General features: G+C 42.6%; 1 protein-coding gene across 1 annotated transcript; it reads left to right on the top strand.

Moving 5' to 3' along the window:
- Positions 1-18,828: 18,828 nt before the first annotated feature.
- LOC147890831 (V-type proton ATPase 16 kDa proteolipid subunit) lies at positions 18,829-31,935 on the top strand. Its single transcript, XM_087389507.1, has 3 exons — positions 18,829-19,070; positions 19,595-19,880; positions 31,307-31,935. The coding sequence occupies exons 1-3, from the start codon at positions 18,989-18,991 to the stop codon at positions 31,434-31,436; spliced, it is 498 nt and encodes a 165-aa protein (XP_087245633.1). The 5' UTR covers positions 18,829-18,988; the 3' UTR covers positions 31,437-31,935.
- The last annotated feature ends 40,154 nt before the right edge of the window (positions 31,936-72,089 follow it).

The following is a 72,089-nucleotide window of genomic DNA, read 5'->3' as shown; positions in this document are numbered from 1 at the left end:
TTTAGCTATTTGTAGGCCATCTTCTTTGATGACATTGTGAGCCACATCAACAAGCCTTTTTGTAGATACATTGCTAGAATCACCTATCATCATCCTCTCCCTCAATTTATCCATACTAGGTCTTGTCCCTAAATGTTTGCCAATCATGTAAGCATTATAGTTGCACTTTGTAGTATAGACAATGCCAAGTTCGTAGCACTGTCCTCATATAAGATTATATATTTACCATACCCATGAGTAGCCTGCATGCTAGAGTGCTTGGTCTCTGACGAATTCACTGTAGTTACAATCCACTGTCTTTATGTTGTTCAAGAAATGAACCCCCCCTCCACTGGGAAACCCATACATCCCACCATGCCAACTATTTCTCAAGGTCAGGAAACTCACCATCTTTCATGTGCAAAGGTGTCCACCACTTCCTTAGAGCCTCCTTGCAAATCTCTACACATGCATCAGATGCTACTCTCCTCCAATTTTGGCATAACTGCTTGTTCTCCTCTTGAAATGGCGGCCTGATGCATCTCCTTGTGTGCTCTACCATGCTCATCTCTAAATGGAAAATACATGTTCTCTCCTTACCTTCCATTACATTGGAAGGCCCTCCATTGTAAACAATCCTAACCACAAGCCACTTTGCACCCTCACCATCGGCCATGAAACCTCTAAATTTTGGTAAAGGGAACCCATTCTTTATTAATTGTTCATACATTCTCTATTAATTGTTCATAAGCAATTGCCAAAACTTTATCTGTGCACCATACTCATCTCTCAATGGAAAATACATGTTAGATCCTTACCTTCCATCACATTGGAAGGTACATTTTAGATCCTTACCTTCACATCACATTGGAAGGTGTTCCATTGTAAACAGTCCTAACCGCAAGCCACTTCACACACTCACCATCGGCCATGAAACCTCTAAATTCTGGTAAAGGGAACCCATCCTTTATTAATTGTTCATTAAGTGATTGCCAAAATTTTATTTGTGCACCATTTTCCTCAATCTTAAATTCACATGTAGCAATCGTCATGAGCTCTCTGATGAATGGGTGATAGTCATGGGCACCCATGGTGGACCATCCTCTAACTCGGTGGACATGATCAAAATGCAACCATTGCTCATCCAGGTCTCATTCTATTCATCAAGTCAAGTCCCAATCCTAAACCAATAGTGGACATCTGAAATGGATGGTTGCATAGCAAGAAATGAGAAAAGGAAGCCTTTTGTGTAGACAAAAAAAGAGTCTTGGAATGAGCTTAAAAAATGGGCAAATAGGTCTCCAATGAGGCCTCGATATCACAGCCTCCTTGGAGACTTGTTTGCCCTTTTTTTTTTTCATTCAAAGGGTAGACCAAATACTTTTGATCATGGAAAAATAGCCAAAAAAATGCAAAAAGGGAGCTTGAAGGGGACAACAATGTCGCGGCCTCATGTGAGTACTGTTTTGGCCTTTTTTCCCCCATTTTCTTGACTTGAAAGAGCTAGCTTTAGCCTCCAAATTAACCCAAAAACTGTGCACCTTGACATTTCTATCCATGATTTCCCATTTAGATCATGTTCTTTGGAAGTCTTCCTTAGACAAATAAATGGTTTGAAAGCCCAAAAAGAAGGCAAATGTAGAGTCCAAGGAGACCACAACGTCGCAGTCTCCTGACAGCCTCACTTGGACATTTTTTTGGCCATGTTCATGGTCTAATAGACCCATCCTTTGTGCATAAATGGCTTGCTTAAATTCTCATAATGTGTCAAAAATTTTAGCGAATCAGGAGTGGAGGAGGCCACACCATTGTGGCCTCTTGCATGCCATGTTTATTCATTCTTTTGCAAAGAAATCTACAAAGGAATTGACTTCACAACATCTATATTTTATCATTCTAATGGAATTGTGAAGATTTGTTTATTTCTTGTTGTTGTTTGTGTTATTGTTCTAAAGATGGATACTGTTGAGATATCAAGCTCTACCCCCGATATATCTCCTGGATGACTATCATTTATGTCACCACCTATGTTAGTTGTACTCGTGGTGTAGTTAGACTACCACGTATGTTTTTGGTTTGGGTTCACATATGAACCACGTATTCTAGGGTTTGACATATAGGGTATTTCCCTCTTCTATTATTGTATTGTTGTTTTGTGCAAAAGTGAAGAAAGGTTTCAGCCTTCAACCTTGTGTCGTCTCTCTTTTGTGTGTTGTGAAGAAAGCTGCACTTGAGTCTCCTATCTCTCTCCCTTATTCTTTACATGGTATCAGAGCCTTGTTCGTGGTAAGGAGCTCAAGAAAGCAAGCCAAGTTTGTGGTGTCCTGGTAAGAGGACCAGTGTTGCTTTCCTATTTCGAGTTTGGGAGCAAATCTCTGCAGGTAGCACAGCCAGAAGTGCAGGAGTGCACTGTTTCAGATTGAGAGGCCCTTCGCGGTGTGGCGAGAGCGCAGTGTGGTGACTTTATTTTTTTGATTTGAGGCCGTTTCGGGGCCCGTTTTGAAGGCGGAAGTTTTTCGCAGGCACTCAGAAAAAGGCCCTATTTTTTCGCTGTGCGACCACTGTGCGGCTAGTCGGTGGAAAGGTGCCGCAGAAATTGCATCGTATGCCTGTGTGCAGAGATATTGGGAGTTGCAGATTCATGCCTGTTGCCTGTTGATGCAAAATCGTCACTAGGAAGTGACTGTGTGGTGAAATACCACTTTCGTCAGTGTTGCAGATCTGCCCCTGTGAGGCTGTTTGCAAAAGTTTTGCTATTTGCCCTTGTGAGGCATTTGCTGTGTTTACAGGTTGCTGTTGCAATTCGTGATTTGTAAAATGTCTGAGAATCTGTCTACCATTGTCAGTGAGAAGCTTGACAAGAACAACTTCCAAGCATGGAAGTTCAGGATGACAAACTTCCTTATGGGAAAGGGAGTTTGGGAGTACATCAGTGGTGAAACTGCAGAACCAGTTTTGGGTGCTGCTCCCACTCCTGCTGAATTGAAGGCCTTTAAAGAATGGCATGAAAAAGCCAGAAAATGCTTGTATTGGCTGTCTGTTAGCATTTCACATTCTATGATTGTGCATATACAGGATGTAGAGACACCTAAGGAGGCATGGGATACATTGGTGAAGCTGTATAGCACAAATACCAAAGCACGAAAGATGCAGCTAAAGCAAGAGTTGCACAATGTGCAAAGGAAAAATCTGAATATAAATGAGTATTCCTTGAAGGTGAAAGGCCTTGCAGATTCTCTTGCCTCCATTGGATCACCTGTTGATGATGAGGACTTAGTGTCCGTGACCTTGAATGGTCTTGGGAAGGATTATGCACAGTTTCGGACATCCATTGGAGTCCGTGAAACATTTCCTGATTTTCAGGAACTTATTGCTCTCTTGCTGAGTGAAGAGCAAAGGAATGGTGGTTCAGCCACCTCAACTTCTCAAGAGACTGCTTTCTACTTGAATACAGGTAGAGGCAGGGGTAGAGGAAGAGGCCGTTTTGGTGGCCGTGCAGGAAATCAGAACCAGCAGCAACAACAAGAAAACCAGTCCTATGGAGGAGGACGTGGTAGTTCTAGAGGCAGGGGGAGCCAAAGAGGCCGTGGTTCATGGCAAACGAACCAGCAAGTAAATAGCAGCACAGAATGCTATTATTGTGGAAAGCCTGGACACAAGGAGAATAGATGCTATAAAAAGCAGAATGACATCAAAAGTGGGAAGTTGCAGCAAAGCAACTATGCATCATCAAGTGGGCATGGTGACGACAGAAATGAGCACCTTTTTGTGATGCAGCATATGGTTAACTCCATGTCAGGAGATGCTGCAGCTTGCAATGATGTTTGGTATGTTGATTCAGGTGCCTCTAACCACATGACCAGTCATGGTGAGTGGTTTCATGATGTTAGAAATTTGGATAAGCCAGGTTATGTTGAAACAGGTGATGATACTGCGCACCCAATTACGCAGGTTGGTAAAGTGCCATTGGCTATGCAGGATGGCAAAACGAAGTACTTGGCAGATGTACTTCATGTTCCAAAAATCACTAAGAACCTGGTTTCAGTTGGCTAGATGGTTGAGCAAGGTCTGCAGGTTAGATTTAATCCTGATGGATGCTTTGTTGAGGACTTGAAAAATAAGTGCCGCTTGGTTGCAAAAGGCAACAAAAATGGCAGAATGTTCACCTTGGATGTTGATATGCCTGAGGTGAAAGCTGCTATGTTTGCGCATGGGAGAGGTGTCATTGCAGATATTGAGATATGGCACAAGCGCATTGGGCACGTGAATATACAAAGGCTGAAATCTATGCAAACGAAAAACATTGTTGCAGGTTTGCCTAAATTCAGAGTTGAGGGAATGCAAAAGGTATGTGAAGCATGCCAAATGGGTAAGCAGGCCAGACATGCATTTCCCAAAAATGCTAAGGTGAGCAGAAGACCTTTGGAAGTGATCCATTCAGATGTTTGGACAACCAAAGCTGCTTCTATTGGTGGATGCCATTATTATGTGACGTTTATTGATGACTACACTAGGAAGGTGTGGATTTATTTTATGAAGCACAAAGGTGAAGTGTTCAGCCATTTCAAGGCTTTTAAGGCCATGGTTGAAAAAGAGAAAGGTGTGCATATTAAAGTGCTAAGATCTGATGGAGGGGGAGAGTATTTTTCAGAAGAATTTTGTGAATATCTGAAAGAACAGGGAATTCAAAGGAAGTACTCATGCAGGTCTACCCCTCAGCAGAATGGGGTTGCAGAAAGGAAGAACAGGCATATTGCAGAAGTAGGACGGGCGATCCTAAATGAGAAAAACATGCTTGATTATTTTTGGGCTGAAGCAGTAGCAACTGCTGTTTATATTATGAACAGAACCCCCACTGCAGCTGTCCATGGCATGACGCCTGAAGAAATGTATACAGGCCAAAAACCAGATATTTCTCACTTGAAGGTATTTGGTTGCATAGCTTATGTTCATGTTCCTGATGAGAAGAGAACAAAGCTAGATCCAAAGGCAGAAAAATGCATCTTTATTGGATATGCTCTGCACCAGAAAGGGTATCGCTGTTATAACCCTTCCACCTGCAAAATGCAAGTGAGCAGAGATGTTGTTTTTGATGAAATGAGCAGTTGGTATGCACCAACTGTTATGGTAGGAGATGCAGATGTAGGAAATGGGAATGCTGCAATAAATGCAGAGCAGCAATCTCAAGCCTTGAGTGGACCCAGAGAGTCCTCTACTAGTGGATCTAATGCATGGACAGGGAGATTGAGATCTAGTGAATCGTCACATGGCAGTCCTGATAGTGTTGTGCAGGTATCACATAAGGGAAAAGAAAAAGTGGACCATGCTCCAGTGTTTGATGTGTCTGCTGGTAGCTCTCATGTTGATGGAGAGTCAAGTGGCTCTGAAATGAGCCTTGATGAGGAACTTGGAATTCCTTCTGTTGTTACACCTGGTGCAAGGAAAAGCAGGCATGATTTAAAGACTCCTGCAACTGATCCAGCTGTACGGAGGTCCACTCGTATTAAGTATCCAGTTGACAGGCTGAGATATGATGGGTATACAGCACATCACTATGCTTATATGGTCAAGGTTCTAGAGGAGCCAGAGCCCACATGTTTTGAGGATGCAGCAGGGCATAAAAATTGGGAAGCAGCTATGGATGAAGAGATGGCTGCCTTGGATGCAAACCACACTTGGGATTTGATGCCTTTGCCTCATGATAAGAAGGCTATTGGCTGCAAGTGGGTTTACAAAGTAAAGCACAATGCTGATGGGTCTGTTAGCAGGTACAAGGCAAGATTGGTTGCCAAAGGTTTTGCGCAGACATATGGAATTGACTATGAGGAAACTTTCAGCCCAGTTGCAAGGATGGCAACCGTGAGAGCAGTAATTGCTATGGCTGCTGCAAAGGGATGGTCTTTGCATCAGATGGATGTGAAAAATGCCTTCTTGCATGGTGATTTGCAGGAAGAGGTTTATATGATGCAGCCAGAAGGTTATGAGGATAATTCACACCCCGATTTTGTATGCAGGTTGCGCAAAGCCTTGTATGGCTTAAAACAGGCGCCGAGGGCATGGTCAGACAAGATAGGGCAATATCTTGTCACTATTGGATTTCAGATTTCCAATTCAGATTTTTCACTTTATGTGAAAAGGACAAATAGAGGGATTGTGCTTGTAGTCATCTATGTTGATGACTTGATTATTACAGGTGATAGTGATGCAGACATTAATGAAGTGAAGCTGCTGTTGAAGCAAAAATTTGAGATGAAGGATTTGGGAGAGCTGCGTTACTTCTTGGGCATTGAGGTTATTAGATCCCCGAGTGGGATATGGCTATTGCAAAGGCAATACGGTTTGGACATGCTGTCCAAATATGGGATGACAGGCTGTAAGCCTATCTCTGTTCCATTGGAGCAGAACGTGAAGCTCAATGCAGAGACAGGTGAGCTTCTTGAAGATATTACTATGTACAGGCGCATAGTAGGTAGCTTGATTTACATGACTATAACCAGACCAGATTTGAGCTATGCTGTGGGGCTAGTGAGTCAGTTTATGCAGGCACCGAGGAAGCCACATTTGGATGCGGCTAGGCGCATACTACGGTATGTGAAGTCCACATTGCATTATGGACTATTTTATGAAGCTGGGTGTGCATTACAGGTACATGGATACACAGATGCTGACTGGGCTGGTAGTGTCTCAGATAGGAGTTCTACTAGTGGTTTTATGTTTTCCCTTGGGAGTGGTGCCATCAGTTGGAGCAGCAAGAAGCAGCCAACAGTTGCCTTGTCGAGCACAGAGGCTGAGTACAGGGGCGCAGCAATGGCTGCATGTGAGGTAGCTTGGTTACGGAAGCTACTTGCAGATATGGGACAGTCAATTCATGCAGCAGTTGTCATTCATTGTGACAACATTAGCAGCATCATGCTTGCTAATAACCCAGTTTATCATGCTAGAACGAAGCACATTGAGGTGCATTATCACTTTGTGAGAGAGAAGGTTCTAGCTGGTGAGATTGATCTTGTCTATGTCAGCACTGAGGAGCAGGTGGCTGATATTTTTACGAAGGCATTGGGTACCGAGAAGCTTCGCAGATTTAGGAGCTTGCTTGGTGTACGTGAGATGGATTTGAGCTTGAGGGGGAGTGTTGAGATATCAAGCTCTACCCCCGATATATCTCCTGGATGACTATCATTTATGTCACCACCTATGTTAGTTGTACTCGTGGTGTAGTTAGACTACCACGTATGTTTTTGGTTTGGGTTCACATATGAACCACATATTCTAGGGTTTGACATATAGGGTATTTCCCTCTTCTATTGTATTGTTGTTGTGTGCAAAAGTGAAGAAAGGTTTCAGCCTTCAACCTTGTGTCCTCTCTCTTTTGTGTGTTGTGAAGAAAGCTACACTTGAGTCTCCTATCTCTCTCCCTTATTCTTTACAGATACTAGGGAAAGTACAACTCCTCCAACTAAGACAAGGGGGAAGGGTAAAGAGAAATAGTATCACCTCCCAAGAGGAGAGAGAGGAAAAGGAAGCAAACTCACCATACTAATACTAGGGAGGCGAGGTAGATTTGGGAGTGGATATGCCTGGGAACACAGAGGATACTACAAATGTTCATGACACTAAGGGGGTAGGAGATGAGATTGATTTGGCAGTTGAGGATATTGGCTTGGATCTTGTTAGTGGGGGAGATATCATTTCAAACTGTAGACTCCTAAGCTTAGATGAGCGTCCCAAGATCCCTCTTTGCAGAGTCATCACCTATGCTAGAGTCAGGGGTTTAAGGAATGATGTGGATGCACTTAATAGTGCATTCCAGTATGAGGGGTATCTCCCCAAAAAGGGAGCTTTCATTATATCCATTTGCACAGGGAGTGGGGAGGAAATGGTGGTTACTCCAGCAAAGAGAGAGTCTTAGTCTCCGATGTGGACAGAGGTCAATGATATGTTTGAGAAAGAATTGGAGCATAGGCCAAATTTGCATTATCTATGTAATAAGATGTTTTATGTGTGGGATGGCAACCATAGGATGATGGCATGGATGTCTATCAATCAAGAGTCTTATAGGGAAACAAGGGCAAGACACATGCATGTTATGTGCACATTGGTAGACCATGGAAGACGTCTGAGATTGCCCTACTAGCGAGCTTGCAAAAGATGAATTCATAAGACCCCAATCATTGTTGCCTGTTTTTTCATTAATTGTTTTACTTTTTTACTTAAGCTAATCTTGGAACTGGATCGATTCAGATTGAATGAGCATGCTGTCATCATAAAGCATTGGTAGACCATGCAAGACGCCTGAGATTGCCTACCGACAAGCTTGCAAACCATGAATTCATAAGACCTAAATCCTTATTTTTCATTAATTGTTTTACATTTTTACTTAAGCTAATCTTGGAACTGGATTGATTTAGATTGAATGAGCATGCTGTCATAAAGCCGAGTTTAAGGGATGTTCTCATTAATGCCAATAAAATTTGGAAATGCGATGATCAAGTATTTATGAGTACATTGCCCTCACAAGAACATCAAGTCATTATCAATGCTATGAATAGGGAGGTGACGGGAACTGTGGGATGGTATCCTCTCTATAGAGGGTATTTGGCACGCCTAGTTTTCCAGGGAAGCAAGCTACTTGTGCCTCTTTTGATTGGAGTTTGTTCTATCTTAGGTACAAAATAATCAATACAATACCTTGAATATACTTTTGTTTTGGAGTATGATCTTAAACAATATCTCCTTCTTCCATCCCATATAGGTTAAATTCAACACAGATGTGAAGAGAGCACTTGAAAGAATTAAAAGTACAGTTCCATTTGATTGAGCGGGAAGAGTAAGTGAAAGGAAATTGATGGGATTCAATGCAAAATTTGGATCGCATTGGAAGAGTAAGTGAACTATTTCTTTTGAAAATGTCAATATTTTAGAATTTTTTTATGTTAGTTCTCTTATTGTAAACTTAATCTAGTGTAGCTCTTAAATTGTCTCGATTTGCACAATCAGGAAAACATAACTGTTTCCATTGAATTTTGAGGCAATGAAGAGGGTGATTACACTAGAAAAAAGTAAGTGCATTGCGCTAACGCCCCTAAGAGAAGAAAAAAAAATCAATACCTATCATTTTTGGAGGCAAGTCCCATCATGAGGAACAAGTATTCTATGCATGCTTCTGATGCTCCCTACAGAGGGTGAGTTTGTAATTCCTATGTATTTCGTCTTCCACTTTCATGTTTGGAATAATCATTTTGTTGAATTGTTTATTTCTTATTTCTTGGTTTGTTTCAACATTAAGATGGTCGGCTTCTTGAGAGGTATTTTTGGATAAGATAGAGAATCATGCAATAGCATTGCTTGAGGAATTAAAGACTATAGCAAACATTGGTTGTCTTTTTGCCCTGTCGAGCAAGATTATCCCCTACACTAGTACTACAATGACATTAAATTGGAGGTAAAAAAACACATGTTCACATCCCTTAAGATAAAGTAGTCTAGTGAGTGGAGGGTTGTTGGGAAGACTGAGAATCTTGCTACAAAAAAACAAAGCTTGATCAAGAAGCACATAGGGTAGTCTTTAGGTACATACCAATTTTACTCAATGGAATTGCTATTCTCCTTTGCAAATTATTTGCATATGTACTTCTCACCTATATACTCATTTTTCTTGTGAATTATTTAGATATGTCACCCATTTGAAGTCGGAGGGAAAGACATATGATCGTCCATGCCATTACAAGGGTTGGATAGAGATTTCCATCCCTACCACTTCTCTGTATCCTACCACATTGCATGACCGTAGACACTGGGAATTGGCAAACTACCCATAGTGGCTAGACTTCTCTGGTGGTAATGTCCTCACAAGGGAGCTTGATCTTTCTATTAGGTATTCAACCACTGTTGGGGCCGCAGGCCCACAATAGAGACTATGCTCAAAATGACTCTCAAAACATGAGATCAAGAAGATACACGAAATAAGAACGAAGAAAGATAACTGATTGATTGGTTGCTCTTGCATTGCATGCATATATAGAGAGAGGTCTATGCCCCTTCATTGCCCACATATGTGCCTCTTGGTATTCCCATGTGCACACACCTTTTGGCATTCCCCATGTAAGGCTAAACCCGTGTGTTTATGCCTTAAAACATGGCACTCACAGTGGACTGTGCAAACCACACATGCACAAATATCCCTTGAGTGGAAGTCAGATGCCATAACAGTGCATGTGAAATAAAAAGAGACAATCCTTTTAGGCAGAGCTGAGGCAGAAGACCTCATGTGAGTGCATAAATGAAAAGAAATAGGCACGGGATGCCCCACTCTTGAAGAAGCTTCAATTGGTACATCAATGTAGCTTTTGCCTCATCATTGCAATGACAGTACCCAAATCAACTACATGAATCTGCAACAAACCGTAAATCTTCTCAACCACATCTCCACGAAATCACCTTTTGCAGCAATGAAGTAAACTCTCAATGTAGGCGCTCCATCCGATCTATCTTTGAGTCAACATGTCCCTCTCATCATAGCCTCGACTTCGCTCCTTAGAGATTAATTAAAGAAAAAACCCTTGGATTGCAAGCAATCCTGCAAATAATTAAAGAGTATACAACACTAGAATAACAAGCTTCCACAAGCAAGAGGAAACCCAACCATGGTCGGCAACCTCAATCATCCCACATCTCTCTTCAATTGCATCATCATGCAGATCTAGATATGTCGCAAGTTATGAGATTGGTGACCAAGAACCCAACACCACCACACAACGCAACTGGACCGCCTTGACTCCACCATTTTTCTCACTCTCCCATGCACTTGTATTCTAGTCAATTTTTATTGAGTCCTCATCACGTTGTTCAGCACCATAACGAAGCGGAGGCAGCGATCTGCCTTGCTCTAGCAAAGCCTTCCATGCTTCTGAATCACATATACTACCTCTTCTAGGCTCCAACCTCAGAAAACCTGTTGCAACACACCGCATCACCCGCACGACCTTGTCGAGGGAGTCTTTGCAAACCATGGCATCTTCCAAGGTTTCACCTCCTCAAACTACACATGTACCTAGCATATTGGCTGGCAATGCAGGATCCTTGTTTGTGGATAATAATGACCAGCAATGCTGATGATGAACCACAACAATGGACTGTTGCACAACAACACATCTGGGCACTCTTTTGCATCCGCAATTTGCCATCCACCATCCATGTTTGGAATGCAAATCTTCATCGGGGAGTCTGCAACGGGTGGCAACCGTAATAGCACCACAAAATGACCTTTAACAATCTCGAAAACCACCTGCAATGACATTCACATCCACAACGAGCTCCACATATGCAACAACAATTCTGCAATCACCTCCAGACTGCAATCCCATCTTTTATATGCATGTCTGTTACTACTGTTCCCATATGAATAGCCTAGCCTCCCAGTGGTTTGCAAGTGGTTTACAGCCTAGCCTCTTGATGGTTTGCCGGTACAAGGCAGTCCGCCATCCATAATCAGATCACTTTGTTCCCAACACTCCTCGTAACAATGCTCTTCTCAAAACTCTGACTGCATGGGAGATGACGCCTTCCACATTGGACATGGTCTTCCTGAGGTAGGTCACGAAGGACATTGGGTAAAGCAGGGAGAGATGGAGAGAGAGAGAGAGAGAGAGAGAGAGAGAGAGAGAGAGAGAGAGAGAGAGAGATCAATAGTGCATTAGAATCATGTGCAGCTTATGCTTCATTCATCTCAAGGCGAATGAGCAAGAACCTTGTGGTCGTCAATGTGTTGGGGCCATAGCCCCAACAGAGACTATGCTCAAAATGACTCTCAAAACACGTGATCAAGAAGATACACAAAACAAAAATGAAGAAAGATAACTGATCGATTGGTTGCTCTTGCATTGCATGCATATATATAGAGAGTTCTATGCCCCTTCATTGCCCACACATGTGCCTCTTGGTATTCCCATGTAAGGCTAAACCCATGTGTTTATGCCTTAATACAACCACCAAGAAGACGAAGGAGTCCCCAATGTGTAAAGATCTTGCAAGTAGGTCAAGAATGCAAACGAAGGAAAAGAGAGATTCTAAAGAAGGTTTGTTTTTGCTTTGTGTTGCAAGAGAATTTGAAGAAGAGTAGTGTTACAAAAATAATGGATGACCTAAAGGCATTAATGATAACTTTGTTGTCTCCTTCTTGGTAGTGGTGGATGTGAAGTGCACACCATTACCACCACACAGGGAATTAGATCTTGGAGAGGGCAATGATGATAAACAATTGCACACTTTTGGTCAATTGATATGGAGTTGCTTTTGTGAATTCAACTAGATGTTTTGGATACTCTATTGAATTTTGTTTATGTTTTTAAGCAGATAAGAAAATGGTAAAGATCGTTACACCCTTTGTCTTTTGCTTGCCTCCCTTGCTGGACCATTCCTTGGGTTTTGGAGGGTTGGCCATGTATGCATGCTCCATAGGAGATTACATTGTAATGGGTCAAGATGTTACACGTGAGAAAAAGAATGACATGTATGCAAAGACTTCTTTTTGCTAGCGTGTGACCCTACATGAGAGTATAAGAAAAAGGGAAGGATTGTTAAATGGGATTCAGGTTTTGTTTTCAGGACCTTCAAATGGTGAGGCAAGTGGTGGTCCTAGACAAGAAAGAGTATGGCATTGTCAAGTATCATGGGGAGAACATGCCGGTATGCGAACATTGTCATTGCCAAGGTCCATCATTTCTTAACTTCTCTATGTTACATGCTTTAATTTATGTTGTGAATCTTTGGTCTTCTATGTTGGTATTTGTATGGCGCACTAGAGCCACACCACCCATCTTTATAGTCAAGAGTCAATCCATATTTGAAATGCATCGGGTATGAGTGAGTGATGATGTTTGAACTCTCATTACCTACTACCCCAGGCTGATCAGACTCAAGGACACCCTTCTTCTACTATAGCAATTCAAGGTGCTAGGGGTGCTTTATAGCACTCCTCTAGAATCATTTCTATGATTTTGAGTTTGTTATGCGTGTTGGGAGGCCTGGTCCTTGAGATGGGATGTGGTACAACAATTACCACTTTAATACATGTACTTTGAAAATGTGTAAACTTATAATCTAAGTGTGTACATAGCATATTTTGAGAGACTAGGATGTAAAAATGTTCATGCAATCACATTTCCACTGTATATGCTCAAATCGAAGTTCATTTCCAATCACATTTCTTTCCTCGTGTAAACAAGCTCACCTTCTATGATTTTATTTCTCATATTTTTATACTATAATTCTCGCAATGTAGAATGGAAATTCTCAAACAACTTGGAACTGTAAAAGGCTTCAAATGGTCTTCAATATTAGACAATGGCATAGTTCCTAGGAAACTTTGCTTGAATTGTTAGCTCACTCTCGAGCATAGTCACTCGATGTTTTGGTTTACCCTTCCAAAAACTATTAGCCCACCAATCATACTTCCAAAAGAGAAACCACTACAACAATGCAAAAATAAGGAAATCTTCACTTCTTCTTCAGAACTAACTAAAATATAGTCTCCAAATGCTTTTGTTGAACTCCAAAAGACATGTGACTATCAAGAAACAAATTCCATATGTGTTTCATAGAAAGCAATTATGCACCAGCTAGCGCAATGCTCATCTTCATTTTCTTAGCCAACTCATTACTCTAATCATCATAGTCATGCAACAACTTCTGCCCTTCCTATAATAAACAAACAACTTTCCATTACATATAAATAATTAAACTCTAATGCAAAGCATTTAATTTCGATATATAGTCCAATCTCGTCTAAATTCTATGCCATTAAAGATCATATGGTGTAGTATAAGCACCTTGATCTCTAGCTATAAGGATTGATTTGACTCAACCATTAAGTGGGAAAATTTAAGCAGAACTATGCATTTAGCATAATTTGGGAGAAATTTAAAATAATGTTATATGCACAACTTGTATTCTTACATGCAGAGGACCCAATACAAACAGACACATCTCCCACAAAACTAGAAATTACTGATGTTCAAATATTTGACCTATGGATGACCATCGTTACTCTTACAAATTCCTTGGAACGAAACAAAAGTTGAACTATGTTGCTAGAGGAGTAAATTCCAAAACTCTTGATACATGCACAATTTGACCTCTTTGACACCAAAAATGAGCTCTAAAAGCCCAAAAACCTTGAAAACGACTACAAACGAGGGTACCTTTATATGAAACCCCAAAATGCCATCTAGGGTAAAAGTTTTTGGCACCCTGTCTTTGTAGCTCGCCGCCAGTGAGCTATTGTTTCAAGCTATTTATGCTTGGCTCAATGAATGCACGAATGCAACAATGCTTGGATAATGCTTTCTTACCTTTATAGCTTAACGCTGAGGTATTGATTCAAGGTATTTATGATGACATCTTGTCCTCTAATAGAACTAGCTCCATGGATTCCATTGAGTGTTTCCTATGTTTAAGAAATATATTGCTTGGATTTATTATTATTTATACTTCCGTGGTGATATGCAAGAATTATAACTAGCCACTAGCTATAAAATTTGCACATAAAAATACTTAAAATACTCGCAAACTTGCAAAAAAAATTACTTGCAAAATGTCAAAACTTAGAAAAGTGTGATGCTAAAGTAATGATTATTCTTATATTCATCATTGCAACTAGTGCAAAAGTTCCTCGTAGTACGTTTCATATTCTTGTCCATAACCTTTTGCAATGCGTCTAACTTTGTATCTTTTAGTTTTATTATCCTATTTAGCTTAAACCTATAAACCCACTTGCATCCAATTATGGGAACTTTTCTCTGCTTGGAATTAAATAGAGTCCAATTTTGGTTTTTGTGAAAGCGGTGTACTCTTCATTCATGGGATATTTCCATTTAAGTAGCTATATTGCTTCTTTGAAAGTTGTAGGTTCATCAATTTCCATAACTTTTACCATGAAGTTAAAATTGTTCCATCAATTTCTATCAACTTTTACGATGAAGGAAAATTTGTTCCTTTAAGTCCTTTCCTTTCTAGCATGAGAAGACCCTCTTACATTTACAATGAAAATTTCTAGTCAATTAATCATGACTGTGGCAAATGTTGTGGCAACCAATTCTTGCATTTTTTGGTTGTCTTTTCTTTGAGTTGTCACAATAGACTGAGCACTATCTAATGGTGCAAGTAGTGAAAGCCTTTGAATCACTAGAATTGATGACTACATAGGTACAAAAATATAGTAGGTTCATTAAAATGTGATGGATTTTCATTAATGATGAGCCTTCTTTTAACTAGATCATACAACTTGTATGCCTTTGATTCTTTTGCACGTCCAGTGAAGAGAAAATTGGTTGATTTCACATCAAGTTTGTTCCTAAGCTCATCTAGAACATGTGCATAGGCTAGAGGGCCAAATACTCTCAAATGATTGGTCGAGAAATTAATGCCTATGGATTTATTTGTGTTCTGGAGTATAGATGTAGGACTTCTATCGCAAAAAAAGAATGCTATGTCACATGCATTTGCCTAGTATTATCTTAGAGATTTCTTCTTATCAAGCATACCTTGTGCTAATTCTTTAATGATTCTAATTTTCCTTTCTGATACTCAATTCTACTTTAAACTATTTTTGATCCCAAAGTGTCCTACAAAATGCATTGAGCTCAGCCAACAGAGGAGTTTGATGTGTTTGCTATTTTGCTTTTCAACAATGGCTTTGAAGTCCTTAAAAGCATTGAGTGCATCAAATTTTTGTTTCAAGAATATCTAGGTCTTCTTGGAATACTCATCAATGAAGGTTATGAAGTATACTGCTTTCCCAATCGATTGTGTCTAAGCATAACCGTGGAAGCATAACCCCAAATTCTAAATGTATGATTTGAACAACATATGAGCTTGTAGAACATGAAGGAAGAAATGGATTTCTATGCTACTTTTCCATGTAGTATGACTTTTAAGCGAAAGTAAACCTACAAGTCAATAACCTCTGATACCATAGTATGTTGTAGCATGCAATATCTTGATTCTAATGATGAGTTGCATGGGCTCTCTGAATTGGGAACATTGATGATGATTAAACATACAACCAATCTTCGCATATGTTACAATGATACGTCCAACTGATACTAGGACAACCAGAAACTCAGTCCACAAGAAAGGAAGTAGCGGTGGAGCGATGCAGTCAAGCCTGACCAAAAGTGATAGCAAGATTTGACACAGCCTATCTAGAAAGGGAGGTCTCAGGGGAAGAGTTGAAGGTAGCCGTAAAACAAATGGCCAAGGGAAAGATGCTAGCAAAAGACAGTCTCCCAATCAAATTTTTTCAAGTATTCTTAGAGACCTTAAGCACTTTCCCCTTACTGCTTTGGCAAGAGACGGTAGCAAAAAGATATCTCAACTCTAGAATCAATACAAGAATGATCAAGTTAATTAAGAAAGGAAGGCCGAAAGAGGAAATTAAGAATTGGAGGCCACTCACAATGCTTAACCCTTGTTACAAATTTTTTGCTAAGGTTCTGTTACTCACGCCAAAAGGGAAAATGTAAACTTTTATTAGAGAGGAGCAAAAAGGCTTTATCCAGGGGAACCACATTCTGGAAGCAGTTCTTACACTGTGGGAAGGACTAGAGTACGCGGAAGAGCATGGCTAGGACATTTGTTTCATGAAAGTCGACTTTGACAAAGCCTATGACAGAATGGAATGGGGTTTTATCCTTCAGTCCCTAGAGCACATGAGAATTAGACCCATCTTTAGGAGCTATTTTAAAACCTTACTTCAGGGGGCTAAAGCTAAAGTGGAAGTAAATGTCAAAACCTCGTACGTTTGGCAAACCTTTCAATTTCCATAACTTTTGATCCAAAATAATTTTTTAGGAAAAGTTCATTGTAGCTCACTCGTTATTTGTCACATCATATGTGAGCTTTAACCAGTCTTACTTATTAGCTTCATCATCAGATCCACATCTTGTTTAATTGAAGCCTCTTCATTGACCATAGCTCACTATCAATGACCATGTCATCATGAATTCAAACTATCAATTAAAAGGAATTTAAAAAATAGAGTTTTTGTTACTATTTCTTGGTAGACAAGGTTTTTAGACAAGCAGATCTTTGGGGGAGATCTAAATCCACAAAGCCAAGTAAGATCTCGCACAAAAGATCTTTATTAGTTCCTAACATCTTTAGCCCCCTATGGTTCTTACATTGGTTTCACACTCTGTACCTTCAGGGTAGTGGGCAATATCCTAGTTCATTACAATTTATGACTCACTTGACATTGTTCAGTTGCATTTTTGCACCTCACATGCTATCATCATAACACCTTTCTTTTGGCTTCTGGCATAGTTATTTGCACTTCACACATTAGCCTTATAATGACTCTTTTCTGGCATATTTTTGTCATTATCTTTTTATAAGTTTGATCTTCAAGCTACTCCATCATGGGAAAGATACATGATAATATCCTATTCCTAGATTAGAATAGCTAGTTTGATGACAACAACTTTGGGATTTGAAAATTTAAACTCATGAACATAGTCCAACTTCAGACGTTATGGAACATTGTCATAGACTTAGAGAAAATATCAAAAGCTCATGTAACAACAAGCTCTACAACACCCTTGACAACAACAAGGCTAAAGACCTCAGTGGATCGAGAAGTAGATTTGGATGATTAAGCTTAATTAGCACTCAAACTCATCAATTTCAATGTCAAGGATACCATGATTCCATTTTCAAAGAAAAGGCAGCTAGTATGAACGTATGCAAAGCATTGGAAAATAGATTTAGTGTGAAGAACATGTTCAAACTATCATACTGAAAATCAACTCAACAATGCCGAGGAGCTATAGTTTGAGACAAGTCCTGACTTCTACCTGGTCTGACGTACATAATGTTCAAATTGCATTGAATGGTCTAGGCTAGGACTACCAATAATTTGTTATAGCTGGATACCAAAGATTTTCCACTAACTTTTGAAGTCATGTCTGCCATTCTTATGGAAGACAACTAAAAAATGTCTTATATACATTGACAACATTTTATATACAATTCGAATGCCTTAACATCTTTGGAATTTTACAAATAATGAAACCTTCTACTTTGAATCACTTCTCAAAATTTTCCATTCATTTGCCATTAAGCCTCAATGTTTGGTAAACACTTAACACCAACTCTTCTTTCACCCATTTACCCTACGACCACTGTCTCCTTCATAGAACTTGGTAGCACAAATCGAGCATCAAACCTTTTCATCTCTCACACATCAAAGACATACATGGTGGAGTCCAAGCAGACATTCTTAGAATCATCAAGCAACCTTCCATACATTAGCATGTTCCTTCCAATTAGAAGGGGACAGTACGAGAGAGCATTGATTCTCAACTAACATATGATGGTACTGAATCAACATCCACGTCACTAACAAGGCCTTGGGGGGATGTGTAGGTTACCTGGTGAACCATGGTTAAGTCAATGGTTGAAGAGATTGGAACCGACTGGGCCGGTTGGGGACATGGGTAGGTGACTATCGTCCCCACAAATACTTTAGAAAGGAGAGTTGGTTAGCAGTCTGCAAAGAGGGCATTCCGAAAATGGCAGATTTTGGGAGTGCAAGTATGTTTCCCCCTGCAATGTCCCAAAAACGAGTGTTCACAAAAAAGCATTTTTACACAACGAATCACGAAGGTTTTTCTTGAGAATGTGCAATTTGCAAAGATAAAATACAGCTGAAGTGTCTAAACTTTTTGGAGATGTTACAAAACTGAGAAAAATATTTGTTAGAGGTGAAAATGAAAAAGCAAAAAGCAGTTTATCGTGGTTAACTTAAAGGGTGAAGAGGAAGGAACCGGCTGGGCCGGTTGGGAAACCGGCAGGTGGCTATCGTCCCTGCAAAGCCTTCAGAAAAGAGAGTTGGTTAGCAATCTGCAAAGCTTAAGATCCGCCATAGCCATACAGCTCTGCACATTTTATCTTCACTTGGCAATCTTTGCCCTTGCTCTCGTATTTTTGCTAATCCTTTCCCTCTTTTGGAATCATGTCGACTACCGAGTTCAATGGCGATACCACCGCTCCCTTCTTCGGCTTCCTTGGCGCTGCAGCGGCCCTGGTTTTCTCCTGTAACATCCTCTCTTTCCTTCTTACTTTCTGTCTTTCTTCGTGCCATGATTGGTGACGTGGATCTGTTTCTCAGCACCGCATCGGACGCTGAATGTTTTGACTTTGAAGACGGGTTTGCACGATCATTGCTTCGACGTCTCTTTCTTTGTTTTCGACTAATTTCAGTTGCCTATAGCATCGCATGAGAAATATACCTGCGTGTAGGTTTACAACATGTTCCGTTTGTGTTGATTGCTGTTTCATGTCTTGAACGATTTCCATTTCCAGCCTCCAGGAGAGGCGATAGTATATACCAATTCGAGTCGTTCCGTGGGCCATAGCAAAAAATTGACTTTTGCGTAGTGGGTGGATCTGTTATTCTAAGTCTCACATGTAGACGGTAGAAGGTTTAACCTTTTGATATCCTTCTGTGTATTTTTATTTGAAGACTGATAATATTTTGTTGCTCCTACGTGATTTCTTAAAGTCAAATGCGTGTAGATGATCGCGGTTCGATTGGTCACTTATAAAGTGAGTCATGCAGGTATGGGTGCTGCATATGGGACCGCAAAAAGTGGAGTTGGTGTTGCCTCTATGGGGGTTATGAGGCCTGAGCTGGTGATGAAATCTATTGTTCCAGTTGTTATGGCTGGTGTATTGGGTATTTATGGCTTGATTATCGCTGTTATTATTAGTACGGGAATCAACCCAAAGAGCACTGCATATTATCTGTTTGATGGATATGCGCATCTATCGTCTGGCCTTGCTTGTGGGCTAGCTGGCCTTTCCGCTGGAATGGCTATCGGTATCGTCGGTGATGCAGGTGTCAGGTATTCATTCCTCGTTTGACCAGATTTATGTTGTTTTTGGGCTCAAGGCTCATCCATGATGTAGATGATAACTTCGTAAATTGGTCATAGATATGTAAAAATGGATGGGCATTTTGGTGTTTCCTCTCACATTACAGAATCCTTATTGTCATCTGTTCTGCATAGGTGACTTCAGCTAAAGGGTGACACTCATCCCAGCATAGAATATTCTAGAATTGCTGAAATGGTTGATGCCCGTGCTATAGACACACATGCCCAGCTATATATGCTGTCTCTATGAGCATAATGTAACTGTAATCTTGTGGCGTTGGAATTTTCACTAAGCCCTAAATATATATTTAGGGATTTGAAAGGGCTCCACGACCTGTTAAAGATGTTATTGACTACACTGATATGTATTAGAGGACGTGGACTTCTTTCTCTGGACTTTGTGGTTTCTTCAGAATTTTTTGTTGGATCAGGCTGCTCCCCCGCCTTACTCACTGCCTATATTGTAGCTTTAACTTCAAGGCTGGTTTCCCTGTGTCTCTATTGACTTGTTGGTGTTATGTACCGGGAATGCCTATCTCCAAATTAGTGGACGTAATTTAGCAGGGTTAGGGGGCCCTAGGATTAAGATTGGCAGGCTTATGTGGGGTTTAGAACCATGCATGGGGGCCAGTCAGCTATATTTAGCTGGGTATGCTATTTATGACAGGATGCTCTTCTATGTAAGAGTTAACATAGCTATTGTGCAGTAGTTCAGTTGAACACACCTCAACTGGATGGTCAGGCTTAGATCGTGAGCCAATTTGCCTACAATAGTGCTAAGCATACTGCTATTGTGTAGAGTCTTTTTATGCTTATGTACGGATATCAACCCAAGTCTCTGGTGACGGTTGGATTGAAAGGTATTTAGCTTGATGTAGCTAAGGATTTCTTGCTGGATATGCAAGAGAGGCTTGTGATTGCATGGGAATCTACAATGACTGCTTAGGATAGAGCACGGTTTTATGCTGATATTTTGTCAATGGAGTTTTTCGAAGGGATGCTGGTATACTTGGATATACCTAAAGATGCAAAGACATTGAGGACCCATTTGGTAGGCATTGTGGGCCATTTTCTTTAAAAAGCTCAGCACTGGCAGTAAAAACTGGAATTGCTTCAACATGTAAAAGTTCATTCCATCTTTATGTTAGGAGACTTAAAGAGCTGTTGGGAACCAGGGACAATTGTGGAAGTTGAGGAGATGACTTATATTCCACATGAGCATGGAAAGGTTTCAGGTAGGCTAAGTGCTTTCTTCTTATCCACATCAATTGCTACCTCGAATGCTAATCTGCGAATTATTGGACTTAATCAAGCAGTGTTAAGGGCCCTGGGATTAAGATTTGCATGCTTACATGAGGTTTACAGCCATGTACAATAAGTGGGGGCCAATCAGCTATATCTAGCTGGTATGCTATTTATGGCAAGATGCTCTTCTATATAAGAATGGCCAGGGTAATTGAGTTGAGGGCACCTCAACTAGATGGTCAAGCTTGGATTGTGAGCTGCTTACTGTTAGAATATCACTGTCTTCACCTGTGAGCCCCCGATTCGAGGGGACAAGTTGGCAGGAGATAATAGGGGGATGAAGAGGGCATGCAGGGAGATAATAGGGGGATGAAGAGGGCATGCAGGGCAGTATTGTGGCCTGCAAAGTGCAGCCCAAGAGGCCTGCTTGAGTGCCTATTTATAGGCCAGTCCAAGTCGGCCTGGTCAGCTCCTGGTCAGCCAAAAAAGCCGGCAGGGGACGGACCCCCTGCTGGTCGGTTTTATGAGCCCTGCACATAGTCTATATAAAGCACTCCTCCCTCCATTCACTCATCCACTGGACCGAAGCCTCTACCGACGGGGAGCGTTCTTTGAGGGAGGAGATCTCTGAGGATACTCAGCATTTTTGGACAGCACCTTGTTGCCTACTTAGTGCTCATCTGGAGCTTGTTTATCCCACACTCTGAGTTCTGTCTCTCTCTCTCTCTCTCTCATGTGCTGTTCCAGTGAGGTTTCATAGTATATGTGTGATCATCTATATAGAGGTTTCTGAGTGTTCTATGAGCTGAGATTGTAGAGAGGTGTGAGAGATTCTATCCTTCTATTTCCAACACTTACATGGCAGATGAAGGATGCTGTGCTGTGGGTTCCTTGTGGGCGAACTTTGATGCCAAGATCTTTGGCATAGGTGTTAGTTCATTGCCACATGCTCAGGGGTAGTTTGCGTGCCTCACTATTGTTTGTTACTAAGAGCTATTAAGGATGTGATTGGGGTTAGATCCAGATGAGATTTGACACTTGGCTTGTTGCCTCTGTGCTGATTTACTTTTGTGGCTAAAAACCTATCTTTTGACTTCTTACGTGCTGAGCTACTACATCTCTGAAACTCAGAGAGTCAAGGAATGCACATGGCATCTCAGCCCAAGATTATTTAGCACATATCTAATTTCTAATCCTATAGTGGCCTTCAATAATCAGTTTATGACTGAGGGTCTTTAGGTTTCAATTTGAAGTCTCTAATTAGAGCCATTCCATCACGGTTGACTGCCCTTTTCTCTGCTTTGTGTGCGTCCTTCACTTTAGTGAGTTCAGCATTCCTTAGTTTGAGCTGCGTTGGAGTGAGTTCTTCAGATATCCATACCTGTGTACCTTTCAACTTGTTTGTCTGTCGGAAAATTTTAACTCGTCCTGCCTTCTCATTGAAATAAACTTGTACTTGTGTCCCCTTTTGGGAGATACAGCTGATGTCATTCACAACCCATTCTACTTGTGGTATCCCCTTCTTGAGGCCTGTAAATTTCTCCTCTTCTGTGTGTCCTTCCTCATCATCAAAACAGTCAAGGCAATCCTTTGGCAGTCCCCCAAATGCGCAGTATTCTCTTACTATGTACTATGGCTTCCTGTTCTTTTACCCTGCATAAAGATCTTCTTTATTGATTTTGTTGTTGGCCACAATAGCCATTTCCTTCTTAGCTGAGCTGACCTGAGTCACGAGTGTTGATCATCTCTTCGACGGTGGAGACAAGTGTTGGTGCTGGTGGAGATGTGCTGCATTTTTCCATCACCTCTGCAATGATTTCCTACTTGACTTTGCTCTCCATCTCCTTCACATTCCTTCCAAAAGCAGCAACCATAAGCCTGATCTCTCTAACTTCTTGTTCTAAATAATATACCAGCTTATATACAGCCATTAACCAGCCCCTAAACAGGCCCTGTTTTCAGCCCGTCACACCCTGGCAACAGGCCCTGGCTAAATTCCCCATCTACTTGCAGAATTCATAGGAAGAATAGAAGAGAAAACAACAACCCACATGTTATGTGCATGGTGTACCTAGGGTTGGATAGCAGGTTAACGTGGGTTACAGGATAGCATAGGGCTGGATGGCTATTTTTAGCTGAGATTGCTAATATATAGAGATTGATTCATATATAGTGCTCGCTTTATATGGAGGGAGCTATTCATAGCATTGTGCTATCTATAGCGGGTTTCCTTCTATATAGAGGGAGGGCCAGTGCTATTGTGTATATCAGTTGAGCGCTCCTCAGCTGATGGATGGGCCTTGGACCCAGGCCAGGACTTTGGCCATCTACATGGCGGATCATAGGTGGTGTATCGAAGGTCCTCTGGACGGGCTCAGGTGGTATGGGATGCCTGGGTTAGATACGGGCCTATGGATGAGTCGAGCTGTAGCCCACGTGCTCGGGGGTGGTCGGGAGGATCGAGGCACCTGCGCTATGATTTTGGTTGTATCGAGGACGAGATTATAGGTCAGTGATAGGGTCAGATCCTGCGGGGTCGTGTCATCTGGTATCAGAGCCAGCCTATCACGATTGAATTCAACGCGAGGTATGCAGAAAAGATGTCTTCTAGGTACGCTTTCTGAGATTGCTTTTGCAAATCTGAATTTTCGCTCATGTATGGGCTGAATCGTTGGCTGATGATGTGCGCTCATGATTGGGAGAGTTGCGGAAGAAATAGAAGTCCATAGGCTGTGTGCTCTCTCTTGGTTGCTACGTGTTTGGAAATCGTGATTCCTTGAGAAGGGTAGGCGATGAGAAGACTTGATGCTTTCAGCAAGAGAGATGAGGATGGATCGTTTCTGACCTATAACTACCCACGCTTGGGTTGTTGATGTGATTGGCTGTGTGGGGACACATGACAGTAGGCTGGTTAGGGAAAGAATTCGCTGTAGGTTCTCAAGGATGAGATTCCTACCCTAGAGACCTAGATTTGCTGTAGTTGAGAAGTAGGAGGAAAGAGAGGGCGTTCATAAGCCTAGAAAGCGGCTTGTCTAGGAGATTCGGGCATCAGAGACAGGGGCGATATGATTGGGGGCAGGCGCTTGGCTTTGGGAAGGAGCGTATGGCCTGATTTTAGCGCGTTTTGGCTATTTTTGGCTGGCTGGAGAAAAGCGGGACAGGATCTATTAAAAGCGAGATTGTTTTTTGGTTAAAAAGCAGGTTGCTTTTTTGTTTTTCTCTAGCAAGGAAAGCACTTGCTCTAAATCTAGCGCGTTTTGGCTATTTTTGGCTGGCTGGAGAAAAGCGGGACCAGATCTATTAAAAGCGAGACTGTTTTTTGGTAAAAAAAAGCAGGTTGCTTTTTTGTTTTTCTCTAGCAAGGAAAGCACTTGCTCTAAATCAAGCACCCACCCTAAATTCACCTATCTTTTGCTGGCCCTTCCTGGCTATTTATATACCCGGGATTTCTCTCTCTTTCTCACTTCAGCACTTCAGCGCATGAAGGCGAATTTCCCACCCTCTTTCCGTCTGAGATCAGCCTATTAGATTCCGCCATCTTTCTTGCTGTCCTCTACTCGCCTTCTTCCTTGATTCCACGCAGCACCAGATTCCCTTTTGTTAGTGTGAAGAGCACGCGTTTGGACACAACTGCTTTTCTTCTAGTCCCTCTCCCGTGCGAGATATTTTCCAGCCATGGAAGGACATCAAAGTAATGAGACACCTATGTTGGATTACTGTTTTATTGAGATGGAGGATGAGGCTACATCAGAGGTTATTCCTTATAGACCTCATGACCTGCTACGAGAGATGGATTCCTTGATGGATGAACTCTGGGCAGCTCTTTACTACTATAAAACCCCTCAGTACCAGAAATATATTGAAGAAGGCTCATGCTGTTCTAAATGTAGACAGCTTGTTTTAGAGTCTGAGAAGCGATGAAGAGGTTGAAATCCTCAGTTTTGACCTACACCCAATTATTTTTGGCTCGACTGGATCTTTTGAACCACGTTTGGTTCAAGATGTTTCCCAATTTTGTATGAATTGTAAACTAGTGGCATTTATAATTTGATTGGTTTTTTCAAATTATAACGTGTACTTTTGTTCCATATATCTTGCAGTTTTTTAGATATATGGTACATTGAGGATGCCTGAGACTTTGTTACATCTTAAAGTGGACTTAACTAAGACAATTGGATTTCCCTTTCTCGAATCTTGGTGCGTAGATTCCTGTTTGGTTTCTATTTGAAGTTTTAATCTCGATGTGATTGTGAGTTATGGCGTTTCTTCAAGTTACTGTTTGGACATATGAAGGTTCTTATTGATCAGACCAGGATGAGTCTTGTTGGATACCTTCTTTGAATCATGTTCAAAGGCGGGGTCATTCTGATTCTCACTCTTTTAGCCCGGGGTCGTGGATAGTCAGGATTCAAGAGTTGTTAGGGATGCTACCTGCTGTTTTCTTCTTTGACCTATTGGTTGGGGTATTGTAACACAAGGGGGTGATATTATCACATTAAGAAAAGGATTGAGTACGGATTTGCCACCCTGACTCAATCTGGGATCATCTGAGTTGAAGAGGGATTGGCTACCTGATTCACTCATATTGTCCACTGAGTTTTTTATTTGTAGTATACTTTGGTGGTATGGGACACTAAGGTTTGTTACACTTAAGATTCTCTGATGTGGTGGTATAATCCAGCGTGAAATAATACCCAAGGACCTCTAGGGTGAAGTACAAGTAGGCTGAATTAAATTGGGGGCAACCTGATTAGATTTTTTTTTAACGAGGGCTGACTAAGATTCTTTACCCTAAGAGAAGCCATGTATTTTTGGGTTCAACCTTGGAGCTCCATAGTCTAGACTCAATCTCAAGGAGCGTTACCACATCTCTTCTGATGATGGTCTGTCAGTGCCTTGTTTGGAACTTGATGTTCTTAGATAAGAGATCCTAAGAACTGGATGATCTTGTGACCGGAGCGGTTTATTGTGCACAAGTTTATACAGGATATTCGATAGTGGATCTTGTTTTAAGAGATTTCGGTTTGTATGTTTCCGTAGTCTTTGGATCACATAGGATGCTATTCCTATGATGGTTGACTATATACATGTCTAGAACAGTACCATTGACTGGATATAGCCAACTGAATTTCTACTGATTATTCTCATGTAAGGGCATTTCGAGGATAGATCAGGGGGACCATATCTTTGGTCAGGATTTTGCCCATTGATACTTCCATGAAGATTTTTCTATCATGAGTTATGAACGGATACCTAGTTGTTCTGCGATGGAAAGTCTGTCATGTATTTCAACCCAAGAATTTGAATTACAAGGGTATTCTGTTGAGGGATTTGTTGAATACTAAGTAATTCAAGAATTAGGGTTGATAGAAATTGCAACCCAAAAATTGGCCTCGAGGGGTTCAATTGATGGGGATGTTCGAACAATGATTCCTCAATCTCAACCTAAGATTTTGAGTTCAAGGATACTCAATAGATAAGGTTGATAGAATCATTTACCTTCAGGTACGGATTTTACCATGCTTGTGTACGGATATGTCAACGGAATTAACTCTGTGGATTCAGGCATTACTTGATTTCTCGAGAAGATTACTCGACGATATGTAACCTTGTTTAGAGAGATTTACTTTCCTTGAGTTAGTTATCAAAGATTGTGGCTTTGGCCTTAGATTTTCTTTGATTTGAATCTCATGGAAAGTATAGCACACTCAAATTGATAGTCAAAGTATAGTTATTGGCATGGACTCATCTTCACAGAGTTTTCGGGCTTTGTGGTGAACTCAGGAGTGAGTTCTTAGAGGAAGGGGAGTATGTCATGTGCATGGTTATCATGTGCATGTTGGATAGTAGGTTAACGTGGGTTACGGGATAGCATAGGGCTGGATGGCTATTTTTAGCGAAGATTGCTATATATAGAGATTGATTCATATATAGTGCTCGCTTTATATGGAGGGAGCTATTCATAGCATTGGGCTATCTATAGCGGGTTTCCTTCTATATAGAGGGAGGGCCAATGCTATTGTGGAGATCAGTTGAGCGCTCCTCAACTGATGGATGGGGCTTGGATCTAGGCTGGGACTCTGGCCATCTACATGGCGGATCATAGGTGGTGTATCGAAGGTCCTCTGGACGGGCTCAGGTGGTATGGGACGCTTGGGTTAGATACGGGCCTATGGATGAGTCGAGCTGTAGTCCACGTGCTCGGGGGTGGTCGGGAGGATCGAGGCACCTGCGCTATGATTCTGGTTGTATCGAGGACGAGATTCTAGGTCAGTGATAGGGTCAGATCCTGCGGGGCCGTGTCACCACATAACAGCCCTGACTCCCTATAGTACAGGCAGGAGATGACCAGAATTCTAGCAGCAGATAGTGACATCAAGGAACTAAACAGCAATAGCAGAAACCATGTTAGAGTATAGAATACTTGCCCAATAAGCTTATGCAGCAGTCCTATAAATTTAAAAAAGAGCATAGATGCTGCAGCCAGCCAAGCAAGGTTGCCAACCAGCCACGACGGTCATCCATAATTAGCTAGCTGGCAGGTTCAGTAGGACAACATTTTGATGGGGCTGCCAACCAGGAATCAGTTACAACAGCAGTACAGATATTTGGACAGAACCCAATGGACCTAGAAGTCCTGTAACATATTGCCAATGATTTCTCCTGATGAGGTGAACCAAAGTAAGCAAAGTAGCCCACTAGCAGTCCTTGGAGATGTCCATGTGTAATGGAGGCCCAAGTACCCTAGATGGAGCCTAATTGTAGCAAAACAATAAGGCTGAGATTAATATGTTTAGAGTACATGCACCAATCTACCTCAGCCCTGAAACATATAAATTCAAATCAGGATTAGTTAGCCCTTGTACTTGTTTAAAAAACTAACCAAGAACCAATATCTTCAATCCAAACCTAGCTAGAACTATTAGACCCATGTTAGACTAGGTTAGAAACAAGCAGTTTTACATCCACATGCAAACAAAGGTGGAAATTGCTGTAAGGAGCTGGAAAATAGAAAGAAAGAAAGAAAGAAAATTTATTAGAGTCTTCGGAAGACCGATGGGTCTATGAGACTGAAAGAAAACCTGATACAAATCACAGTAAGGGTGGAGCTACTAAACGAGCATCATCAGCCGTGCTGAGTCCTAAGTCTGATCATACATAATCAAATACATCTGGGTGTGACAATGAAAAGAAAAAAGATTCGGAGCGGAGCGGAGCGGAATCCTCTATATGTCATGTCGCCCTGGCTGGTGCATAGCTGGTGATGGGACGCTGGCGTCCGTCAAGGGGTGCCGTATGTCTCGGTCTCATGAGTCATGGAGGAGGCTCGATGCAAGACCAGAGCCACCGTGACTCCCGTGGGACGTGCCCCAGGTCTAAACAATGACGGGAGGTCCCCTAGAGTGATCTGTGTGTCCCCTCGATGCCTCGTGTGTCATGCTGCGGTCATCAGGTCGGGGTCTCTGTCACGTCTGCGGCTAGATTTCAATTTGGAACATACCAATTTCGCAAAACCTTTTGGCTTCTAAGCATCCCGAGCATGGAAAACTGGCGGAAAGCAGAACCGTGGCTAGCAGATGGAGGTATATGAAGCAAATCATCAGGGCTAGAAGTGGGAAAGATGGAGAGGCAGGGGAAATCTGCAGGTGGGAGTGACCAAACTGGTTCAAGTTGAGCAGTAGGAAGCTCCAAGCAAATCATAAATGAACTAAGAGGGTGTATACTACTGCGATTTGCAGTCCAGTCCTCTATTTGGCAATAGATCTTACCGTTCAGGGTCTAGAAGCCAGTAAGTTGCAATTGGTGTAGAAGCCTCGAGGAGCATGAACAAGTGCAAGGAGTAGTAAAGAATGGAAGGCTGATGGAGCTTGTAGGGAGCAACAACAGGCTAGGAGTCAAATCACAATTTTGAAAGAGTGAACCTGTAAATTAAAAGAGAAGTTCGTAGTCTAGGAGTAGAATGCCAGATAAAGCTAGAAATTTAGAACATGAAAAAGCTGTGAGTAAAAAGCTAGCTTTTAAATTTAATAAAGATTTAACTTTATCATTTAATTGATTATTCCAGGTTCAGATAGTATTTGATTAATTAGTTTAATTTTTAATTGTGTTTTTAATTTTTCCCCCGGATGATCCCACACAATTAATTACATATGTAGGCCTAAAACAGATGCACTCCGAGGCTTGCTAGGCTTCTTATCTTGACCTAAACAACTCAGAACTGACTCAAACTCAAACCATCTGTTAAAGCTCCGTACTTCAACTAATGTGCATGTGAGTGATGGAGCTTCCTCATTCAGTCAACCGTCATAGCCCAACGCATCAAGGTTCTCCCCCAAAGCTAGTCTAGGGGTGTTAGGAAGAATAATGGGTATAGAACTACCGACCCTACCGGTGTTTGGAAACCCTTGTGGACGTGTGAAGTGTGATCAGTCTCATATGGCGTGTTGATAATTTGATGTGATTTGGTAAGGAATATTCAATCGACTTGTAATTTCAGTGATGTGAAGTCCACCCGTCAATAATCCCAACAAGTCCACCCCGTGCAATAATCCCAACGTACTCTCATTGGTAAGAAATAAATCATATTGAAGATGGTAAAGTCATATTGGAGATGACAAGATCACACCAAAGGTGATATGGTCAAACTGAAGGTAAGCGGCCGTACTGAAGATGGCATAGCTATACTGAAGATAGCTTGCATGGTGATCAGCCATGATTATAGAAAACCTCAGAACCAATAATAACCTATGGGCAGGCTTTGCAGTAAAAGATAGCCGGCCTGGTGTGTGAAGTCACTCACACAAAGAAACTCATGTGTGTAGTCAATAAAAATATGCATAGAAAATAAGTATCCATAAATGTAATACATAATCGTGTAGATCTGTTACAGGCATTCACTCTACCACTTTTTGGGGAGCACTATGTGTTACTGCATGTGTTACTCTGCTTGTATCCTTAGTTCTGCAATTTCTGACGGACCCTGTTGTCAGGTAAGCTTGTCCGCTGATATCCCCTCTTGTCGATTCCAAGTAATCGTCTCATGTTATTCAAATTTGAAAATAGTTTGTAACAGTTTCTCAGTGTTTGCACCGATGTACGGACTGTTTTGTTTGAAATGTGAGCTCTCCGACACTGACTTGAAAGGCTTAAAGATTGTAATTTTATGTTATAATCTGAAAAGTATGCAGAATGAAGGAAAAGTTGATTTAAAATTGCTAATTCCAGCTAATGGTAAGGGTATTTTTTTTACTGGGTAGAGACAGCAGAGGATGAGGACTGCATAGCAACACCCTTTGTGTATAAACAAGAGCCTGCTCTTCTGGTTGTATGTACACAATAGCCTATTGGGAACGCTGCAGTTTGTTCTTTCAACTGTTTTGTACGCTGCAGGCTGTCCTTGCATCTCGTGCTATTTTATTGTTCTACAACTTGCTTGCTTTATTTATTGCTGATTGACATCAATTAGAGTCCAGGTTTTACAAGGAATGTGGAGTATTCTTCTTCCGCCAGCCTGCATAATGACCGAATCTGTTCTTCACTCCTGAGAATTTTAGTACAAAGACTTCTGTGTTGTTGGTGGGGTGTGGATATGTCCATGTGATAGCTTGCATTTACACAATGGTCCACGCCCAAGGTTTGGCGGGGTGACATTGGTGGCATTGGAGTTGTGATGGTCTCGACCTTGTGTGAGATCCTGTCATGAGATTGAAAGTGCACTGTGTTATGCATTTATATAGTTTATTCATGTTCTTTAATTCATCTAGATGTATTGTTATCATGTACAAAAGAGTGCCTTGACACAAGTGGATATCCAAGATTACAGTTTTACAACAGTATAGCTTGGTAGTGACTTTAGTGTATAGAATGACATTCTCTATTGAGTTTTGTTCTCTATGTTTTTTACTTGGTGATAATTCACTCCTGTTAATGTTTGAATAGTTGGGGGCAATTTTGCTCTCATATGTCATACTGGTCTTTCTGGATGTTGAATCAGTCTTATCTCTTATAGTTCGCCAATTTTCTTATCTGTATTCAAGCTCTACAAAATTAAGTTCTATACTATCTGTATATCTCTATATATTTGGATTAGGGGTTGTTGCCTGATATTCGTCCTTTCTATGCTCTGATTTATTTTTCCCCCTTTTTTGCAGAGCAAATGCACAGCAACCCAAGCTGTTTGTAGGCATGATACTCATTCTTATTTTTGCAGAGGCACTGGCTCTATATGGTCTGATTGTGGGCATTATCCTGTCCTCTCGTGCTGGTCAGTCACGAGAATAAAGTGCAGAGGCAGACCTTCCATGTAAAGTCATGTACATTGATTCCTGCCATTTTGGAAGGTGTTTTTTGTCACTGGCCTTTATGGTTCTGATTGAGGCTCAAAAGTACTCGTATAGCTTCCATCTGTTCATTCCATGATTCATGATGCTGTGCTCATTTTGGAGATGTTTTTTGAACAAAAGTTTTGGAATAATGCAGAGAGACTCGTAGTTATTCTTGTACTATGTCAGGACATGATTGTCAACACTCTGAAGGTTTTTATTAGCGAATGTTATATTGTTCAAGCTGCATGATTTTGCCATGATTCCTGTTCAGTATGATGGTATAATAGGAAAGTAGGGTAGGTGCTTTTGTAATTGCTCCTCTCTTTTGTGACGTCAACTGGCCATGCTTGAACCAGCAAGATTATGCACTGAAAATGAACTAGAGGGAGTTTTTTAGACAGAGTGTTGTGGCACATGGCTGCACAGATTTTGTATATATTTGAGGTTACTTGGGAGAATCAGGCAATATTAATGGGAGAATCGGGAAATAGTTACCTCAAAAGCTTATCTGTTGTGTGAAAGATAAGATAGGGTGCGCTTCATTGGTATGTCAATCCAAGGGTGGTTTGGTATTTTGGTGTGTATTGCTCCACGTGTCTCATAGTATAGAGGATGGATGGATCATGTGGCAAACAAAAATGTTAAATTGGCTCATCAAATTTTTAAGATGCCCTAGAAATAATGTTAGCTTGTAAAGATACAGTTGTTGGTCCTCTGATTTTGTTGAATTTGCAAAACCTTATTGTCAGCAATATTTTAATGTGTAGTTGTAGCTCTAGCATATGCCGTTGGCCTCTCCAGCTTTGGGGGGCTTCGTGCAAAAGCCAGCACCTTGAGTCTCATCATATGCACTTCAGGTCTGTGTTATACATGATTGAGTAGGGGTATGTGTAGTTTTTTGTCATGAAACACACTGCCATGTTATTGCGGCATTTGTGTTTCTTTACACTACTCTTGGCTCGAAATCGATTGCATAAAAACTTAAGATCTATAGCATATACCCATGCTCAAATATAATTATATTATTTTTGGAGGTCATCTATCCGGGGCTAATCATTTAGTCTCTGTTTTTTCCCACTTCCTTGTTTTATTAAAGATATAAATTGCTAACTAAATAAAACATAAATTGTTTCCTTGTGCTTGTGTTGGTGTTTCATTTGTTTTCTTATGTTTGTTTCCTTATGCAAGCATTAGTGTGTTTGTGTTTTGATTTTATTTTTTTTTCAAGAGAAAATAACTTCTATTGATGCTTGTAAAAAAAAATGATCATACAAGTTGGCAAATACCATAAAGGTGCCAATCATGAAAATCAACGAAAAATTAAATGATGGTTGTTAGAAAGGCACTCATGTTGTTAGAGATCTTAGCTCATTGCCTAGGGATTCTTTGAAACAGGGGCTAACAACCAGGGTGGTAGACTATACAACCACCTGATCCCTCTCGGAGTGGTGTTGTAGAAAATACCTATAGGCCAAGCCTTGCAAAAATGTTCCTGTTGTGCGACGGTAGCTCGAGAACTTGGAGAGCCTCGCTCTCAAATGGTGCGAAGATGGTGTCTTGCTAGATGGCTACCAAGGTGGCCGACGGTGGAACATGGTGCTGGTCCATAACCCAGCTGCAACGAGCAACCCAGAGGTCCCATGTTGTAATGCTGGCTACTATCTCCCACACGTCCTCCTCTGACGAAGGAAGAGGTTGATGACTAGTGGGAGGGGTCGCCTCATGTAACTCAACATTGTGAATGCTTATGCCTTGTATCTTGTATGTTGGAGAGACCATGTCAATGGGAAAGGCATGGTCACTTACTATTGCACTTTTGTACGTAGATGATCTAATTGTGACAAGAAGCAAGGATAGCTTCATCAGAAAATTGGAACAAGACTTATTTGCAGAGTTCGACATGAAAGATCTTGGACTTATGCACTATTGTCTTAGAATTGAGTTCTGGAGAGATTCAGATAGCACATTCATGAGTCAGCTCAAGTATGTTGATAGTCTCCTGAAGAAGTTTCATATGGTAGATTGCAAGATTGCAGCCACTCCCATGGAACAGAGTTTGAAACTTACTAAAGATTCAGAAAAGCCTACAGTCAATGACAGATACTACAGGCAGCTCATTGGATCTCTTATATATCTGACAATCACATGGCCAGATATTTGTTATGCAGTAAGCTCACTACCACAGTTTATGGCAAATCCAAAATAGTCTCATTGGAATGCAGCCAAAAGAGTCTTGAGATACATCAGAGGTACAAGACAGTTTGGGATAGAATACAGAGGAAGTCATCCACGGTTGCATGGATATTGTGATAGTGACTATGTCGGAGATCATGAGACCAGGAGATCGACACAGGGATATGCATTTTTCCTTGGTCAAGGTGCTATATCATGGTTGTCAAATAAACAACCAACTGTTTCTTTGTCTTCAACTGAAGCAGAATATAGAGCACTCACTACAGGTGCATGTGAGGCTATATGGCTTAGAAGACTATTGTCAGAAATAGATTACTTTGATGAGTCAAAGCCAACAACAATATAGTGTGATAATCAATCGGCTCAAGCATTGGCCAAAAATCGAGTATATTACTCTAGGACAAAGCACATTGATGTCAGAGAGCACTTCATCAGAGAAAGAGTGTTACTTGGTGACATCACAGTGCAGCATTGTGATAACAAAGAAAATGTTGCAGACATCTTTACCAAACCACTCGGTAAAGAGCTATTCGAGAAACACCGACTAGCTCTTGGTTTGAAGTAGAGGAAGGACATTCCCATTAAAGGGGTGTGATGGAATGTAATGCTCAGTCCTTCTTCAATTCCCTAGCATCATCATCTTGAGGGAAGGCCTACTTCATGATATTGATCTTGAGAGAAGGTGTTGAGAGTTCACGCTCAACATCATGTGATCATGTGTGCATAGCACCATCACGTGATCATATGTGCATAGCACTAACCTTATAGAGTGCTATAAAGGAAAGGGTTAGATCCCCTAACCCTAACCCTAAAAGGGTTTGTATATATTCTATTTTTTCAACTAAATCTAGTGTACAGTTAGTCATTTGTGGTGTGCTCTCTAACTGTGTCCTCTCTCCTCATCTCCAGTCTTCTCCTCTCCCCTCTTCATATTTTGTCACACTCCTCTCCTTCCACAACATACCCTTAACCAATCTTTTGTCCTCTGCTGCAAAATAGCGCATGAGTGTCTCTTTGTTGTGAGGACACAATGGAAGTTGAGAGGGTGAGAGGGAGCTTGAGAGACACGAGTTTTGGTGGGTGCAGAACACCCTAATCTTCAATTTCATCCATATATATATGTGTTTGAGTATTGTACATAACCGGGGTTAAGGTACAGTGGCCTTTAACCCGCACAACCTCCCACTTAAAGGCCAATGTGCCTTTAAGGGAGAACGACCAATGCAATCTAAAGGTTAAAGGCTGTGACAACCCAGCAAGGAGTTTACTTCTACCCAGTACTATCTACTATGCACGGGGCCCTGCAACTAAATAGTAAAGAAAAGATTTCCGTCGAACGGCGAAGGGGTATCAGGGTATAATATTTCCGTCGAACAGCGAAGGGGTATCGGGGAGGTCACTGTGCTGCACACAGAAGGCTCCAGCGAGGCGCGACAAGTGATGGTTTCTGAGGCACCTCTCGCATCTGCTCCACCAACCAAGGGCCAACAAGGAGACCTCCATGCGCTATCATCCAGAAAAAGTAGATCTTCCACGGTCAGAGATTGGACCAGAGGCGTGTCCAGAACTTGGATCTCACCTCTCGAGGTACCTACTGCGTTGCCCAATGCCTCTCTCTCGATGGAGTCCACGCTACTATCTCCAAATGCAAGCGACGTCCTATGCGTTGTCACTGAGGGGACGACCGTCCCATAACCATAAGCGCCAGTGAGCTACATCCAGATTTGAGATACGATAGGGGTCGATTGACCACTCCTTGCCCAGACAGCCCACTACTCTGATACTCTGCCACCCTAATTGATCCAAGGCTCCATCCATCTCCGGATCTCCATCTGTCAAAGATTGCAAGAGTCCATCTAGACCCAACTGTAGAACCAGGCTAGGCTGAGAATGGGAGGGAGGGGGCATAGCTGAATCCGAAGAGGTACTCCTGTCCCTAAGAACTAGCCCAACCAATGTGTTGGTGTGAAACTCTGAAGGCTCGCCCACCAAGATTCTAGGATAGCTACCTCAATCTCTGCCATCCTCAGGCCCGCACCTCGAAGATGTGAGAGGGTCTCTAATCATACCTTTGCATCAGTCGAGAGTCTCGCCCACGTCCTAAAAGATCGAACTGGGCCGCTGTCCCACTGTGCCCAACCAATGTGTAACCTTTGTCCCAACATGCGACCATCCTGATCTCGGACCTCCGAGTGCTAGATCAGAGGTTCCTGTGCAAACTTCTCCAAAAATTGAGGACTAGCCTAGATAAGACCCCCTGCTAATCGCTACCAAACTAAGAAGAGACTCCACATCAAGGGAGAGCCCTTCCCTGTAAGGGGGGCCTCCGAGAAGAGCCATCTGTGTGACTACTGCCACTGACCTTCCATGTAGGGGGTGTTCCGAAGGAGACTACATTGCAGAAGAAGCTTCCAGGGCTCTGTATCTGGAGTGAGGCCCCTCCCTACCAACTTGCCCAACAAGGCTCTGCTCTGCATCTCCGGATCAATTATGCCCAATCCTCCCTGGGCCTGGGGCAGGATCACTGTCTGCCAGGCTACCCTAGCTCAAGTGTTACGTGTGCAATCCGATCTTGCTCAAAGGAAATTGCACACTAAGCGCTTTAGCTGTCCCATGCATCCCTTGTGAAAACACCAGCACAAGGAAATGTACCGGGCAGTAGCAAGGAGGATCTGGTTAGCCACCAAGGCCCTTCTTGCAAGAGAGAGTTTGGCCGAGCTCCAGTACAAAAGCTTGTGTCGAACACTCCCTAGGACCGGGGACATATGCCGCTCTACTAAAATATCAATGCCAACTTGGCAGCCAAGGTATCTCAATGTCTACCCCCTCGGAATTCACTCGAAGCCCAGTACTGAGCTCCAATCCTGGATCTCATGTGTACCTCCTTTGTCGCTGCGAGAAAGCCGACTGATTTGATCTAGTTGATCCTGGAGCTTGAGGCTAGACAATACACTGCCAAGGCCTCCCTAAATGCATCCAAGCTCCAAGCTGAGCCCTCTACAAAAAGGGCTATGTCATCTACAAACTCCGAGTCCAAAAGCTCCTCCTCCTGTCGAATCATCCCCATGAGTCCCGCCGACTGAGACCTCAGAAAATACCCTAGGGCCTCGGCTACAAAGAGGAATAAGAAAGGGGCAAGGGGGCATCCCTGTCGAACCGAGCAAGAAAGCGAAAAGGCCTCCCCCGTGTAGCCACCAATAAGTATCTGGCTCAAACTACCTGCATAAAGGGCTGAGACACCCCTGATCCAGCTATCCGAAAAGCCAAGCCTCTGCATGGTGCCCTCCAAGAAAGACCACTCCACTCTGTGATAGGCCTTCTTGAAATCCAGAAGCAAAATCACGAGAGGTTGAGACTCCTCTCTGGCCCAATCCAATGACTCCCAGAAAGTAAAGATGTTGTCCAAGATGCTATGCTCCTGGACAACAAAACCTGTCTACGTGTCATGGATGATGTCCACTATAGGTGAGGGCGAAGCTACAAGCTCAAGACCTTGCCCAGTATCTTGTATGCAATGTCAAGGAGAGTGATCGGTCTCCAATGTCTCAGGTTCGAGCGATCCCCCCCCTTTGGGATCAAGCATATCCAGCCACGACTTAGGGTCGAAGGGAGAGATCCCAAGTCGAAAATATCTTGAAAAGCCAAGCAGGGGGGGTATGAATGCACTCCTAGAAGCACCTAAAGAAAGCTAGGGACAACCTATCCTCCTCGGGGCACTTCTGGGATGGAAGAGCCCGAAGGGCCTCCCAAAGCTCCGCATCTGAAAAAAGTGCATCTACTTAGCTACTCACACTTTGGGAGACCACCTGCAGAACGTGCGCCCAAGCTAAATCTCGGGCTGCCAAAACCTGCGGTGACCCCTCCTCGGCCTGGAACAAGCGCTGATAGAATTCTGAGGTCAACTCCAAGAGGTCCTATGGATCCGAGTGCATCTTCCCACTAGAGTCTCTCAATCTCTACAACTGTGCGCAACGGGGTTGGATCTAGGGCCAATGGCCTGAAAGAACTACCTAGTCATCCTCCTGTCACCCTACTGTACCCACCGAGATCTAGAGGAATGGTAGGAGTACTCAGCCCATCTCACCTCAATATCATGAAGCTCCAAGCGAGCGCACTCATACCGGTCTGCTAACGACTATGACTCTGAATCTTGCTCCTGAAGACATTCAATGGAGGCCAAGTCCCACGGCAAAGCCCTCTCTCTATCTTGAAGAGTATGATGATGGTGCAAAGCATCGGTGCGAAGCTCCTCACTGCTCCGCTGAATCGCCTCAGCTGCCGACACGGCCCAACCTCCCTGTGGGGGGACTTGGGCTCCTACCAAATAGCTATAATACTATGTTGTACCTCCTCCAGGACCAAAGCATCTGGAATGCGGACCCCTCTCTGTGGTAGGCCATGATGGGGCTACTCTAGGTGAAGAACGATAGGGGAGTGGTCTACCGAGAGGGTAGTCCCTACTAGAATACCAGTGGCTCCACCCCTATTCATGGCCCAATCTCTGACATAGAATCTGTCTAGTCTCTCAACAAGTAGACCATCCTACTGTCGCTTCCCAAAGGAGAAACTAAGGCTGCTAGGAGACCTAGAGAACTCCGGTTCCCTCCATGGGTCCCGACTGCAGATCGAGAAAATGAACTGCTCCAAAGTGCTTCTTTTCAAAAGAAGCCGGCATCCCAGAATAAGCACCCCCGCACTTGTCCTCCTCAAACTTGAGATTGTTGAAGTCACCTCCAACAATCCATGAGTCCCATCCAGCGGGAGGGACTCCATCAACCGGCTCCAGAAGGCGGGTCGTTGTTGTCCTACAACAAGTTAGGGCATACACATTGACAACCCCAATCGTGGAGTCCCCAATCCTGAAGTCCATACTGCTCTACCTGGGATGAGCTTGCCTTGATCGTACACATCCGCTCCAATGGATTGGGACACCAAAATGCAAACCCCCCCACTCCTTCCAACCATGGGGACCATACCTCAGGGCCTCTGCCTGCTAGAAGGAGGTGCCATCTAGGTCGAACATCTGCGGCTGAAAACATATGCTCCTGGATTAAGACTGTCTACCCAACCACTGCGCTCTTCAACTCCTGTCGAAGTAATAGATGCTATGGTTGCTGACATGCGTGGTCATGGAGCCCATGCACATTCCAACTCACCATGGTCCCAACTCATGGGGAGGTAGGGGGAGAGGAGAACAAAGCTTGCCTATGAGTGGGAGCCTATACTGAAAGTAAAGACCTCTAGGACTTTGCTATAGGTTTAGATGGGTCAGCATCGCACCAAGGGCATAACTGACTCGATGCCTACCTTGGTGGCCCATTGCCTCAGAAATGAGGAATCAACCCCTAATCTGTCTGCACAAAGCTATAGAGTCCAATACGTGGCCTGCTTCAGTTGAACCTCCGGGTCCCAGGCGAAGCACACAAACTGCAACACCCAGCTCCTAATGGTCAACTAAGAAGCCAAGCTAAAAAGTGGCGGTGTCACATGGGTGGCCCACATCTCCCTCCCCTAGGGGCCAAGCCACTCCTCCATCATGTCAAACATCTGTTGCTACATAATAAGGTCAAACAATTTGGAAGTCCAATGCTCCTCTCCAGATGTCGTGAAGAGGAACTCCCAGAAAGGGCATGACCGTGAGCCAAACACTCCTATAGAGCCTCCTCGGGGCTGCAAAATCAGTACAAACACCTTTAGATCCATCGAGTATATTTCAGGGATCTCAAGATAGTTCCACTATCCTAGCTGCCAAAACTCTCTAGGTAGAGGTTGTCTTGGACGAGGCTTGGGACTTAGAAGCTATGAAAGCAGACTGCTTGAGCTCTGCTGCATGGAGGAGGATGCACCAGGACTAGGCTACGCCTAGGAAGAGGGGGCCCGAGGCTTGCTACAAGGGAGAGGACTCTGGCACCCCCTTGCCTAAAGGCACGGATCTAGAAAAAGAAGGGGGACGAGTAACGGAGGGGGCAGAGGGGGTTGCAATCTTGGAGGCAAGGAGGGGAGGTGGGCAAGAAGGGGGGGCGGGTGATATGGGTGACTGCAGGCTCAAGGGGATGGGATGGAGGGAGGGGGACTGAGGCAAGGGATGGCCCTGATGGAGGGTCCATCGAGACCTACTCTCAGCAGTGGCTCTAGGCTCCTACTGCAAAGGGGCTTGGGCGCTCTACTCTGTTAGTGCATGTGGCTCAGTTGGGAGATTGAAGGTCTCCTCCTCCTGCTCCATAGGGGTAGCCTCTGTCAGCTCCTCCTGAGGCTGGGGGATCATCGATCGAGCTCTTTGGCACTCTCTGTGACCCTAGTCCGATACCTGTGATGCTTGAGCGCTGCCTTGATGGGCTTCTGGTGTTCAACCTTGGTCCAAGTCTCCTCAGAGGGCTCGACCCAAGGTGTTTGCTAGTGCTACTGATGATTTGACTACCTGGCCCGATACTTGGGAGCCTTCTGCCCCTACCTGGGCTGAGGGGGAGCCCCCTGCTCTTGCCTAGGCTGAGGAGGATCCCTACCCTAACCTCTTATGCAGTCCCGAGCTAAGTGTCCCATTTGTCTACATCGGAGGCACTGGCCTGGAAGCCCAGAGACCTCAACTCTCTGACGTAGTTCGCCTCCATCCAAGGTCTCCAAAGGGATCTCCTTAGGAAGCATCTCGGGGGTGTCCACAATCACTCTGAGCTTGGGGACCCCATCATCTATGACCACTGTGGCTGCCGAGGAAGGAGGAGACTCTAGCACCGTACCAAAACATCCTCTAATAGACTGGAGAATGGATCTATACTCCTTCGGGAGCCTCGGGAATCGAAGCATCATCGAGAAGCGAGGTACGTGGTGAGTCGTGTCCATGTCCATCACTGTGAAGCCATGGTACCAAGGGAAGAGGAAGACCAGATGAGGACCAAGAAAGAGACGACTCTGCTCCACAAGTGACAAGGTGGTCTCTAGAGAGCTCAACTGGAGAAGGAAGACCCCTCTCCCATAGATGGTGACCTCCTAGATGTAATCATCCCCTAGGGCTAAACTTGCCTGAAGCCAATCCCATGAATCTATCACCTCGAGGGGGTGAGCCCAACAATTCGGCCTACCACCTGAAGAGCCTTCACTTCACTTTGAACCTATTGCTTATCCTTCGGAGAGAGCAAAACCTTAACAGTATTGGGAGTCGAAGGTGCTGCCATTTGAGCCCCTCTTGTAAGACCAAGGGTTAATATCAAGGTTGATTTTCAAAAAAAAGCAATTAACCCGTTGCTGCATGAAAAGGAAGGCCAAACAAAGGAATACCCTCCACTATAGTTGATGGGTCATATGCCTCCAAGAAATCAAGCAAAGTGAAACATGAGTTTTTGTGTGTTTTGATTTGTTAGTATGTGTGGTTGATATTTAACCTGCCTCTCTCTCTCTCTCTCTCTCTCTCTCTCTCTCTCTCTCATATTTCTTTCCTTATTATTTTCTGTCTATCACAATTTTTTTGTTTGGTTTGGGATTTTTCAAAGCTTAGTAAGCACTGGGCTTACGCCACTGGGCTTACGCCAGAGATTTCAGAATCTTTCAAAACCCAGATGGCAACTTGTGCTTTGGTACTATTAATTGTTCCTTTGTCCTTTTACTTGTTTTATAAAAGAATTTAATTTGTATATGTTATAGTTTAATGAATGTATATTTTTAGGTCAGCTTAGTGGACAACCAAGTTTTACAAGAATTTTCATTCAAGTGGTGGCAAGCTTTTGTGCTTCATTGATTTATCTTTTGAGGGTCCATACATCATACCCAAAGGTAGCTGCCTTATCAAATATATGTGTGACTTCTTGCATATGTTGAGTGAATATGCTTGTCGATTCGCTTTTTTCTTTTGTTTGCTTTATTTTAACTTCAATTTTTAGGATCACGCAAATGTAGCCTTTTGGGGAGTGAGAAGGAATTGAAGATCTCTTGAAAGGCCAACCATAGACGAGCAGCATGAATGGACTCTGAAAACCCTTGAAGAAAGCCAGGGTCCTCTCCTGGGTTATCTTGTGGTGGGAGAGCCTTGAGGGCTTCCTGGATCTCATAACATATTCATGTAATCATGTGCACTTCTTGCATTATTTACATATGTGAACCGAAATACCACAGGCAATGATGGCAAACCTTGCCACTCTTCGAACGTGAAAATTCGACAAACTACCATCAATTTTTACCAATACTATCGATAGATGAAAAATTTATAACATCAGTAAATAGGTGTTCATAGTCGGTAGAGTAGGTACCACCACCAATAACAGTGATAGTATTGGCGGCACACGTGGCGGGAGACTAGATTGATGGTGCTATCATTATTATCGACAGTACAAGGTTCAATATTATGGGTAATGTGGTACCTTTATTGTTGGTAATAGAGCCAATATCTGGGGTAACGAAATAGGTGCTCTTATTACCATGCTTATATAAGGAGCTCGTCAGCCCATTTTCAGCTTTGGATTCGAGAGAGAAATTTTCCCTCCTCTCTTATGCCCCACCCAACCTAGGCAGTGCCTCTTGGTACTTATGCCCACAAGGAAGGGAGCTAGAACTACTCTAGAGGTCTAGGTTCTTGGACTCTCTCAAAGGGGGAGGTGGTTTTTGTACATTTCTCTTTTGCATGCATTATGTATCATGTCACTCGCATTCATGATGCATGATGCACTATATGGTGTACACCACGAGTTGCATTGGATTTTCTATATGTAAATATTATATATAATTGTGAACTTTCACACATTTTTTTGTACAAAAGGTTACGGACTAGCTCTAAGTGCAAGCATGTTATATTAACAAAGGCAAAATGCAAGCTAGGTAACCTAGTGCACTGAGAGCAGTTGTCAAAGCAAATAAATAGCAAGTTGGAGAGAGAGAAAGGGAGGCCACAATAGAGAGCACAAATAGCTTGCTTAATATAAAGCGCAAGGTTGTAGAGGACATGAAGAGGTTGCTAGAAGTAGATGCCCAACTTGTGTACTTGTCAACATCATGAGATGCATTGCTTGGATTTGAATCCCTCATTGGCAATGTCTACACATGCTTTGGGGAATCATGTGTTGCAAGACTGCCATTTATTGACGATATCCGTGCATTGCAGATGGAACAATGAAATGCAGTATGGTCTTTGCATAGACGTAAATTCCTATGATCTGACAAGAAGGCCCTAATGATTGAGTGTTGGGAGAAGAAGTCAGCACTCATGTTTCATATGTCAGAGGAGTGTGTTGAGGAAGATGAGAAGGGAGGCACTGTCATCTGAAAGGGAAGGTGTAGGGAGATGATGCACAAAAGTTACCATAGCCAGCTAATCAGATAAGAAATATCACTTTTGTGACATTTATCACACAGAAAGAGATCAGGCTCAATAGAACTGTTGGATCTGGAACATACAAGACTATCTATCGGGTCCATCTAATAGGCTATCTTGGCCTATTACAACACATATGATATGCTGGCGAGTGGTACAAGGCAATGTTAGGAACTCATAGATGAGAAGCATGAAGAGAGGCGGCCATACAAAATAGCACACCTTGTCCTTGTCCAAGTTATTGCATCAGACAATTCGTCAATGGTGGGAGCCATTCTAAGTTTTTCGGCAAGATACAATTTAGTTATGTTGATGCGCACTCGAAGGAAGAAGCAAAGGTGAGGGAACAAGTAGAAAATAGGCTAGAGGTTGCAATAAAGAAGGAGACTTTGGTGCAAAAATCTAACTTCATTGTGCACCATTTGATCCATGCTCTCCTTGCTAGACCAGCATGCTTACATCAAGCCCAATGATTCCATACAGACTTATACCCTTGAAACATCTTGCTCAAGTTTACTTCAAATGGTGCATGTCGGATTGGAATTGTTGATTGGAGAATGACACAAGATATTTCAAAGGGGCGTAGAAGATTTTCCAAGAAAACAAAGTGATTGAATGACAAGAGTGATGAGGATTGGGCATAGTAGATTCTCCAATGCAAGGAAGACCATGCTTGAAACACTGGCTTGCACCAAAGTGACAGGTTTTCGCACTTCATGCGAGATAGAGTCTGCGATCCAATGTGTTTGCTTCTGGTTGGGTTAATATTTTAGTTTGCATATTGGCATGCCTGACAAATCACTTTTTAAGTCAATTGTGTTACACATTGATCATAAGATGATGTGGTAGAAAACTCGTTGGACAAGCTTACACCTAAATATGCAATGCGACAACTATAGGTGCTTTGTTATGATGGGCAATTCACTATGTAACTGATTGAAGAGAAACCTTGCTCAAAAGTTTTGCAAAGGAGTAATAGAAGACAAATCCCTTATACATACAAATTCTTAGTACACATTTGTTAAGATGGTGTAATAATATCATCTTTTGAGTCTCATTTTTAAGCAGTCATTGTTAAGGCATTAACATTCATGGGGGTTTAGGCGGGGATACCAAGGGGTGCAAGGCACGACAACTACCAGTCTGGTAGTTGGTTGCCAACCAATCTCAAGGTTTGTACATTCATCATTCATAGATTATGCAAGAGACGGGATTTCCTCTTGCAGTCTTAGTGTTGTGCACAATCTATATTTCCATTTCAATATGTTATCTCTGATGATTATCCATAGTGTCTACCTCGATAGATAGGGGCAATACACATTGGCGAACACAATTTTTCTTCATTTTTGATATGGCATGTGGTCAGGTTTCTATTTCAGCTCCCCAGTGTTCCTATTGGGGGACGCCAGACTGTGTGAATTTGAGATAAGTAGTACTCACAATTGAGGAGGTTCACACAAAGAAATCTTGGAAGCAACATGAACCCCACAGGGCTTAGGTTGATATCCATTCTGTGCGAACCAGTCAGCACAATGAGGCATTTGGTAGTTGGTCGGCTTTCTCTAGTTTGGACCAGCGGGGCGGAGATTCACACCCTTTTTGGTCCTAACCCAAAGCAAGTTTCATCATGCATGCGCACCCGATGTCGCAGGGACCCTCGGAGCCACTGGTGCCAATGACAGGACAACCACAAAGACATCAACAAACCATCTCAAATGGCAAAGATCCTCAAGAGGAACTCGATGACCAAAAGGTGCCGGATAACCCCACAAATAGAGGCAAAGTTACACTGCCTAGTGTGCGGAGCATATCGTGGTCTGTGACTTCAGTGTGAAGTCCTTTGGGTGGCCGACGGTGCTAGATAACCCCATATAGAGACAAAGTTACACCGCCAAGTGTGCAGAGGATATCATGGTCTGTGACTGTAGTGTGGATTCCTTTGGATGGCCGACAAGTGTTGAGCGAACCTTCTTCACCAATTGCGGGGAGGACTTCTTCGAAGCTCGAGGCTTGTTCGTGGTTATGACTACACGTGTCCTTCCAACTATGTGGTGGTCAACCCGGAGATGCGAGTGTTGTACCCATTGCGGCACTAGCCCATGTCAAGTACACGAAGTTCTTTGGAAAGTCTAAGGAAGACTTGGATTCCCATATCTGACAGTTCATGAAAGTTTATGCACTCAACAATCTAGGAGCAGTGGTACGCCTTTAGTAGGAGCCTGTGTTTGAATCCACAATGGGGGGCAAAGCATCCAAATGGTTGGCAAAGTACCCCTCAAACTGCTTTTAGGCCTTTGATGCAATCATGCTCACATTTTCACAAGGAAAAAATGATTCCGCAAACTTTGGAGGGACTGCAACTTCTGAAGCAAGGAGATCAGGAGGCAGAAAACTATGTGGCACAATTTCAAACCTTGCTCTCTGTAGTGGGTACCGATGGCTCAACAACTAGTCGTGGAGGTGCTAAATGTGGGGGTGCTAAATGGGTACCTCATTTTCAAACTTTCATAGGATTTGTGGCAAACGGCTATGGCAATAGTGGACAAAGCCACCACAGCATTGGATGTCGTGATCAATCAAGTGACTCAAGCAGGCAAGTCATTGCAAAGCCGGACGGCAAAGTGCCACAAGACGTCCAAGGGAAAAGGGAAGACACAGGCCACCAAGGTACCAAAACACAAGGACAATGATGAGGAGTCGAAAGAAGCTAGTTCTAATGACAACTCTAGTACAGAAAGCAATGAAGAGTCCAAATCCAAGGAGGAGAAAAGATCAAAGAAGACTCTAAAGGAGGGAAGATAGTCTCGGCGGCATCGGAGGTCCTTCACAACCCAAAAAAGTGCAGATGGAGCTATGGTGCGTTAGCTGTCGCAATCTAGGTCATTCAGCTTATGACTGTGACTTAAATGAGAAATGTTGCACAATTTACATGTTAAACATTCACACTGTCGCCACAAACTGCCATTACAGCACTCGAGGTTAATGTGCACAAGGGCAAATGCAATGGCTAGCTCTTGCAGATCTAGGAGTGGCATATGCAGAGGTGCAAAGCAACTCGAAACTACAGGAGCAATAACCATCCTCATCGAGAGGGGGTGCAAGCCGGGGTTGTGCACGACCGCAGGACAAATCACCCAAAGAACTTCCTATTGTGTTTGGGAAAGGGGCACTTGAGGAATGAGTGTCTAGAGGCCTAGGAATATGATCCCTAGGAAGAGGAGAGGCAGAAGATGGTTGGCAAGATGCCCAACGCATCCATAGTGCAAATTGTGGATGATGATCCGGTAGACCCAAAAGTCAAAGTAATCATCCAATTAGGAAAGAAGGTGCATGGCTCTTCTGCATCACATAGTGCCTTGCTCCAATGGCCTATTTAGGAAGAAGTGTGGTGACAAGTGGTGGAATGGGTTAAAGAGGCTACCCCTCCTGGTACCGAAGCCGATGAAGAAGACAAAGCCGAGCTGCAGAGTGCAATTTGTAGATCCTTCGACATCAGTGGAACTAGAGTGGGAGTGGGGTTCAACCTCTGCAAGATAATCCAAGATTTCTTATTGTGGTGGCCAAAACCATAGCTATAGATGCGAGCAAAGTTGTGGAGTTGGGAGTGAAGTCTCTCCTAGATGCACCCATTTAGATTTCTCTAGGATGGTTGTTGTTGTTGGTACCTCAGTAGCTTATTCAGTCTCTGAAAACATCACTGTCCTAGACATAGGTGTATTCTAGGTAGCATGAACACCAGTTTCCCTAGTTCCACTCATCGACATGAGAGTTTAGTCAAGGCACGATGCCAAAAAAAATCACAAGTACTGGTTGATGGCTATTTAGGAGTAAATATTATCACACTCAAGACCTTCCAAGAGATGCGGTGCAAGAATTGGGAGCTAGCACCCTTCTTGGTATGAATGCCAGATTAGAGGCAAGTGCAACCACTTGGGATCCTCAAGGCAGTAGTCCTTGAGGTTGCGGAGATTTTGTTCATGGTCTCATTTGTAGTGTTGAATATGGAGGCCCCCCTTTGTGGAATAGAATTTCCTCTTGGGCAGACCTTGGTTGTAGCAAGCGCGAGTGAAACAAAATTGGGAGCTGAATATCCTCTCAGTGTAGAGAGGGGAGAAGAAGATCCATGTGCCAATGGGGGCAGCATGCCCGCTATTGTTGAATGGGGTAATGCAACCAGTGCTGGTGGAGATGGTCAATATGGCAGATGGTTTGGATAATGATGAGGAGGTAGAGTTCCTAAAAGCTACTCTGGATTCGGTCCCATTGTTCACAGTTGACATGGACACTATTTCAGTGTAGTACTTATGATAAGAGCACTTTGTGGGTGCAACAAATCTCATTCTAGAGTTAGGTGAGGTGGATGAGCCCAGCTTGGGAGAAATGGATCTGTGTATGTGTTTGAACAAGAGCGGCAGTTCAAAGAGCGGATAAATAGGGTGACCCATTTTGAAGAGGATGTTGTCAAAATGGTGTTCCTCAAGGCAAATAGAGCTTCCACACCAATCATGATCAACACCACATTGTTGGATGATGAGTTCCAAACCACACTCGTAATGGTGTTGGCAAAGTTTGTGGATTTGTTGGCATGGGATTGTAGGACCTCAACTCAAAGTTTTATCAGCACAGAGTGAACCCCAAGAAAGATTCCATACCTTCAAAGATACAACACTACTGCATGTATTCGCATGTGGCCCATCAAGTAAAGGTAGAACTAGAATGCTTACTACTACTGCAAGTGGAATTTATAGCACCAATCAAAAATTTGGGGTGGATTTCTCTAATTGTAATTGTTTCAAAGAAGAATAAGAATCTAAGGATTTGTGTCGATACTGCAAGATGAATGCAGCTACTATGCCAGCAGACCCGTTCCCATTACCGTACATGGATTCAATCTTGGATGAGGTTGTGGGGCAAGAAGTATATTCGTTTTTGGATGGGTACAAGGGTTACAATCAAATCTGTATTACACCGGAGGATCAAACAAAGATGGACTTCATCACTGCATGTAGCATCTATGTGTGCACGGTCATGTGGCTCGGGTTGCAAAATGCACCTTCGCCATTCTAGAGAGCCATGGAGGAGACTTTTAGGCATTATATGCCGGATTTTATGAGGACCTTCTTGGATGAACTTAATGTGTTCGGAGCACAGGCCAACCATTTGAAACACTTGCGGTTACGCTACAGACGAGTACGGGGAGGTGGGACTCGGATGAGAGTGGTAGTGTGGGTGGTGGTTCTGGGAAAATTGCGGCACTCCCAACAATACGTATAGTTATGCTCTAGGCTGCAAGAATGGGTGGCAATACGTGGGTGCAATAAAAAAAGGAAAAGGCGGTGCGGTAGCAGATTTGAGAATTGGGAAGATAAATATCATACCCTCGCCCATGTTTTTGAAGACACAGTCACTATGCAAACTAATCTAATTTGGCAACTACAATGTGGTTTATGACAAGTGTGTTTTGGTTGGATCTTAGTGCACATTCTTTGGCACTACATCTGCCACATCACCCACCTTGGTGGTGTGAGGCACGGACCAGTCTTTGAGCTAGCACTACTCCAAGCCTTTACGCTCTTGGCAGACCCCCATTTCTTTTGTTGAAGACATATCAGCATCCACCCACTCATTTAAGCGCATCAAGCTCAATCTTCTCTAGGGTGAGGTGATCTAGGAGCAAATGGAGTGGGAGAAGTGCCCATAATCATGATAAATGGATTACACACAACCACACCCAATGTAGTGGCTTGATGGACATTGAGATGGATTACACACAACCACACCCAATGTAGTGGGCACGCGCACACACACACACACACACAAACACGCACGCATGCACGCACGCACACACACATGCACCTGCACACGAACAATCACATGCACATGCACATGCACACACATGCACACGCACACGTACATGCACAAGCACATGCACACGCACACCCACACACACATGCACATGCACACGCACACACATGCACACACAACATAATTTTGATTTAGTAAATGTATCTCACATACACAGACACTTATTTCTTTACATCACACATGCATACACACACACACACATGTATACTTCTCCAACTATGAAGTATTCTTTTATGTACCTCACATGAAATCTCCCTTTTACACACTCTTTTTTACCACCCCACACACCAAGCCCACTAATCGTCACCCATGCACTCATTCGCTCCTTACTCCACTTGTGACTTAAACTTTACCTGTGGCTTAAATTTATTTTAATTATCTTAGAATCCATATTGTTGTCTATATTCCTAGGCAAAGCGATAACAAGCCCAGCGAAATAGGAATTACCTATCTACCCAAACATAATTATGATGTTCTAACACCTAGTTTGTTTGGATCGTGGCAGATAAGTGGACCTCGAGCTCGGAACTTCGATAGTCTGAAGATTCGACATCTTTTTTCAATATTATGTTTGTCAAACTCAATATTATTAAAAATTCTTGATTTTGATCGAAATTTTTGCAAACTCTAGTTGTTGCATTTTTCAACCTAGATGTCTCAAACATTTTTTCCTTATATATTTCCATTTTTAAACTTTTTATCCAATTGATTGAATTAATTGTATGGCTCAATTGTTGATGGGACTTTCTCATTTAAACACACATACACACACACACACCTTTACTATTCTTCCTTTTCTTTTGCATCCACTTAACTTCTTAATTTTTCCTTTTCCTATTTTTTCTAATTCATTTTCCTTCCATCTCACTGATTCCTCCTAATCTTTTATCAATTTCTTTCTTAAAGCTCAAAACCTCTCTCTCTCTCTCTCTCTCTCTCTCATCTTTAACCAATTTTCTCCTATTTTCTTCCATATTTTTCCCTCTTCCTTCCCCATAATTTTCCCTAATTTCACTTGATTTCTCCCCAATTATTTTTATTAAATTTTAAAAACTAACTTTTTAAATCCTTTTTCATTTTTTTCAAATTCTCTCTAGGTCCCATTTTTTACATCCTTCAAGTCTACATTGAGCAGTTTAAGTCTGTGTCTAAGCCACTATTTTATTGTCACCTTGATAACACAAGGGAGGGTTGTTTATGACACCTGCCTTCCCAATTAAAGTTAAGCTGGTTTTACCATGTTTTCTTGTTGGATGGTGGCAGGTATGTAGACTCTCCTCTTCAATAAAAGAGATGCTTATCAGGACTTCAGCAAGCTCCTTTTTTTTTTGCAAAAACATTATTGTCATTTCTTATCAAGCTCTTATATATTTTTAATGCAATTTTGTAGGTGCTTTACCTACATACTCAAACTCTTCCTTGATTCTATAATGCTCTCTTTCTATCCCCTCTTCATATTTTGTCTTTTCTGACAAAATATGAAGAGGGGAGAGAAGAAGAGTGGAGATGAGGGGAGAGGGCACAGCTAGAGAGCACACCACAAATGACTAACTGTGCACTAGATTTAGTTGAAAATGTAGAATATATACAAACCCATTTAGGGTTAGGGTTATGGTTAGGGGATCTAACCCTTTTCTTTATAGCACTCTATAAGGTTAGTGCTATGCACATATGATCACATGATGGTGCTATGCACACGTGATCACATGATGTTGAGCATGAACTTTCAAAACCTTCCCTCAAGATCAACATCATGAAGTAGGCCTTCCCTCAAGATGATGATTATGGGGAATAGAAGAAGGACTGAGCATTACATTCCATCACACCCCTTTAATGTGAATGTCCCTCCTCTGTGTCAAACCAAGAGCTAGTCGGTGTTTCTCGAATAGCTCTTTACTGAGTGGTTTGGTAAAGATGTTTGCAACATTCTCTTTGCTATCACAATGCTGCAATCTGATGTCACCAAGTACCACTCTTTCTCTGATGAAGTGCTCTCTGACATCAATGTGCTTTGTCCTGGAGTGATATACTGGATTCTTGGCCAATGCTTGAGCCAATTGATTATCACAGTATATTGTTGTTAGCTTTGACTCATCAAAGTAATCTATTTTCGACAATAGTCTTCTGAGCCATATAGCCTCACATGCACCTATAGTGAGTGCCCTATATTCTGCTTCAGTCGAAGAAGACAAAGAAACAATTGGCTATTTGTTTGACAACCATAATATAGCACCTTGACCAAGGAAAAATGCATATCCCTGTGTCGATCTCCTGGTCTCATGATCCCCGACATAATCACTGTCATAGTATCCATGCAACCATGGATGACTTCCTCTGTATTCTATCCCAAACTGTCGTGTACCTCTAATGTATCTCAAGACTCTTTTGGCTACATTCTAGTGAGACTGTTTTGGATTTGCCATAAACTATGCTAGTGAGCTTACTGCATAACAAATATCTGGCCGAGTGATAGTCAGATATATAAGAGATCCAATGAGCTGCCTATAGTACCTGTCATTGATTGTAGGCTTTTTTAAATCTTTAGTAAGTTTCAAACTCTATTCCATGGGAGTGGCTACAATCTTGCAATTTGCCATATGAAACTTCTTTAGGAGACTGTCAACATACTTGAGCTAACTTATGAATGTGCTATCTAAATCTCTCTAAAACTCAATTCCAAGACAATAGTGCATAAGTCCAAGATCTTTCATGTCAAACTCTTTAGATAAGTCTTGTTGTAGTTTTCTGATAAAGCTATCCTTGCTTCTTGTCAAGAGCATAGTTGGTGGTTTCCACCTGAATTGCTTTGCCTTTCTGAGTGTATGTCAATCTGGCTGGAGGTCTACTTTCCTTAGTAGACCCGTCTGAGCTGTTGTGGCTCTGCTTGGGGTGTTGTTGGCAATTCTTACTCTTCTTCATCAACCTGTTCTGTAGATGACTGTGAAATCGGTGCTTCTATCTCCTATGTAGGTGAGGTTTTCCATTCTGATTCCTCATTAAAGATTACATCTCTAGAGATAATGACCTTGTGGTTGATGGGATCATACAATTTGTATGCTTTGCTTTCTTCACTGTAGCCAACCATGATGCATTTACGTGACTTCGCATCCGATTTCCTGCAATGATCATCATGTATGTGGGCATATGCTATGCAACCAAATATGCGGAGATGCCCAATGTGTGGCTTGTGTCCAGTGAATGCTTCATAAGGAGTCATACCCTGTATCGGTTCGGTAGGAAGCCGATTAAGCAAATAGTTTGCAGTGGCTATTGCTTCTGCCCAATACTGATTCGAAAAATGCTTTTCATTAAGCATTGCTCTAGCACTTTTTGCTAAAGTCCCATTCTTCCTTTCAGCTCTTGCATTCTGTTGAGGAGTATCTACACATGTGAATTGTCTTTGTATGATGTGACTTATGCAAAAGTTCATGAATGCTGAAGACATGTACTCACCTCCTCTATCTGATCTCATGACTTTGATCTTTCTGCTTATCTGGTTTTCTACCATGGCTTTAATTTCTTGAAATATGGAAAACACTTCAGATTTCTCTTTCAAAAAGTAGACCCAATAATATCTACTATAGTCGTCGATGAAAGTCAAGTATTAAAGTGAACCATTGATGCTGCAGGTCTAGGCATAACCCCATACATTTGTATGAATTGAATCAAGAATACCTTATGCACGAGAGGTACTTCTAACAAAGTTGGTTCACTTTTGTTTACCAAAGCAGAATGGTTTGCAAACTTTTCCAAGAAGCTATAGCTTTGAAATCCCAATTGCCATATTCCGATTCCTGAGATTTAACCGGTACTTGAAGTTGACATGACCATATCTCGTGCCATTTTGCAAATAGTGGCATCTGTTGCGGGGTAGATGACATGGCATGCTTATCTGGTACTATAGCTAGCATTCTGTATAAGCATCCTTCCTTAACACCTTTTGCCACTAGCTGACATCTTTTGGATTTATCTCCGATAGTGCATTCATCTTCGACGATTACTGCTGAATTGACCGCCTTGATCATACTGCTTTTTGTGGCAATCTCTTTCATAGTGTCCAAACTTGTGACAGTAATTGCACTAGATGTTTGACACGTTGGTGGATGCATTCCCTCATCCTTGAAATCTTCCTCAGTTGGAATGATTTCCTCTTTGTTGATTCTGATGTTGCTGAGGATTATGCTGATGCTGATTTTGCTGATGATGGCCTTGTTGTTCTGATTATTACCACTTCTCTGATGTAATCTACCTCCGCCTCTACTTCTGTCTGAATCTGTGAATGCCTGATCATTAGAATGACCTTTTCAAGCTTGAATAGCTTGAGTCTTGAGTTCTTCACCAAGTAGGGCTGAATGAAGTTCTTCCAGTGTCGAAATTTGTCGTTGAATGGCAATACTCTGGACTAGATTCTCGTATCCCTCTCCTAGTCCATTCAAGATTACTTGAACCATTTTTGTGGGGTTCATAGTCTCCCCTACTATTACAAGTTGATTGTTGTAGTCTTTTATGCGGAGTACATAAGCATGACCAGTTTCACTGTTGTTGCGGAAACTTTGGTTGATTTGGTTTCTCAGGGTGAGAATCCTGGATGTGTTCTTGGACTCATAGAGAGTTGCGAACATATCCCATGCTTCTTTCGATGTCTTAACTGTGTTGAGCTGTCCTAGCATGACATCTTGCACATTCTGCTTGATCAGATGATAGGCATACTTGTCTTTCTTATCCCATTATTCTACCTGAGCTCGAGCAATGGCAGGATCTGCTACAGGTGTGGAAACTGTTTGTGTAATTGTAGATTCCGTTCCTGTTGTTGGTGCTGTGACAACAGATGGAGTAGAGTTACTGGTGGCTAGATCATCCAATGGTCTAGGTGTAGATCCATCGACATACTCCCATTTGCCCTGAAGTACAAGAATGGTCTCCATTTGATATTTCCATGTGTCGTAATTGTAGTTGTCTAACTTAGCAAATACCTCCAGATTGAGGTTGCTAGTCATAGACATGGTGCAAGAAATGTACTCAAAAGTGTCGTAAAAATCTCTGTATGAATCAATTGCAAATACACTGATTATGCCAAGTGAAATCTCTAAACCGTTGGTGAAGATAGAACTGCAATATATAAAATCTAATCTGTATTACAAGGCTTGTGGCAAATGATGCTGGGAATAGCCAAGAGGCTTTACAAGGCTAAAATGATGTGCACAATGCCGTGAGATAGCCAAATAGGCTTTACAATGGTGGCATGTGTGTGTGAAATCAAGTGCTATCTACCCACTGAAATAATCTGCAATGCCTCTGTACTCTCTGAAGTCTGCTCATTGAACTGATGAGCATAAGGTTTCAGGTAATGTGATGATGTGAAACCATATGTGAGCGTATGGACTGACTCTGAGTAGATACTAGTCCGGAATTTCGGGCATGGCTTAGATTGGCAACTTGGGAAAATGCAAAGCGTCCCCTCTATGGCGATCTAGTCTACTCTGATCTAGATCTATACTAGCCATCGATTGATGAAAGAATAGCAAATAATTACTTTTCTTTTGTTCTTTTTAAATGCTGGGTCAGATGCATCAATGTAGAGGCAAATGTACATGAAGGAAGTGGTTTTGACGGTGAGGCTAAAATGTGTGTAACTTGCACCAAAATGTGTGCCTGATGTGACGAGCGCGTAGAGCACAAAAAATTGAGCAACTTTCCTTCTTGGAATGCCCTCAAATTGTTCTTGGATCAAGAGATACGACTTGATCTAGGTGGAGGGGCAAATGGAGTGCAAATGGTGCTCAATGATGATGTGTCACTTTGGGTCACATGCAATGATGATGTGGCACTATGCCTAGCAAGAGGTGTGCTAGTGGAGCCCTATGCTGAGGTGGCAGGAGTGATCACATGCAGTGAGTGACTGTGGAGCATTGTGTGTGCTTGCAGAGGTCCAGTATGCCATGTGGCACTGATGATGTGGTAGATGATGATGTCAACAAAGGTGGCGTGGTAATGATGATGTGGCAGACGATGTGTCATTGATGAGGTGGCATTAATGACATGGCATTAGTGATGTGGTAGTGATGACATGGCTGATGAGCTCGCAAGGTGACATGGCCAGATGTTGTGGCAGTCGGTGATGATGTGGCTCTCGCTGATTGGATTGCTTACATGGCAAAAGGGTGATGTGGTAGATCAGGTGCCACATGGCTAGTGGTCCTTGACCAAGCCCTTGGGTGTGGTGATCTTGAGGATAAGATGAGGTGCCACGTGTCTCTTAGTCAACCAAACCCTATCCAGCTAACCAAGGTTACCTCAACCAACCATCTCTACCACTTGTATTGCTGACCGCCCCTTGGCTAACCAAGATTGGGTTAATTGAACCACGATTAAACCTTACCTGCCACATGACTTTTTACAAAGGTTTGAGATCTTGAAATTGCAGAGAAATGGAGAACGACGTTGTCAACGGAGACCTCGGAGCTCATTTGTAGTGTGGGAGCTCGTTGCTGGAGCGATGTGTGCCAGGAGTCATCGTCCAAGTGCTATAGGCGTCTATGCTGGGAGGCTGGCCATTAGAGCTAGGCGGCCCATTGGCCAAGAAGAAGTAGTCACAGATGAAGCTATGTGCATGTTGGAGAGGCTTAGAGCTCTCATGTAGGTTGCTGGTGCAGTTGGAGGCATTGCTCCACGAAAGGAGCTTGCAAATCCTTCGCTGCTGCCTCAACTTGGCGGCTAGTGTGCAAGAGCTCTCATTCATCTAGCATTGGAGGCTATGAGCAGTCATTGAAGACCTGTAGCCTGATCGTTGTGCTAGGCGTGTGCTGGTGGTGGATGGGCTTGCAACCAATCGCATTACGTTTGGAGATTCATTCATTGAGTCGTCAGGTGGTGAGCTTCATGGGAGCCTTTGGGAAGAGAGTAGTCAATCATTGTAGCATGGGCTGCGCCTTAGGAGCTGCTTTGTGTAGAGAACCTTAGAGCTACTGGGGAGAGGCTGAGAATCATAGAAGCCGATTGATGTGACTGTTCTGTTGGAGAGGCGTGCTGTTGCCTTGAAGTCAGCCTTGAAGAAGGACCGACCTAAAGCCCTTGGTTGTAGAGGAGTAGTTGTATATTGGGCCGCCAAGGCTAGGAGAGGAAATCCTTAGTTATTTTGTTGAAATAGGCTAGGAGAGGAAATCTCTCAAGGTCAAAGAGTAGAAAATATCTCTCTCTCCTAGGGAAGTCTCACTCTTAGAACACTTCACTCAGATACTAAATTTTAGGAAAGAGGATAGGTTTAAATCTCTCTCTCCCAAACTCAATGAATCTCTCTCACAAGGAAGATCTCTCAAAGAACTCTCGAAGGAGATGAACGGATGGAAATTCCTCTCAAATGGAAGGGATTTCTCTATCAAAGAAGAAGTTCTCTCAATGGAAGAGAACACTCGATCTCTCGATCTCTCAATCAATCACACTCTCTCATACGGATCGCAATGCCTTAGCGGAAGGCAAGGGAGCTCTGATACCATGACAAAATATGAAGAGGAGAGAGGAGAAGAGTGGAGATGAGGAGAGAGGGCACAGCTAGAGAGCACACCACAAATTACTAACTATACACTAGATTTAGTTGAAAATGTAGAATATATACAAACCCATTTAGGGTTAGGGGATCTAACCCTTTCCTTTATAGCACTCTATAAGGTTAGTGCTATGCACATATGATCACATGATGGTGCTATACACACGTGATCACATGATATTGAGCGTGAACTCTCAACATTTTCACTATGCAAAAGGGGTTGTTGTCTTGTCTTCCACACACACACACGGACATGTGCGAGCATGTGTGTGCGTGTGCACACACTCACATGCACACAAATCTACACGAGCATAGGCACAGGCATGTGCACATGCACACACACACAGACACACACATGCGTGCACACAAATATGTATGCATGCAACATGCCTGCACACATGCACACATGGTCACATGCATGAGACTCCAAAGTACCCATCAAAATGTTGTATTTTGTTTTGTTTTAAGACTCTTTGTTTTATGTATAAGGCTACGTTTTCAATTTAATATACCTAGCTCAAAGTATATCAATGTCTCATCCTTGCTATATAGAAATCTGGATCTACCCACCTCATACTACATATGGTGCTACTAGCTATAGCCCCAACCCTGGAGGCCTCCCATGGCTTATACCTTAGTGTTTCTCCCACTCATCACCACCCTCATCATGATCTAATATGCTCATCATTGCTAGCAATGGTGGAGTCCCCATCATCCTGCTATCTTTGCTATTGTTGCAGCCATTGTGTTTGGTCATATCCCTCTCCTCCGTCTCCTACATCCATATCATAGACATTAAGTTTCTATATATTTACTAATTATCATAGACATAAAGTTTCTATATATTTACTAATTATGTTAAAGTGCAATGGCAAATCGGTTCTTTGAAAGCATCTAGGAAGTATTCAAGGTAGGAGACATGAGACTAGAAGAGCAGAATCTAAAATATAAGGTTGAGGCAAATAAGAGAAGAGCACATAAATAATTTGAATAATAAAATCAAGGAAAATAAAGAGCAATAGCAAATTGGTTCATTGAAAACATGTAGGAAATGTTCAAGGAGGTAAAAAGGAGACTAAAAGAGCAAAATCTTAAACATATGGATTATGAAAATAAGAGAAGAACATATAAATAAGTTGAATAATGAAGCAAATGAAGATATCCATAGGGTGAGTTTAGCAAGCTTGCAAAGAGGAAGATTGGACCTTGTTAAAATTTTTAAAAAAATTATACCAAATGCCTATATGATAGAGCTACCTCCAAATATGAAAATAATTTCTATTTTCAAAGTTGCATAGTTATATGATTATCATGAAAGGAATGAATAACATGAGAACTCACAAGGAGAAGAGAATGAACATGAAAACAACAAGCCCCTCAACATCTATACAAAATGGGCTTGAAGATGAGGATTATCTTGAGTACATTCATGATCAACAAAATATGAAGACTAGCATAAAACGTTACAACAAATGCTTGATCAATTGGAGAGACAAGGATCTTAGTAAAGGCACATGTATGACTAAATACCAACCCAAAAGGCAAGTATAGAAAAGACATAGAATAAAGAAAGAGGAATCTATCTTGAAGACTAGTAGTGACTTGTCGAATCAAGAGATTGGATTCTTTCAAACGAGGGGAGATGATGCAAGAGCATTTCATGGCCCTGTTGAAACATGTGAGTGTATAATTGCACAGTGAGGTTAGCTGTCTTGTAAATCTCGAATTTCAAGGAGATAGGAAAAGGTGGCCATAAATGAACCTTAGCGAAATCATCCTAGTAGGTAATTGCAAAATAACCCATGCATTGGAAAGTAATAGCCACCACCACTTCTCTCTCTCTCTCTCTCTCTCTCTCTCTCTCTCTCTCACACACACACACACACACACACACACACACACACAATTCCCATGTCTTATACATGAATACACTCATGATGCCTATACAAATTGCCCTAGGATTTCTCCCCTGCCCCCCTGCCCCTCCCCCATCCGCTAACACACACGCGCACACAATTCCATTGTATAGAGTAGTCCTGTTCTACACACACACACACACTTGTACACCATCGCCTTTTCACCTCCCCCCCTTGAAATGGAGCCAACCCCAAATTGTTGGGCCTTTTTTTGTGCTTGTTTTAATAAAAATTCCTCCCTCTTTAGGATTATTTTTTGCGTGATTGATAAGCTCTGCATGGCTTTCTTGAAATAGTTTTTCCTTTTTAAGGATTTGGTAAGGTTACCCCCTCTCGATGGGATTGGTGTAATTAGCCTCTAACCACCGGGTTCATTAAGTTTATTTTGCTTTTAATTTGATTTTGTTGTATCATTCTTTCGTTACGTAATATTAATCACTTATCCTTTTTCACGTAGGTATATTTTGTGAGATTAATAAGTTATTAATGGCCTATTTTAAAGAAGTTTTCCTCCCCATATTTAAAAAAAAAAGATATTACTTGGTGCATGTTGGTAGATATGCCCCCTATTTTTAGGATTTACGACCTTCTTGATTAAGTCTTTATTGCCTCTTTTAACCATTTTTTCTAATAAACATTGCAGTTTATAAGAAATGTATACACTTAGTCTAATTAATTAAGTTATTTATTACTTAATTATTAATTCTTTCTATTTATAGCTCTTTCTATATATATTGCTCTATTCTTTTCTATTTTTCTCATGCTTTATCGTTCTTTATTTAGAGATAACTCTCTCTCTCTCTCTCTCTCTCTCTCTCTCTCTCTCTCTCTCTCTCTCTCTCTCTCTCTCTCTCTCTCTCTCTCTCTCTCTCTCTCTCTCTCTGGAAAATGACAAACTCAAGGGAATCAACAAAACAACAGCACCACCGGCATACATAAACGTGCCCCCAACACATCGTTACAAATTTTCTTTGAAACACACCGAAGAAGGAAGAATCCTTTTCCCATAAACTCAACTGAAAAATCTTCCAAAGGGATCTCCCATTGAAACACCAAGAACTCATGCAGCTCACCAAGTGTCGACACACGAGTAATAAAAAATAGATAAACACCACCACTCGCCAACTTTTCCACCTCTGGTTTGATAGCATTGAAATCTAGCTTACAAATCATTCTATGCTTGACTCCATTTCCCTAAGATCCCTTTTACTCAGCTCAACCTCTCTCCTTGCTACATCAACACACACAATGTTCCATGCTTCCTCTTTCAACACTCAAGCCAGCATCCCCAGTCCAAGGAATAAAGGTTAAACAAAACAGTATTTGCTTGGACATTGGAAAATTTAAGAAAAAAATTTTGCTTTTTAACCATCCAAGGTAAGAAACAACACTTGGAAGATGTGTTTTTGGTCCACCAATGTGTTGATGTAAGATATGGAAAGCACACCAATATTCTTCTTATTGATGATATAGCAAGCGACCTTTGTTATCATATTTGTTTATAGACATATTCCCATTGATCTTCTTATTGTCCCATTTTTTTTGTTATTTGTTTTCAACACATAGTTCTTAGGAAGTCATTTTGAAACACGTCTATAGAAGGCTTTCTTATCTTGTTAGTCCTTCTACCTAGAGTATATCCAATCTTGCAAATAGATTTTTTGTAAGAAGAATGAAGGAACAATGAGAGTGGCGAGAGGAGTCTATATAAGGGAAGAAGATGGGGGCGGGAGAGGGGGGGAGGGGAGGGACTAACGGAAGGGGGTTTAACAAGAGACATGAACCTTATCAAAGAGGAAGAAAAGGAAAAGAAAAATAAGTTAATGAGCAATTAGTATGATTTTGACTTATGGATTTGTATTGTGGACGTATATAGTAGAGGTTGTAAAATTATGCAATTCCCATCTTTTTCTCTATTAGGGTGGGGTTCTTGAGGCTAAGGTATTATGTAATATCTGATATATCAGTTTTTGCAAATCTATTCTACCTATTACACAGACCAACAAAAAAAAGCTTGGAGGAGAAGAGCTTAGGAAATGCTACCATGTTCCACCCTTGGGGTCTTGGACTATTACTACCTCTTGGACTCTTGGACTTTTATGGACTCGTAAACTACCAAGACTACCACCCTTGGACTCTTAGACTAACACGGGCACTTGGACAAACCACCCTTACTAACACAGGATCCCTTGGACTCTTGGACTATCACTACCTCTTTGATTATGAACAACCACGAACTCTTGGACTACCACACACGTACATAGATGCACCACACACGTACATAGATGCATACGTGTATGCAACACACATACACATGTGAATACAGGACATGTAATTAGGGTTTTGAAAGTTTTTTGCGTTGTTTAAAGTGCCAACAACGCAAACGTCAAAACCCTAATTACATGTCGGTATGGCACTTTCAAAATTAGGGTGTTGAAGTTTGCCATTTGATGTTGAGGATTAGGTTATAATTTAGTAAACACTGCAATTTTTTTTAGTGCAGCAAACGCCCAATTAGTAAAGATGTTGTATTTTGTTAGCGATGTGCAGATGAAGTAAAACACTGCAATCTTTGAGTGCAGCATGCACCCAGTTAGAGAAGAAGTTCTATTTTGTGGCATCTGATTTAGGTTTAAAATGATCGACGGGTCCAGCAGAATACTGTTTTCTTGCGCTTGATACGGTAGAAGCTGAACTTCGGTATGTAGGTGGAGTACGCAAGCACATGGCTCAGATCAGGTAGGCATCGTATTCGATATACTTCTTTTTGGCCCTTCTGGTTCTGGAACGACGCCACTTGATGGCAAATGAGACAGAAACCCTTTTTTCATCATCGATGGCCCTGAAATAATTTCTAAGCGGTGAACGCTACCCACGCAAAGCTTTTGAAGAGAACGCTCCTTAGAAGTCTTACGAGATTTAGTTGGAATGTATGACCAGACTTGAATGATCATCCGTGGTCAAATATGCAAAGGAATGTCATAACATAGAACAGACTTTTTTGTTGAGTTGGACATGACACAGCAACTATGAATGAGCCGCATTATTAATACTGAATAATTTTAGAATTGAAATTATCTGATTTCCTAGACGGTGCTGATTGATATTTCTTAGTTTTTTGAGTAGGAAGATGAGAAGTGAGGAGCACAATGCTAATGCTTGGGATGATTCCAATAGAATTCAGTTCTGATTGGATTCATGCTCGAGCCTCTCCTCCGCTCTCAAGACCATTTGGTCAGCCCTTTCAAGAGTTCAATCTCAAATGATATCAATTCCCTTTGAATTAACTGTTCAGAGCTTGCATATTTGCACATTATCGAACACCAACTTGATTGATAGCTTCTATAAATCTCCATGAAGTCTTTCACACTTTGATCCCTTCCTTGCCTTAGATTTTGATAAGACGTATAAATTTCCATCTCATATTCAAATGGAAGAAATATATTCTTTACCATTTCCACAGACTCTCTCCATTGAGACACTGGTGCTTCAAGAGAGAACCTGCAATTTATGCATCATGATACGCCTTTTGCTCATATGTGGGCAAAGGGTCACAAAAAGATGCTATAGGGTTATGTGCAGTGTATCAGAATTCTTGGCAGAGTGGCCCAAGGAGTTTATAACTCTGCGAACATTGGATTTTTGGTTACTGTCTTAATAGAATGTAAGTATTCATTAACTGCTTGCAGATGAGTGATGCAAAAGAGTCCCAAGCTTGAAGCAATGGTTTTGAGGAATGCATGAATAGCAATTTCAAGCATAGAGATGCAATAATTGGAGGACCATGTCGAAATCCAAGGGTGTTGAAGGATTCCCAAGTTTTTGAAACAATTGCTCGGCGGTTGCATAATTGTGATGATAATGAGACCTATATCATGGTGGGAGGAATATGGAGAGGAGAGGCTGGCATGTGACAGGCGGCCATGCAGACATCCTTCTTTGGGTTGTTTGTATGCTCCACAACAGGCTTAACAGTCCATATGGGACTACCATGGAGCTGCCCTTCATTGGGGATGTTTCGGGATCTTTCCCAGCGATGGCCTGCAAGTGATGGATCTGTTTGGGCCAACCAGCAGGCCCAGTTGGCTAGTTCACAGATTGCATGGTCCATCCATTCAGCCAATTTACAGACTGGGTCGGTCGGGCAGCAACAGATCAGTCTGCAGGATCGTGGGCCACCAGCCCCTATATAAGGTCCCTATCCCTATTGTGGGGGGTATATTGCATTTAGTTCAGGAAGTTGCAGGCTGCAGGTCTGGCCTCAAGAAGTGCACAAAGGCATTAGAGAAGGCAGAGCAACGCAGTAGCATACAGCCAGCAGATCCAGCCCTTATGAGTGCACTAAGGCACTAGATAAGGTGGAGACTACAATGGCAGCAAGGTGCAGCAGAGGTAGCAGGAGACTAGCACGTGTGAGGAGCTCAGGTGGTGAGCAAATCACAGAGGCCCGATGGAGAGTTTTGGGCTCCCTTGAGAGCCACAGACATCCGTAACAAAGGTGTGCAGCGAAGAAGAGAGCAGCGGATGAGGGCAGCATTGTGTGGCCTCAGATCCAGCACGAGGGGCAGCGACTGCTGTTCACGCAATGTAGTTTGTGAGTGCACCATTTTGTAATACCTTTTGGGTCCTTTCTTGGTCATTCTTATTCAAGGATTGGTTGTCATATATAGCGGTCTGTTCCAGATCTCAGCATGGTTTTCAGTTACATGTATGTGTGCACATCCCAAGTAGGATCTAGAGTACTCAGGTGTGACGATTCGATTTTCTGCTGCATGTTCTAACACAGTACCAAAGGCTAGGACTTGAGCTAGACCTACATGTTCACATATTACTTCAACACTCCGGTTCTTGTGAAATAAAAACCTCCAACTTCTTGTAATACTTTTATACTTCCGATGCTATTATCTTGAGCATTAACAATCTTTTAAAAACTAATGCAATCAAAGGTGAAAGTCTGAAATAAATCTTGAAGCAAAGGGAACTATGCCTCTATAAGTTTGCTACCGAACTAGTACATTGTCCATGGGACGTTTTGTTCTTGTAATTATGCTTGTAGCTTGATATTTAAGGCTCAAAGTAAACACAGTTTTAACAAATGAAAGAAATGAATGACTTTTGTCATTCATAAGGCCTGCCCGAAATGTAAAACAAAGGAGGTACTGAATGGAGAGAGAACAAAATGACAATAAAAACGAGGGGCCCTAAGTCTTGAATGCTCACTTCCAAGCTCCTCTCAAAGCCATTAGTGCACTTAACTTCCACTTGACAGCAGCCAATCAAAGCATCACACCTATTTCAGAAGCAAATTAATCCTAAAATTTTTGAATTTCTGCTTTACAAAATGAGAATGATTGCTAAGGCTACCTAGAGGGCAGGCCAAAAAAGTCATTATATTGAATGTAAACTTATAGAACATGTAACTAGGAATAACGATTCAGATTAAGGTTTGCATATTTAACATTTGTAAAATGACAATAATTAATTTTAAAATAAAGAGTGCATACCCATTTGGGGCCAATTAATGTTCAAACTTTTGATACAACGGTTTTTTGCCCAACTTATACTCATACACAGCTTTCCTGACCTTCACTCTTCTAGTAATGTTAACCTAAGTCCCCATACAACAGTAACTACAATACGCACTAATTACCATAGTCACAGAATCATCTATTGTCTATAGTTGTGTCCGAAGTCCTGTACCGCACTTTTGGAAATGCACCATCATTCTAACAACCACATGCTTCCTTTCAGAAAAACACATTTTGATTTTCAAAGGAAGCATGTGATTTTTTTTAAAGGAAGCATAAGTGCCTTTCTCCTTCATACTAAAATAAGCAATTGTCTACCAAAGCAAATGGGTTTGGCGCACTACAATATTTTACAATGTGGTGCACTCAACTCAACAAAAACGGTAATTTTATGGAATGATATTTCCTTGCATATGTAATTAATAACATCATCTACTTAGATGCATTGATTTATGCAAACACGGTCATGATTTGGCAGCCCTGCATGGGAGTTCCATTGGAGCAGTTTGAAGCCCCTCCCATCCTTTTTGGTTGCCACAGGAGAGATTTGGATTCCCCTTCCCTTTGATCTTACGATGAGGAAGTAGATGTTTCGCATGATGGAGTCATTGGGATCAAAGGGACATAGTTATGGATCTCCCACGGCAAAATAGCCACCTTCAAATTGGCATTCTTGTGAGATAGACGAGGCTTGCGCTTTGTGGTGCTAGAGGTTCAACTCAAGTAGGTTACACATTGGACATAACAATTGTGTGCTAGCTGGCTAGGACGTCTCCTTCCTGATGTAGTGGGCCTTGAAGGTAAGCATTAAGCATGCCATGTCCTTGGCGCGACATTGCACGGATACCGAGTGTTATTCTTTTGCTCTCTTTTAAGCTTGTAGCAATCCTTTTTCATGTGGCCCTTCTTGCCACAATAGTGACACTCAATGTTCCATGCCCTGGACTTGCTACGGGACTTCCCTCTTTCTTGAAACTTCCCCCTGAACTGTGATCTGCCCCTTTGCACATTTAAGGCTGCATCCTGCTTGTTGCCTTCTATTGACTTCCATCTAATCTCCTTGGCCAATAAGCTACCAACCACATCATCAAAGTTCAATACTCCACCAGGTGCACAGTTACTGATAGCAGTACGGAAAGTATCACATGAGGATGATAATGAGCATAAGAGAAATATTGCCCTCATTTCCGCATCGAAATTCAGCTTTTGAGCTTGAAGCTTGAAAATGATATTAAATTCATTCAAGTGCAAAGCTATGGATACTCCCTCCTTCATGTGCAGCTCAAACAATCTCTTCATGAGATAGACTTTGTTTGAGGCAGTCTCTTTCTCATATGTAGCACATAGCTTTTTCCATAAAGCTTCCGTAGTCTTTTCAGTGACTACTGTGAAATAAACTGTCTCCCCAAGATGAAGTCTAATGGTAGACTTTGCCAATGCATCCAACTCATTCCATTCATCTGTGGACATAGCTGCAGGCTTAGCTGCAATCCCTTGCAAGGGTTTTATCTGCTTCTTTTAAATAAGCACATCCCTTATCTGGTCTTTCCACAAAGAAAAGTTTGTCCCATCAGACTTTTTAATGCTGAAAAACTCCTTTTCAGACATGGAAGAGGATGCCATGATGTAAATAAAGCAAAATCCCAAATGCTAGTGCTTGCAAGAGAGGATCACACCAAATACCAAGTGCACCCAAATGTGTATGCCACAATAGAGTGAAATATCACCAAAACTCAAAGCTCAAAAGATACAGCTAACTCATGTGCATATACTATGCATCCATATGAGCAAATCTGGCCCAAAAGAAAATGCCAACTGCAATGGCAATCCAAAATGCCAATAAGTGCCAAATGGCTCAAGCATAAACACCGTCCATGGGCATATGCATCAACAATATCTCATCCAAGAGAGCATAACACTATCACTGCATCAACTGCAATGTGTCAAAGCTGTCCCTCAACATAAAATAGCATCCATGTGCAAAGCGTCCATAAAAAATAGCATCCCATAAGGCAATCTGGGCCTATCAGTGCATCCAATAAGGATCACAATGCATCCAAATGGCCTATAAATCATCCACTGCAACCCAATGCACACCATGAATGCTAGAGAAATCATGGTTCCATGGCAATGACCGCTACTGAAAATAGAACCTAAGATGCCTCAAAACATGGGCGCCATTGCATAATTGGACTCAGCTAGACAATCTACAAATATCTCTCTTCTGCTGGAACTCCAAAATCCCAACCAATGAGTAATAAATGGGAGTCAACACTTATCCAGTGCAATGTGGCATAAATCTAAGGTTTCAAAACCTTAGAATGAAAAATGCATAACAAAGAGACGAAATCAAATACACAGAGATCTATAACTCTGAAAATACTCCACCGAATCGCACAAGAACTGATAGGTAGGGGTTTTTAGGCGTCCAAACTGACAGATCTGCAAATGGTTGCTCCAAACTTGAGTTCCAACACCCAGGCAAAAAAACGTTGAAACTGACATGGTGAGTCAGAAATCCAACGAAATGATCCCAAATTCAAGAATGAAGGTGTTTCCAAGAACCTGAAGTGAAATGGACACCAAAAGCAGGTAATGGTTGCCTCTACAAGTCAATACGGAGTCTCTGTCATCAAACGAAATAGGGAAAAGCTTTTAAAAATGACTTTTTCTTTGAAAATACTTAACAGACTCTCAAAACCACTTCGCAAAACCAAAGTGACTTTTCAAAAGGTTCCTTCAAGGTCTCTGCGCACTCGGATGCAAGTAAAATCACCCACAAAGCTTCCCACAGAGCTTCTCCTTCCTCTCACAGAGCTGCCGAGCTTCTAGGCATCCACACATGCTCAGCTAGATTACCCGAGCTCTGATACCAGTTGAGAGTGCTCTCAACGGAAGCAGAACGGAAGAGGGAGAGTGAGAAACAAAGAGCCACACAAGTTTTGGGTGGGTGCATAACACCCTAGTCTTCTTTTTCATTCATTTATATATGTGTTTGAGTATTATACATAACCGGGGTAAAGGCACAGTGACCTTTAACCCCCACACCAATCGGATATGGACTGGCCGACAAAGTCACCACAGGACCTGTGCTAGCCAATGAGGGGGAGATAGTGGCCATACCAAAGCAATCAAAGATAAAGCAAAGTGCCACCCCTGCCAGTCGCCCCGCTCATCCACCCCTCCACAGTCAGCTACTCACCCAGTACAAAGACCAAGAAGTGCAAGCATTCCTACGCAAGCAACACCGAATGGATTAGTCTGATCCACGCTCCAAGGGCAAGGCCATGCCCCAAGATCCCACCCACGTCGATGACCTCGTTGGGAACGACACTATTCACATTGGCCTCCACCCCGAGCCTAAGACACTCAGGCCATCCCCTCTGCACCCCAAGTCTCGGCCTCAGCTACCACAGGGCTCACAGAAGACCTTCAATTTTGTAGTGTACCTCAATATTAGATCGTGGGCAATTACAGCACCATGTCAGCTGAGCAGCTCTCCCGCACCGATCAGATGGAGCTCCAGCTAATTGATGCGATGGCCCAGCTCCCACAAGTGGCACGAACAATTTTGAAAAGGCAAAAAAAATATGCCTCCCAACTCTCCTCCACTCTCCTCCAGGAACAACTCTCTGCATGTGATAGCCATACGCTAATGGTCGCTGCCCAAGCTACAAGGAAAACCACCCTTGACAAAGTGTAGGAGTATTGCGACAAGGCTGAAGAGCTGGAACTCTCCATCACAAAGCTCAAAGGCGAGATTTTTGCTAGTGAATCCTTGGTCCACAAACCCTCACGGACTAGTTTGATAAGGCAGAGTACAGCCTCTGCACCGTAGAAGAATGTAGGGTGCAAGCCAAGAGCAACAAGCCAGACTCAAGGAGGGATCCGATAGGCAGATCTAGACCCTTCAGAATCTCTTGGCACAAGATTGTGCACTCACCATCACCATGCATATAGAAAATGAATACATGCATACCTTTGGCCGCCCAAAGGAATCCACGTTGGAAGATAGGGAGCAACAGGAGTTCCAGATGTACCGAGAGATCTCCACCCAACTCACCACGTACACTCTAGCCCCATGCACCATCCCCTAAACCCTACAAGTGCACTTCAATGCCCTTCATGCACAAAACCTCATCTTCCACATAGACCTCACTACCCCCTTTCCTCCCAATGCACTCCAAACAATCCTACACCCCTATAATCCCAACCATTGCCACCCCATCCTTGCCATGTCATACTTCTCTCTCAATCTTCTATCTGCTAGGCTCTCCCTTCTCCGTCCCTCTGATCTTCATACCCTTCCTGCCCACCCCATCCTGCTCAACTTCCAAGTGTGGTGTTGGGTCATAACAGAGTCCACCAAGACGATGACGTGATGCAACTAGCCAAGCCCGATGAACGCAGCCCATGGGTCTACACTCCTGATGGCCTCCAAGCCAATATCAATTGGATATAGACCTATGGCCGAGCATCAGTTGTCCAAATGCAAGGACACCTAGTTGCATACCGCTCCACCACCTACCATCCCCTCAGCATAATCATTCTGTATAAATGGGTGCTACAAGCTCTCCAGGACTATCTCGAGTCTTTGGTCACAACAATTTTGAAACAGTCCATGTGGCATATTTTGAAGAAGTTGCCGAGGAGGAGGGCAGGAAGCCATAGTAGTTTTCAACTCCACTGCCCCACCCATCGAAATCCCACAACCGCCTCCTGCTAATTATCTCGCCCAACCCCCCAGCAAACCACCCATGCCATCCCGCTCCCACCCCCTTGTATAAGCCTCCTTGAATACTCCTCCAATGCTTCCAACACAAGATCCGCATAGCACGAGACCTCCCAATCCATCTCCTTCAACAGTCCTGTCGACCTTCTGGAGGAGGCACTCAACACAGTCCTCAAGACAGTGAATTTTGTACATACGCCCATCTACCCATCGCCCGTAGGGACTACTGAAGAGGAACCCATGCCTATGGATGATGACGACGTCCCTCTAGCACCCCCCTCCTCCCCACCCAAAGATGTCCAATGGCTACCCATCGAGATCTATAGTCCTTCCAAGATCTACCCGACTGTGCCCTAATGCATCATTGGAAGACATAGCTCGAAGGCTCTCGCCTCGACCTCTACAAAATTATGGAAGTTTGCCCCCTTACCCAGTTTATTACCGAGTCCTTCAATGACATGCGGTGGAACCATCCAAAGCACACACACGGAGGGTACCACCTCACTCCCAATGCTCCTGTCCCCCTCACCGACTCCAACGCTGGACTTCAACCTCCCTAGCGCATTCCCTTTTTGAATAAGGAGCAATTTTGGCACTATTATCGTAGTGCACATGTCAACCGGCGGATCCACCCCCTGTACATGCCCATGGAACTCCACTGGACCTGGGCCCACTTCTACAAGCTCCAACAAAAGGACCCCAATATTTTGTACAACTTCCCAAAGTACAAATTTTCCAAGGAAATGACCCAGGAGGGGTTTTGCTTCCACCTCCAGTCATTCACAACAACACCTACGGCTCTGTTCTTGACCCCACGGTTGTTGCAGTAGTCCAGTTCAACCACCTCATCTTCTTGCTCCTCTGTTATCTCCCCACCCACAGTCGGCCGATTGACAAGAAGCTCCATAATCTCAACAGCCAAATTGTCTTCAACCCCGACCTCACCCCGACCTCGACCCCTCTCACTTCTAGGACCCCTGCCTCTACCTTCAAGTCTACAATCTCCATGGCCATCACATTCGCACATGTACAAGGACATGCATGCCACCCACTTTTGGAAGTTCTGCTCCTACTTCACCCGGATCAGCCCCCACCAATTAGACCACTACGTAGTCCTACAGACGGTCCTCTCCACCTACCTCCAACATGGGTTGATCCGATGGCGGATCCGAGGGCGGCTTAGCAACAACAGGAAGGAGCGCATGTTAATAGCCACCACAGCCATAGAATGCATGGTAATGAGGGATTAGAGGTGATTAGGCCTCAAGATTTAATTTAACGGTCATAGCCATGGAGCACAATTACAAGCCATATGGGTTTTTAGCCCCAAATGGCTCAAGATCGACCTCGCCATCCGAGTTTTGAGCCTCAAATGGTTTAAGACAAAGGCAGGCGATGGAACCTTCCAGATTGGTGAGGTTAACACAAGCACTATTTGGGATCCAGGAAGGAGCACCTCCTAATGCCAGGATTGTCCCAAACGCTATTATATGGTTAACACAAGTGCTATTTTCGACACACAGCAAGACATAACAACAAGAGCTACAATAGAAAGAGGGAAGGAAAGGATAGAGAAGATGCCTTGGCACCATATGGGTGTAAGAGCCTTGTAAATGTAAAGGGACGAGAGTGCAAAAAGGAAAAGGATTAGCCCTCCCTTCAAAAGGTGACTCATATAAAAGTCCAAATGGTTGACTTTGGTCTTTATTGTTGTATGCACAAGTTTGTAATACAAGCTCTCTAATCTCTTCCAAGAGTGTCTTTGGGTGTTCTCTTGTTTCCCTTGTAGTGCCTTTGTGTTGCCACTCCATCCCCCTTCACTCTCCTCTTCCCTTCTCCTTCTCCTCTCTTCTCTGCTCTCTTCTCCCTTCTCCCCCTTCCCTCTTTCTCTCATGGAAACACATTGCAACAATCCAGGAGCCACTTGAGTGACACATGCAAATGGCTCATGCTTTGCATTTCTCTCACAAGGAGTAGCTTGGAGTGGAGGCTCCAACGGCATTCCTTCAAGATCCCCATGACACGTGAGTCAACATTGAGACTACACAATGCCACTCCTCATGGTCCTTCCTTAGCTCCTGCATGGAGTCCATTTTGTTGGTCTCTACTTTTGACTACTTGGAGAGGGGTCTGTATGGCTGGTTCTTGGTGGCTTTCCACCTGTTTCTGCTCCTCCTACTATATCTTGGCTTATAATGCACCATACAAGCTTCAGGATTTTCTCACTATCGCTAATCTCTGAATTTCTCTTCCTCTAAATCATCACAATTCTCATGAACTCTCTTGCTTCCATTGCTGATGAAAATGTTCTTGCTCCTCTGATAATTGGAGGGCTACTACACTTAACCTTGGCAAAGCCAGTGGCAAAGAAACGTCCCTTGTACTCCATAAGAATCCTCAAGTAGCTAGTCCTAGTAGAGGGTGAGGCTCCTCTTTATGCAACTCCTCTTCTTGAGCCTCCCCTTGCTAAGTCCCTCCTGAATCCATACTCCAACATGTACGTTGGGGTGTGCGGGATCTAGACCCTCAAAGTGGTAGTGTCACTCCAACATGTGCACTCGGGTGCGTATGCTCTATCAAGGCACAAGCCCTCTCTATGAGGCATCTTCATCACTTCTCATCATAGAACTCCTTCTCCTCTTCGATTTGGTTTAGAAAGCTCATGATTCCAAGCTATGGAGAGCAAGATATGTTCATTTCTTCCTTGAGTTCTTTGAGATTGTCTTTGAGGGATTTCTCACTTTTGTAAGGTCCTCTTAGTGCTTTCCAAGGTTGTTTTAGTTTCCTACTTCTCCATTCATTTCATGAGTTTTCCTTGAGGATTTAGCCTCTCTGGAACTGAAGTTCCTTCTTGGCTCACGGCCGTACACCAGAAGGCGAAGGCTATAAAGTATATAAGCCCTCAACATGACCCTAAGTGCTCCAAACGAGCACAACAATCATTCAAAGCTCAACAACCTCATATGGCTCCTTCATCAACACCAAAGCTCGAGTGGATCATTGGCAACAACCCCCAAACACAACTATTATTTCAAACTTGAGTCATAAAGTTAGCTTAAGAAAGATAGTATTTTTCTTGAATGGCATTTTGAGAACTAGCTCCCCCAATAGTAACTTCCCTATAAGAAAATTATTTTAAACTTGATAGTTACAAGGTTAGCTTAAAAAAGAAATCCTTTCTTCTTATATGGCATTTTGAGAAAGAAACTCACATGTACTATTCTGTGTGCAGGTCAAACATAGGGAGAAGTTAACGATCCTTTATAAGAATTGTACACACCACATACTCTACAGATAGTAGAACCTACATCATTAGAATAATTACATCTTTATTTAGAACACCTATTTCATTAATTTTGGACTTTTTGTGTTGTTTTTGGACGAAGCCCAAAAATCCTTCCCAAATGAAAACTTTACTTTATGAAAATATCCTTTCCAAATCAAAATTTTACTTTCTAAAAAGTTTCTTCCCAAATCAAAAGTTCACTTTGTGGCACTGTCATATTCACATAAAAATATTGTTTTTTCAATCTATAC

Source organism: Dipteris shenzhenensis, chromosome 18, assembly GCF_047967505.1.
Source record: "Dipteris shenzhenensis isolate YYH24624 ecotype China chromosome 18, Dip_SZ_1.0, whole genome shotgun sequence".
NCBI lineage: Eukaryota > Viridiplantae > Streptophyta > Polypodiopsida > Gleicheniales > Dipteridaceae > Dipteris > Dipteris shenzhenensis.
The sequence above is the reverse complement of the archived record's forward strand: the minus strand, read 5'-3'. Positions and strand labels throughout refer to the sequence as shown.

Coding starts and splice junctions, on each gene's coding strand:
- LOC147890831 (XM_087389507.1), top strand. CDS start 18,989: ATGTCGACTACCGAGTTCAATGGCGATACCACCGCTCCCTTCTTCGGC. Junction 19,071..19,594: donor AGCGGCCCTGGTTTTCTCCT/GTAACATCCTCT, acceptor TGAGTCATGCAG/GTATGGGTGCTGCATATGGG. Junction 19,881..31,306: donor GTCGGTGATGCAGGTGTCAG/GTATTCATTCCT, acceptor CCTTTTTTGCAG/AGCAAATGCACAGCAACCCA.